At 51.3% G+C, this 66,077-nt stretch overlaps 3 protein-coding genes across 3 annotated transcripts; 1 reads left to right on the top strand and 2 right to left on the bottom strand.

The window, feature by feature from the left end:
* The first annotated feature begins 36,940 nt into the window (after positions 1-36,940).
* On the top strand, positions 36,941-41,054 carry LOC119100354 (uncharacterized). The gene is made up of 6 exons (XM_037223455.1): positions 36,941-36,982; positions 37,346-37,504; positions 37,871-38,017; positions 39,058-39,135; positions 40,110-40,255; positions 40,648-41,054. The coding sequence occupies exons 1-6, from the start codon at positions 36,941-36,943 to the stop codon at positions 40,781-40,783; spliced, it is 708 nt and encodes a 235-aa protein (XP_037079350.1). The 3' UTR covers positions 40,784-41,054.
* A 1,186-nt stretch (positions 41,055-42,240) lies between these two features.
* Positions 42,241-48,880, bottom strand: LOC119100825 (putative GPI-anchor transamidase). The gene is made up of 8 exons (XM_037223975.1): positions 48,594-48,880; positions 46,772-46,911; positions 46,293-46,428; positions 45,866-46,074; positions 45,447-45,564; positions 44,801-44,911; positions 42,918-43,096; positions 42,241-42,600 (listed from the first exon to the last, which is right to left on the bottom strand). Exons 1-8 carry the CDS (start codon positions 48,663-48,665, stop codon positions 42,519-42,521), a joined length of 1,047 nt encoding a protein of 348 aa, XP_037079870.1. The 5' UTR covers positions 48,666-48,880; the 3' UTR covers positions 42,241-42,518.
* Positions 48,881-51,220: 2,340 nt separating this feature from the next.
* Positions 51,221-61,968, bottom strand: LOC119100985 (CUGBP Elav-like family member 2). The gene is made up of 3 exons (XM_037224219.1): positions 61,791-61,968; positions 53,529-54,438; positions 51,221-53,429 (listed from the first exon to the last, which is right to left on the bottom strand). Exons 2-3 carry the CDS (start codon positions 54,311-54,313, stop codon positions 52,928-52,930), a joined length of 1,287 nt encoding a protein of 428 aa, XP_037080114.1. The 5' UTR covers positions 54,314-54,438; positions 61,791-61,968; the 3' UTR covers positions 51,221-52,927.
* Positions 61,969-66,077: the final 4,109 nt, after the last annotated feature.

The following is a 66,077-nucleotide window of genomic DNA, read 5'->3' as shown; positions in this document are numbered from 1 at the left end:
CTGTGAACGGTGGATTCATCTGTGAGGTATTGGATGGGATGAGCTGATGGGATGAGGTATTGGATGGGATGAGCTCCGGGGAGGCTGAGCACCGCGTTTTCACCCCACCCCACGCGCGGCTCGCCGACTTCTCCGCCAGAGACGGCGCCCTCTCGTCGGCCCACGGGAGCGTTGAGCGGCGCTGCAGGGATGCTCTGGAGTGCATCCTTCGCGCGGTTTTGTTTTCTATTTTGATCCGTCGGGTGGACCCGTAAATACTTGCTACCTCTCATGCGTTGCAATGCTGTCTGGTGCTGACAGCGACAGGGCGCACGGGAATGTCACCGAAAGCTGTGATCACAGATGCACGAACTGTCAAAACAACCCCGGAGAGATCCGCATTTATTCGACGCATTGGATCGCGACACTCGCTCTGGGATCGTACTCGGTTGGGAGATTATAAGACACGTGTGGCCTGTCTGAAGATGGTGACGAATGGCGCACGGACGGTGCGCAGCAGAGCTGGCTTCGTTCTGCCTCGAGACCCACACGCTGCCAAGCGGGCCCACGCCATGGCCGTCGCTCCCGACTCGAGCGTTCGCCCGTGACGACAGGGCGGGAGCTAACGTCCCACAGTAATCAGCTGCGTAATAGGCTCAGTGGTGCCTTCGGCCCCCCGTGTGCGTGTATGGAGAAGGCCCCCCCCCCGCTGGAATTTGGTTGGTATTGGCCGCGGTCATAAACACGCCGCAAAGAGGAGGGCGCTGATGTGCGTCGTGTTCCCTGTGATAAAAGTAAATCAGAAGACAAACATCGGTTGAAATTGCTGGGGTCTGGCGCACGGGACTGCCTAACCCAACGGCACCGCAGGTATTCACTGCTCCCAGCGAATCAAGAGAGTTGGCTGTAATTTGAACACAGATGTCCATATTACCAGGTTTATGCTTTATACGCTTCAGCGAAATCGGTCCCTACCCTGCCTCAGAACGCTGGGGGATCCGGCTCTAGCTCTGATCATATCAGCCAACTTTTAGTCGAAAATCATATCATATTGCTGCGCTTCATTTAACGCGCATGTAACATCAGTCCGAGTCGACCCATGAACGATTTGGTGACTCAACTCCGACTCCGATTCAGAACCGAGTTTCAAAGTCCTGCATTCCATCGCGACACAATGCCAACTGGTTTGACTCCGGAGTCGATTCCGAGTTCATCCGGGGTCAAGCCCAGGTCTTCCTGCGAGCAGCTGGTGTAATGGGAACGCAACCCGGCGAACGGGCCACTGAACACTGACGGACGACGCCACCCCTGACACTGGCTTGACCCAGCTTCCTACTCGCAGTGTCCCTCAGTCAGTTCCTTTGGTGGATCATATTTTACTGCTCCCGCTTGTCAGTATGTTTTGTCCTGGTAGCCCATTGTCTGCTTCTAGTGCCGCTCCTGCTGTCATTAGAACCCTGCTATCTGCTCCCAGTGACCCCGCTGTCTGCTCCCAGTGGCCCCGCTGTCCCCTCCCATGGACCCCGCTGTCTGCTCCCAGTGACCCCGCTGTCTGCTCCCTGACCTCGCTGTTGCTCCAGTGACCCCGCTGGCTCCCAGTGGCCCCGCTGTCTGATCCCAGTGACCCCGCTGTCTGCTCCCAGTGACCCTGCTGTCTGCTCCAGCGACTCAGTGATCTGTTTCCGCTGTCCCTCCTCGTGTCTGGTGTGCTTACTTCCCGCTAAGCAGTTTGGGTCATCTCATCCCTTTCGCCATATCTTTAAAGCAGTTTCAGCGGCTGGGCGCCACCTGGGGGGGGGGGGGGGGGTTCAGGCGTCAGAGCTTCTGCGAAGCGCGTCGGGCGGACGACGCAGAACCGGCCGAAGCCGCCGGGACTGACGCCGTGTTCTCCGACACGCTCCGGCGCCCAGGGGCTGTCCTCAGCGGCGAAGTGCTGGCAGCCCGGACCCGCGCCGTCACGCTAGACGTTCCGCTGCAGCCAACTCAGCGATGCATCAAAGCCGTCGGTGTGGCCAAGTCATCGACGACTGCAGACGCCGCCTGGGGCGCGGAATGACTCGGGGAGAGAACGGCAGCTCGCAAGTAAAAGTGAGATGATTTTGCAGCGTAAGTTTCTATGTTCCGAGGACACATCTGAACAAGGCGTGAAACACTTTCTTATGGTATGTCCAATTTCATTGTCATCCAGTTCGCGGTCCCGCTTATAACCCATATCCCACGTTCACGATGACACCAGTTGGTAAGACCTGCGGCAACCGACTCCAACCGCCGTCCTCACGCATGCCCAGCCGGCATAGTTTGGGCCATCGCCGGCACAAGCGGCATCTCGGCTTTCGCGAGCGGGTGGCCGAGTGGGCCGTCCACCCCGTAGAGGGTGTGTCGCGTGCGAGCAGCCCTTGCACAACCCGGCGGCCGGGTGACGCGCGCCGGGCGGGCGCGTCGCCCGATTTGTCCGGCAGATGGGCCGGCCGACAGTGAGAGTGTCAGCTGGCCGGCCGCGTGACGTAACGCGAGCATTGGCGCCGGCTGGGCGGCCGGAAAACAAACGACGCTCAAACGTACTAATCACCGACGTCGCCGCCGCCGCGATTCGCGACGCGCCGGCCGACGCAGCGCGCCGTGGTGCCACGACCGTCGACGACGCGTCGCTGTAATTAGGTGGCCATTTCTTAGACCAATCTGGCGCATCTGTGCACTATGAGTGCAGGCGCGGAGAAACCGGACGTGGGCGCCAATCAGCTGCGGTTTGGAGGTGATCGAGGCTCATTGGTGCGATGAAGCGGTGCCCGGTAATTTATCATGTCCGACTTTTCCGGGGGCCCAAGTGGCGCGGTAATTAGCCGTGGGCACGGGAGAAGAAAACTATGCTGATGGGGAGGAGACCCGTCGCGAGCCGTCCGAACCCAGTGGTTGACGGCGCTCCGCCGTATCGTGAACACGCGCGTGGAATTTGTCATCGGATTCTTGCTCGAACTGGGCTGTGGGGACGGGGCAGGAGCCCCTTGCCTGCGCCACTCGTAATCCTCCCTCCGCTGGGAGGCCATGGTTGAGGTTTCTTTAAATCAGCCAAAAGTCCCGCGTTGCCGAGCGTAAGCCGTCTCGAATGCCGAGGTTACCTCGGATCCTTAGCTACCTTCTTGGTCATTTAGATAAAATTGCTGGTTTTAATTTGGGGCTTGCCATATCCGAGAGCTATGTGGGATGTAAAAAAAGAAGAAGACGTCGAATGACACAACTCCTTCAACACGACAAACCTCCGTGCGGAAGCCACTGGTCGCCCGGTGGGTCGATTTGTTCAGAGTTGCATTGTGGGATCGTCTCATTTACCTCACGCATCCTGGGACGCCATGCGGTGCGCGCCCTGGAGACTTCCGAAGACTCCTTGCTTGTTTCGAAGCTGATGGGGAACGGAGAGACGCGAACCTAAACGCCGGCATTTTCAACAGGGTCACGTGTTGCGTGGAAATTTTTGAGCCAGATGAGTTGGAAAACATGCAGTTTCAAACTCCCGATACAGTTGAAAGATTTCCGAACGGGAAAATGATTCGGACTATCGTCCTAGCCTGGGGTGCTAGTATGTGCACGATCTGTGCATACTAACACACCAGACAGGGGCGGAGTTTGGCAAAAGGAGGTTGGGGGATAACAGTGAAAAATGGCCCCAGTCTGCCCCAAAATGCGCCACAACTGGGCTTCTTCCAGCTTCGTGCACTTTTTTCAAAGATGGCGACTAGAGCCCAAGTTGAGGCGGGGACTGAAGCTCCCTCCCCCGAACTGAATATGAAACCACACCCATGACACCAGGCGAGGACAATGCAATACAATCCGGACAATGATTCCATCCGCGATTCTCTGCTGCACGTCTCAGTGCATGGGCAAACACTGTTTAAAATTTGCTAGATATTCTCTGAAGGCGAAACTGTTAACAAGATCCTCAAGATCAACGCTTCCTGACTAGGCCGTATCGGGACGGGAGTTGTCATATTATGCTTCTGGGCAGTGCGTTGTCCGTCGCTTGTTAAGTTCTAATTGCTCTCGGAGCGCCTTCCCAGTCATTTAGACGTCATGAGACAATGGCTGGACCATATTTGGCCTGACCTGGCCTGAAACGTGTAACCTGCCCTTCGAAATGTTTCTGGACCAATCCCAATTTTTCAGGGTGGGCGAATCAGAAAATTATGGGTTTGGTAACGAAACTACCTAGTGACATTTCATATGCTGATCTATGGGATTCGTCATCAGATCAGCACCAAATGCAGTGATCCTTGTTTTTACAAACCATTTGCGCCATATAGCGTTAGGGACGGCCGCTTCAGTGCATTTCTTTTACATCGGACGTTAAGCAGCTAGCGTATTACTGTCTGGATGATGTAACCTCATCTAATTTGACCCGGCCGTCCTCACGTTATTGATTCCATAGGAACAACAATGACGTTGCAGCCTTTTCGCGGCTGCGAATGGTCAGCACTGTCCGTTGGTTGGCACTTGCTGAAACAGCAAAGTTCGTATGACCTTTTATTACCTGGGCCGACCTAATATGGGGTTTTACCTTACCTTGCCATGTTGCATTCATGCACCCGCGTGCAGGGGCATGAATTGTAGCATACCAATGATCTGGGAAGAGAGGTGGATGTATCTGGGAGTGAGGAAGGTTGCCATGCAAACTTTTCACATTCAAGCTTACCCCGGTCTCTAACTGGTAAGGGGTCAACTTAAACCGATTTTGTTACTCAGAGCCAATGGGATCCCGTTTCGAATTTTTTCTTTTTGATAGTGTTCAAATGATAATGGTAGGCCGTGCCAGGGAAAAGTGGCAGCCAGGTAACATTTTCTAACTTGTGGCACTGATCATCTCATGGTCGACGGAATATAAACACAAGGTATGACTTAAGTTCCTCGAGGCGATGGCTTTCCGATGCCATTTCTATTTTCCTCCTATTCCGCGCGGTTCCTGACGTAGACGTCTGGAGCTTCCCGGAGAGGCCCAGCCGGGCGTAAGCTTCCGCCTCCCGACGTATCGAGCTCTGTCACATCCCGCTCGCTCTGTCTTCTCTATCCGTCGCGTCGCACCCAAATTCTCTCCCGTGCCACATCTCTTCCGTGTGCTGTTAAGTTCTAATTTAAGTGAAAATTAATTGTTCAATCTAATTGTTAACCTAATTTAAGTAAGTTCTCTCCCGTGCCCATCTCTTTCAACCCCTGCTCTCTCTGTCTTCCTCTCCCCCTTCAGGTTACATCTCTCCCTCACTGCGTCACCTCCCCGCCTTCCGCATCCTCCCCTTCTCCCGGTTTCACGTCTGGTCCCTGTCGCGCCACCTCCCGGCTGGTCTCCGTGGTCTCCCTTCTCCGTCGCATGTCCCCCCCCCCCCCCCCGGCGTCCGCCGCGCTCCGTCCCTGTCGCCTCCCTCCGGCCGCCGACGGGCCGACGGACAGCTCGTGCGCCACAGTAATCGAAACGTGTCATTAATCTGCGGCCCCGAAGCCGGTCACCTGGACGCGGCGTTGTTGCGGCGCGCTCGAGCGTGTCGTGAGAACGGTCGCGACACTTCGGCCGATGTTTGCTCAGATGAAGAAAGTGCTGCGAGAGCTTGGCCGGGGCAGAGGCTGCTGCCGCTGCAGGGCACTCCGCGCAGAGGCTAGCCCCGCTGAGCTGCAGCATGTGTCGGCGGTCTGCAGGCTTGGGCTGCGCAGAGGACTTATTTGACTGCCATCTAGAAGGCCGTTGACATAGGCAGCTTATTAGACATCTGGGAGAAGGCCCTCGGATGCTGTCGGCAGCTTACTATGACGCGGATCGTTTGCAGTACTCCCCCAGCATCTGCCGGGTTATTGTCTGAGTACACTGCCCTTAAAATGAATATTTGGAGTCAACCACCACTTCGTCAAAATACGTCATGCGTCAAAATGTCACGTGCTGTAAACCCGAGCAGTTCCTCTTGCCTCACGACGGCAGCCAGCGCCGGTACGGGAGTTTCTCCAAGACCCACCGTCACAGCTTGATGGTCAGCGACAGCGCTGTGCCAACTACCATCGAGATGACGCCGACATTTCCGGGGCCGACATTCCCTGCGAACAATCCGCCTTGCAGATAAGTTATGGTGATTTTTCGTTCATTTGCGGTTTATAGGTGATGAATGTGCGCCCGTGGGAAAACGTGTAGCTGCAGTGAGTTTCACATCTATCATTAGCCTTGATTACGTCTTCTGGCTAGGTCAATGACATCGCAGACGTAAACAATAATCACTGGATGAGCAGTCCGACGCATTTCAGCGGCATGGTTCGATGGGGCGATAGCAGAAGTAGTGAATTATCTTATGTCGATGCCGAAACACAGAGCGCAATGAGTAAGCCACCTTGATAAGTCCATGCACCTGGGTATTATCACACGTTGGAAGGTTCTTTTTCAAGAGTTTAGCAGGACAATGGGCTTAATGATGTAAGGCATTCGCACGCCAACTTACCGATGGCTGCTTGACAATGGACTCGCCTTGAGCCCACCAAGGCCTGGTCATTGGATTTGAAGGAATCCAGGTAACCTGGAAGACTTACGTTTACGGTGACTTCGGAACAAGGCTGCTGAATCGGAGAAAGATTTGAAAAACGTGCCACTTTTGTGTGATATGGGCTAAACTACACGTCTGTGTAGTGTCATGCATTGTGTCATAGTTATGTGTCATGTCATAGTGCTACGTCATGCCATAAGGCCGACTCTGTCCCAATGACGGCCACAGCACACGGCATCGGGGTATGACCGCAGAAAGGTGGTAAGCGGCCGCCTTCTGCAATTGGTCACTGACGTTGTTACGGGTCAGAAGCTTGAACTCCCTGCTGTTTTGTGGGCAGTTATAACGTGGTCCTTACAGCCGGCTCGTGTCCAACGTCTCCACGTTTTCCGGCTCCTTATCCAACACTAATCCGTGAAGCATCCCAAACCGGCAAAGCCTTGGTCTGCGCTCGAGTACGCGTGACCGACTCCACAACGACCCGCACTTTTGCCAATGCTTCTTACGATGCTAATGCTACAGTCCTTTCTCTCATTTGTCAAGCGACGTTGGTCTCGTGTTCCTGAGGCCCGGATTTGCCGAGATCAAGACCCGAGTGCTGACCCATAGGCTTTCAGCCTTGTCACGGATTTGTTGTAATGTGTGGCGTGTGACTTTGTGTCGTGACGTTCCACATGGTCAGTCGATAGGGACGGCTACACTTTGTGTGATGTTTGAGTGTTTAAAAAAACACAGTTTGTCTCACAGGTGTAGATTTCAAAGAATTGTGCCACAATGGCTGCCAAATGACAATTCGTGACCAGACGAACAATGATTGCGAAGATATAGGCCGGTCAGAAGCGAGAGCGACTCTGACTGGACTAGGTTGGGCCTTCGAAGCTGCTTACATTTCGAATCAAGTGGTGTTACTGACTGCCGTCCTCGTCATGTTTTAATCTGCAGGGCTCTTCTTGAGAGTTTGTTTAAAAGATCGCTCACGAATAGCGCCCCATTTACTATTGACGAAACTTAGTGACATGTCAAAATAAGTGTTGTGCCACTCTACAGAAACTTGAACTAGCTCACCAAAGCGCACTTAATCAGATTAGAGCGAAAGGGATGAATGATTTATGACGCATGTGAACATGAACGTACATCCATAAAACTACAGACTATTCACGTAAGGGCGACACTGTCACATTGGGTCCATCTGCTAACAGCACTCACTTGTGCATATGACATGAAGGGGTGTTATATGACGGCACGTAATAGAAGCATTGGTTGGTGAATAGAAATACGTAACCGGGAGTTATAGGTGAGAAGAGCCCTGTGAAATGATAAATTAGTCCTTCCAATATACATACATTGTGCAAACATGACATGTTAAATGTAGCGCAAATGTGAAGTGTTTGACTTGAGATGATCCGGTAAACCAGATGTGACAGACTTTTCGAACTTGACGCACACACACACGCTCTCTCTCTTCTCTCTCTCTCTCTCTCTTCTCTCTCTCTCTCTCTCTCTCTCTCTCTCCATCATATCAGTGTACACTGGCCGGTACCGCTCACATAACGTGTGCAGTGACTTAGCAGCCAGGGACACCTAGCGTAAGGGAAATATAGGAGACTTAGTGAAACACTGACACGTGCCCAAACTTTCTGGGAAGAACGAACGGCATGCCTTAGTGCCAAACTGAGCTTTTTCGGCTTTAGACTTAAAATCCGAATTATGTCGACTCTAAATCCAAATGATAGTCTTTCGTCTCAAGTCACATCTAAGTCACGGATAGTGTCGACGAAATGTGTAAGGTAGGAACGTTACTGGCATCAAGCATTGCTTTTTTGGCGTCTCGAGGGAACTTTACGTATTGCTGAATTTCAACAGGTTGCAGTGCTATTAAACAAACGCCAACGCTACCTTAAATATAAGTTATCCACCAATTGATGGTCACAAGGAAATTGTCTAGGCACTGCTGAGAAAACGGAATGTTACCTTTTAAAAGGGAGTCTTCACCATTCGCAACATAAAGAAATGTAGCTGGTAAAATTTTGAAGACGAGCGTTATCCCACTTCCGAATCGCCTTTTTATCAATGAAGGTCGTTAAGCTCATTGTCCCAAGTGATACCTCGCCAAAACATCTAAATGTCACCTCAGTTGATGTCCAGTTAATTTCTAAGTAGTTATCGTAAGAGTTCAATCGCGCTTGGATTGTTATGAGACATCGGCCAATATCTGCATGCAGTTATCTATATTCCTTGCGTGTAGCACAGCACAATGAGGTCGCGTCAACGTGTGCGTCATGCAGGTTTGATACACTTAAATAAGCTCTGTCTTGTAAATGGAAACAATACAAACATGCATAGTTTTCTCAGTCGTTGGAAACACGCGCACAGCACACGCAACCATTGATGAGGGCGACGCCAGCGGTGAGAGCTGCCATGAGATCAGGAGCGGCCTGATCTCGAGAAAGGCGACGGAAGCAGCTTTGAGGCATGCGTCACCAAGCCGGCGTGCTTTTCTTGACATAATCTGAAGGATCTTCCGTAATAGAATTTGAGGCACGGCTTCACAAGTGTTACTTTGCAGAAAACATTTGCTGCGACTTATGTGCTTAAGGTTAAGCACTGCCGATCATTGTTTCATTCGATTACAGAAATTGTGTTTCACTAAAAATTTCGACAACGTCTACCTTACAGTCCTCTGGCAACCACGATTCCTGTAGAAACCCGATAAAACTAAACCCATTCCGAAGAAGCGTTTCTGCAATTCAAACAATGGATCTTTGCACCGAATGAAATAAAATGGAATAGGCCCCTCGACCACAATTTTACACCAAGTTTTCTGATTTTTCACCTTCCATTGGAGAGTTATTTCGGTCTATTTTTACGTTGATTTCAATCGATGGGAAGGATGTTATCTGCTACAGGGCTCACAGAGCAATCTCGGGCCACTTTGATGACACGTATCTGCCTTGGATTCACTCCAAGCTCGACAGACGTGGGTGCCTTTCCCAGCGATAACACCAGAAGGCTTATCCCGGGCTCATCGCGCTTCCGACAGCAGACGCCGCCGAGAACAAAGCTGGCCACGTTCACCTGCCGTTCGGAATCGACAGCTCGCCAGCAGGCGGGCGCCGCGCCAGCCAATAGCCGCATGGGCCGCGCGGCACACCCACCCCGCTGGCAGCGCCGAGCAGACGGCCGGCAGACGGGGTGCCGCTGGTGTATCATGCGCGCCAGGTAGGCCGCCCATCATCTGATTCGAGGCGGGCGCTGCTGCCGTCGGCGGACAAGCGGTGATTGAGGGTTGATGAGCGCGTGGAGAGCGGCGTTTCCAGGGCGCCAGGACAGGTCGGAGAGTGATGATGCGGCGAGTGAATCGCGACAGACGCCGCCGCGTAAGCAGAAGCTCGCGCCACCGTCGCCAACTGGACTGCTGCTCGCAGGAGTGAAAATAATCGTCCCGGCACATGGCACCGGCGGCGCGCTTACTGTTGTTCGCTTAAATGTTGTATTGGCGAAAGTGTCGTGGGAAGCTCACGAGCGGGCGCGTCAAGTCTGTGGAGATGTGTCTCGCTTTCTGTTGTGCGTGCGTTTTGTCGAGATTTTTTGCTCACTGTGCGACAAACGTGGCAGAGCGTATGTTCATTTCAATGGCAAAATGTCATTTTATCTTCAGGTGGCATGTGGCGTTTTGAATGTGCAGCGAGAAGAGCAAAAACCGGTCAAGGATGCATCGTGTGCTATATCTGCCTCTAAAAAACTAATGTAGTCATCTGTGTAAAAAAGTAGGCAGGCAAACGATTCATTGCTATCGCCAATTTTATGCAAGAGGTCATGAAATTAGCTCCGCGGTGAAACATGCAGAATAATTGATTTCTAAAAACGCATACGACCCTTGCATTCGTCGGAGCGTTGCTTCCCGCTGATGTCAATCTCTTTTTTCTTGAGGAGCATTCGTTGACCATGACGGGCGATTGATAGCAAACATGCATCTCATTTCCGACTATGAACCATTAATATTCTTAGCACTGAAACACACTGATCTTTTAACTCACTGAAATAGTATGCCAGTCAAAGCATGTTCGCATTGGAGACAAAAGCAAATACTGAATCGTTAGATCGGCCAGCTGGACCCTTTGGTCACTAACTTCAGAGACGGGTATTTGATGTGGCGACATTGGCGGCGCAAACAATATGTCTTCGCCTTATTACCAGCTGTCACATGCAATCTACATTTGTGAGTAACCCTTTGTGGATCCCTAACAAGTTTCACCATGACACCATGAACACATGACTAATGTGACCATAATGTGGATTCCTAACAATATTGCCTGCTTTTATCGCTTTGGTCCTCAACTGCATTTAATTATAGCCTATGTTTTCGTAACCACGTCTAGCAGGCTCAAAATTACAGCAAGCGAACAGAAATCGCAGCGTGGTTTTCCAAGCACAGTAACGTTAGCTTACGCCCATTGTTGTTGCGTCAACTTTCATGTTATGCGAGCTAGTAATGGGCTTCCATCGCTTTTAAGCCCAAACTTACAATTTTCTTTAGGAGAATAAGCCCCATCGATGGCCATTCAGCACGTTACGATCAGGACATATTACTGAAAAGATGTCCTTCGCTTCAAGACTTCTAAAAGACTAAGTGGTCCATTTTGGTGTCAACCCGCTGATTTAGCTCGGCTCGCTCGGAGAGTACCTCCAGGCAAATCAGGCCATGGACTGATGGCTTGCCCAACAATTCCGATAAACGGCGGCTCCTCCATCATCATTGAGCACCTTCGGACATTACCGGTGTACTTAGCTGCGTGATTATTGTGTCGTCCAGCTACTTTGTAAATGCCCAAGCGGTTTGGCCTCGCGCTTCGGTGAAGCACATTGCGAGGCGATTACGTTGTTCCACACAGTTGATGTTTATGAACATGATTTGTTTATGGTTCTGATTGTCTGCCTGTCATAAAATAATGCAGCAAATGGTTACCATCAAGTGAGTTGCGTGAACCGGCTTTGCTTGTTTGAGTTGTAACAGCCAGACTCCGTGCATGGGGCTCGTCAGGCTGGCTACTAAAATAATCGACCTCATGTCATCAGTACAGTCACGCCGCGCTTTTGAGGCACCAAATAGAGTAACCTATTGAGTAGCATCCGGGCTGTCTCGCATCGGGTTATTCATCGTTCGGTCGGTGAAATGTAAGGGTACCAATAGCATCTCATGAACCACACGACATCTAGGTCCGCGCCAGCGGCTTATACCAACAACGAAAGACATTGAGCATCATCACATCACTAATGTAGCCGCACCTGCCGCTACCATCTCATCAGCACAGTCATGTGGTCCTCTATCACACTACGGCGATCTTCACACTCTTTTGGTGGCAACGTGTATGAAGCTGGAGCGGCTGCGCGCACAGGTCATTCACCTGCAGATAGCCGGCTCAATTCCAGCATTCTCACGGCAGCAGGAGAGCGTTTTGCCTCAAACAAACCGTCAAAATGGTAAATTAACATCCCTTTCCTGACATCTTGGCGAATCACAGATTGATTTATTCGAAACTGTGAAGTGATCTGTTTTAAAACCAAAATGCGACCTAATTTTAGATCACTCCTCCACGCAGCAACCTCTTGAAAAACCAAACTATCCGTCCGTCCCCGCCGGTCACGTTTCTATGAAAATTGATATTGGTGTTATCTGATGTACTTGAATTAAACTTCCAATTGTTTAGACTGATAGAGTTCATTATCTGAAGGACTGTGGACAAGGATCATAAAAGAATAAGACCAAGGATTACTATGCGGCTATGTGAAGGCATAAGCCGAAATATTAACTTTGGTGGTCTATTGACAAAATCAATGGAATATTAGGCAATCCACGTCGCTAGACATACATTGCGCCAGAGAATGATTTACAAAATTGTGAGCTTATTAAGACATTTTTTCTCCGTCGCCTTGTGAGAGGAGTAACTTTGCGTGGTTTATCCCTGCCACGAGGACGAAGTTGCATTTCACAGTTGGCCTTGAACTTTTTGGCGAACAGTAAACCACAAACGATTCTTCTTGAAAGCCTCAATGTTTGTTACGCACACAAACTGCCAAACCAAAGCAAGCGGGTCACAGACTTGTTTTAAAGTTAGCATTTCTTAAAAGACCCAGTGTTGCTCTGCGTTGTGCAAGATGGGTGGTGCGAACATGGTAGCCCAGGGAACACGTGCTTCTGTCTCACCAAATTTATGCACGCAATTTATTATTATGGACGTGGCTAAATGTTGTGGGTTTAAAACTTCATATTAACGCGTAAAAAATTTAAAGACCAGAACACATTATTTTGTTTTACCTGCGACAAAGTGCGGGCGTCAGCGGCGCGCCAAACGCGTTTTCAAAGAACAAAGAACTAAAGTTGTTTTAGCCCCCCACCCTTGGAATATCTGACGCACGCCCCTGCATGCTAGACCATTCAAGGCAACCCTGGGACTGAAAGTCTGATCACCAAAAATCAGTGAAACGTAAAGAATATTCATGGACTTGACGCGAATAGAATGTATTACGAACAGTTTTCTTAACCTACCGGTTGTTTTCCTACAAATTACGGACCACGAAAGACAATCAGTTAGTACGTGCCTTTGGATGTCACCAGGACGACAGCTTGATGGACGCCGGTCTGATCCAACCAAGTGCTGTAAAACATCCTGAGCATCCTCTGGCCATGTCGACGCGTTTCGGAATGACGGAAAAGAAATATCGTTTTAACGGTTGATGTGTAGTGCCACTATGTGGATACCCCGAGTCTCCAAGCGGATACGCCACTGCATGTGGCTAAGGTTGTCAGGACAGTGCAAACCATTTCTCCAAAGACAATGTCTTAAGCCGGTGCTGTGACAATGTCGTTGAGCCACCGCTGTTCTGATCCCACTGGGTAATCTCACAGCCCGGATTCCGTCGCCGTGATCAGCCCAAAGAGTGCCCCTTTCGTCACTTTCTGAGAGATGCCATACACCTGCCGATCCAGCGCAGGAATCCACCGCCTAACGTGGTGATGCTGGCGCGAAGCAGATGTTAGCGGGAAGCAAAAGTTCATCACCTGGTATAACGCAAAATCGCTCATACGTGCATGCCGTGAACGGAAACCCAATAATGCATAAAAAGCGGGTCACTGATAACGCTGGGGAGACAGCCATTAGAATGCCGCAACCAGTGTGATTTGATGTAATTAGCAGCGAACGTGCTGTCTAACTGCCTTATCCACGTGTGGCTCGAGTGATTTCTGGATAACTGCCAAATGAGGCTGCTACCTCTAGGGAGTCCGGTTTTGCAACGTATGCTCCCCCAACGGCGCCAAAATAAGTAAATACATTGCTTGAAATACTCTTTTAATACACAAACATGTTAGCGCAATTCGTAAAATGTGACCAAAAATGACACATGGGCCTTCATGTAATGTTGACGTCTACCGCAGATCATTGCCAACAATATCCAGTCTCAGTGGCATCTTATTATTGAAAACTGTAAGGGAGGGCCCTACGAAATTTCTGCTATAAACTGCGTTCAAAGTAGAAATTAATAATAAAAGCCCGTGTACGAATTTTGGTCTGTCTCGAGCCTGCTCGGACCAGCTATCAACACGAGGCAATTTAATCTTCGATGTCTTGAAATCTCAAGACAGATGAAAATTCATGTTTATGAAGTGATGCTGAAAATTTATCTAGGGGCTGACAAAGTCCCTAATATCATCCTCTTGCAGGCAATACAGCACTCCGTCACCAAAAGCAGTACAGTGACCTTGTGACCCTCGTCACAACAGCGCGGTTCTGCGTGAATCGTCCTCCCAGCTTTCGTCCTATCAGTGCGGTTGTGCCCGTGATCTCATCTCTCATCTCACCGTTGCCGTTGTACACATGACCCCGCCTCACCAGTACAGTAACACACGAGCTCTCGTCTCACCAGTGCAGTGGAGAGCTGGTGGGCGCCGCCCGCTGTTCCCGTGACCTCCGACCGCAGCCTCCCCCGGTGGCGACGGGTGTCGCTGGGCACCCAGTCGGCGCTCCTGCCCGGTCGGACACCAGCGCCACTCTGCCCCGGGCAGCGCTCCGGCGCCCGGGCACTTTCAGATCCACCGCGGGCAGTTCGGAGCATCGGGCAAGCCGCAGCGGGTCAACCATCTGACGCAGGACCGCGCCGATCAGGCCCTCTCGAACGGCCCGTGGAGATTTGGTCTGCTGTGATGCGAAGCGCAGCTGGCTACGAAAATGCATTTTTGAAGAGTAAAATAATAGCTCCTTCATCGTTGAATGGTAAGTGTACATGTACGAATCCCTATTAAATTCTATCCGGCTCATGCTGAGAAGAAGGCTTATCAAATCCTTCCTCAAAAGGCAAGACTTGATACTTTAAAATGTGCTTTTTCGTAGGCGCTGTGCCATGTGGCGGAAATTGAAATATTTAATCACTTGCTCAAACAGGACGCAGACAATGGCTCCTCCTCGTTCAATTTCGTCTTCCGCACCTGCGGCCAAAGTTTTATTCAGCATGCACCATGATAAAATAACTATTAAGCGAATTCTATAGAAGCTTTATATCTTTGGTTTGAAAATCACAATTCAAACAATTTATATTGCAGGAAGTCCATCCCAGTAGCAGGCTTTGCTGGCTGAGATTAATGGTAGCAAATCTGAGAGAGGGCGAACACGAACAAGTTGCGCTCTAAAACGTCCAGATGTCAGCCAAAGCTACGTTTGTAACGAAATAATTTGACAGGACCTTGAAGGGTTCTACGGATTTTTTAAAAGGCTCTTTTACAAGGCTCCGTAGGGATATTCTGGGAAAATTTCCGGAGGACGCACAGGGGCGCTCCGCCCATGAGGCAGGCTATAGGTCAGGGTTCAAAAAGAGATCAAGCAAGTCGGAATGGGTATTTGAAATGTTCAGGGCCTTTTCAGAGTCAAATGACCCATCATGGCCTCAGGGCTCTTGGCGGCGCCTTCGAGGGCCTTTAAGAATTACGTTGAGTGCCCGGAATGGCCCCTTCGGCCATTGCGTTGGTAGAAGGGCTTCGGATCAGTCAAGGTGTTCGAGAAAGTCAAGCGGCGCTCCTGGTCCCCGTGGTGGTCCGAACACTGTTGATGCCATAACCGGAAGCCGGACTCAAAACAGGGAAAAAGTAGAAGGCGAGGAGGCCTCTACAACTTATTGAGTCACCGGACGACCAGGACAGCCACCTCGACATGGTACACGACTATTGGCTGGCCCAACCATTGGCTTGCCTGTCCGTGAAGCGAACAGGTGTCTTTGAACGGTCATAGAGCCTACACTTATACATCAACTAGAACACACCAGCAGCAGGTTTCACTGATTAAGCTCAAACTTGATTAATTCATGACGGCCAAACGGATATTAGACATTGACCGTGATGCGTTTTCAACAGAACACCGGAGTAGAGTAGTTGGGAATTTGGGTAAACGCGAATGCTGTGTACTGAGTCTCCCTTTAGCGATAGTATTGGTCTGTACAAGCTTACCTGAACCAGCAGAAGGCCATGTGATTCGCGGTAGGCGTAAAGTACTTGGCCTTAATGGTCAAGTGTCTGATTAGCGACATAGACTTATAGAGAACCACGGGATCGATAATTCACAACCAGGCTTATGCATCCGATAAATAAAAATCAAACGTCGTGTGTTCAGTTATGTTACCGCCTATATTTTGCATGTTGTAAATGCGCATACTGTTTTAATAAGTATGGCTGTGGGTTAGAAGAACAACGACATATACCAAGTGATGTCAGCATCTTTATTTTCCTTAGTATACATGTGCTATTCCCACTGCAGTGCTTGAATTACTCGGCAAGTGGATGACGAAATGAAAGGAAGGCTCTCATGCGCCACCAAACCATTATCGTTGATCCACTGTTCTCAAGGTGCGTTTGGCATAACTAAGCACGGGGATAAGGGCGAAGACGTGTAATGATCGCAACGCAACTGCGCAAGGTAATGATCGCCACTTTATTGCATACAAAACGAGATCAAAACAACAACAAATACTACACCTACCGTTTTCCATCATAATCACACTGTGTATGACGCATCGCATTTTTGTAAACAAACACCATTTTGAAACGCATTGTGAATTCAGAATCTACAAATCAAATCAACAAACAACTCAACTAACCAATTAACAACGACTCATTCCGGTTTGTGATTGTATCCTCGTACGCGCTACTTGCCTGTGTGTGTGTTACCTTCGCCCGAACAAATCATGGCTTTACACAGAAGCACACGCATGGAAAAGACAAGACCCAACAAGAAACAACAATGCTGTAGTGTGCTTAACTATGAAGTGAGCTTAAACCATGAAGGCAGTGTTATTATCTGGAGAAGTGTTTTGGAGATTGCACCATTGTTCCTGCTCGTTGAGGTTGTCTGAAACATGTCAATACCTGAGAACAAAGCCCTGACGTATGTACACGTACATCCACCGCGGCCACCCTGAAAGACGCAGACGATAATTATGAACGAAGTGGTTTGAGTGTCGCGACCCTGCACACCACGTGAGGCCTTGGCGTTCTCACAGGCGCGTGCGTGCGCCAGGGTCCTGCGACTGGTACATTCCGCCTGGGCCCTCAGCGCCCCCAGAGGTGCGCACGTGCGCCGGGGTTCTGCGGCTGGTACCGCCAGAAACGCAGTTGGCGCACTCGGATTCCGCGCGAAGGAGCCAGAACTCGCCTCTCAGAAAGGCGGATAAGCGTCGTAGCGGCAGTCGACGTTGTACCACCAGTCGCACGTCCTGCTGACCGGGCTGAAGAGGGTGCCGCTGACGCAGACGAAGCGGTCGTGACCGTTCTCGTGGCAGTGGTGCCACGCCTGGTGACACGAGAGCGGTGTTAACATCGGGGCGGGAAGCGCACCATCTGTGCGTGGAGGACGCGGAGCGACTTCACAGTGTCAACGACAAAAACGGTATGCGGGCACTTCTGTGGAATGATGGGACTCTCCCAATGGTTGGTAGCTTTACATTCCTGAGGCTTGTTCTTAGAACGCCATCTTTGCAGGTCTGGACCGTTTTAAGGATCTCCGTGCTACGTGTCTTAAGCCACTCGAGGTTCTGAGAGTAGTGTCTGTCAGGTTTAAGCATGTTAGAGATCGTCGAGCAATGGCCATGCTATATCGCTTGATGATCAGGTCCAAACTGGACCAAGAACACGCGAGATATCTTGGCCCCCACATTTTAAAGCTAATTATTAGAGTGGTGGTAAATCGCACGATCGGCTCATGATGATCCAGAACGGTATCAGAGCATATTTCCTTGATCTCGGTAAGCTCTTTCAGTGGATTTGAGTCTTAGATCAAACCTAGGTCATGGGTCCAAAACCTGGCAGCTGATATGATTAGTTTTCGTACCCGACAGTGCACACATTCTTACCCATTGTCATTAAACGCCGCCTCAAGGAAAGGGCCAAGTCTCTCAAAGTAGGTTGCTCATTCCACCCTCCCCTCAACGCACCAGCTTCTCAGCCCTCCGCCTTGCTGGCTCTTCCCATCACGTACCGGTCGTACATTACCGAGTAGCACAACAAAACACACACACATGTAATAAATACCCCAGATACTGAGCCTCACTGCTGACCTGGCATCGGGTCTCGAAGTCGGCATACAGGCCGTGCACGCGGCCGCGGCAGCTGAACCCCGTATCCGGCGGCTGGTCGTAAGTCGGGTAGTCGCGACCTGCTAGTCCCGGAATGTTGTCCGGCGCCGGCGCGACCGCAGCGCCACCTGGGCCGGAGGTGGCACCCGCGCCAGGCGGCAGCACCGGCGGAGATGGTGCTGCGGTCGGTTCTGGAGGCGGGTGCGGCGCCACCGGCGCCAGGAACGCCGGGGAATACGTCCTGGGGAGTTCATAACGTGGCTTCTCAGTGGGGAGCGGGGTGGGCGTCGCCGTCGGCTTCTCGCGGTCGAATGCCGCTGCAGGTGGGGCAGGACCGAACGAATCCAGGTACGCAGTGTATGTGTGGTGATCGTGGTGCTGAGAATCCAGAACTTCGGGGGCTCGCACTCCAAACGCCTGACTCCCAGAGGAGCTTGGTCTAGGAGAAGCTGGAAGGCTTTTCGTCAGTGGAGGCGGTACGGGGATCGGTGAGTGAGTCGAAGACGCGTGACTGTGTTCGGGAAAATGTGACTCAAGAGTAGGGCGGTGACTGTCCCGGGGTTTCAGGGGACTTATCGCGACTGCTGGTGTTACCAAGTTGGCTGGCCTGCGTAGGGTCGGCGTCTTCAGGATATAATGCTGACTCGATCCACCATTGGGTCCCCAACGTTCGTGCCGCCATTCTGAGAGTGGCGCCTCCAGCTGACTCGAAGCTGGTCGAGTAGAGCTTTTGCGGCGATCCCAAGCGTACGTGTCGAAGTTGACGAATACCGGCGCAGCGTGTGATTCACGCCGGATATAGGGGGCAGCACTGCCGTAGGTGGCGCTACCGGGACCCGACAGGACTGGGTGAGGCAGGACACGAGCCACGGGGGTGGGCGCACTAATCTCCCCGTTAACGCCGTAGGATTTCGTCGGCACTTTAACGTCCGCTGCGTCAGCCGGCGGCCGTGACGCTTCCGTCACGGCTTCCACCTTCTTGGGCGACCAGCTGATCTCCGCTAGCGGATACGGCCGCGACTCGGCTGACGGGAACCGCGGCGACTGCACATCAGGTCCAGCTGAGGCAGCCGGCCCGCCGGTGGCCGCTGACGTGCGCTCCTTTGTGGCTGTGACGACACCGCGCGCTGGGATGGCGCCGTCTTCACGGCCTGAGACGTCGCTGGATCGATGCGCTGACCTGACCCTGCTGTCATGACCCGAGCTCGGGGTGACTGTCGCGACAGTCGGCCCGCCTCTGGCATGAGCTGGCTCGGTGTGATCTTTACCCGCCTGCAGTGCTACTGTCGTCGCCCGGCTCGCGGCTGCTCCATCTGCGAAGGCGGCGAGCCCTCCGCGTGCCGGGGTCATCGCTGTAAGTTCCGCCGGATGTCTGCCGGAGAGGGGACCCGGCGGACGAGCGATGCCGGTCGTCGGCGCCTCGTGGTAGGTCATGCCCTGCCCCACGGCGGTCGTGAGAGCGGCCGCCACTGAAACACGCAGATAGAGGGCGATGACCCAAGTGCTTCATCCACTCTGCCACTGGATGCCAGAGCCCATCCGTTCAAGGCAAAGAGACGCACTGGCTCGAAGCCAATCACAGCGCGTCTCCTGTGGGGGCGGAGGCGGCGTGGGGGTGAGGGTGGGAGTGGGTGAGGGAGCTTACTACAGACGAAAGCACGCGTCCTTCGCGACACGTTAGCCTCGCACAGCGCTAACGGGGTCAACGTGCACCGTCAGATCAGCACCCAACAGTTTGGAGCCATGGCGCCGGAGTTAGCCTGCGAGCAGGACACTATTCAGACCACACTCGCATTCCTGCGTATATCGACATCGACTGTGTTTCAGATATTCCGAATTCGTATAGAAAGCAAAGGAAGTCGTAGAAATTCAGTGGAAAAACGCGAATAATATCCGCTACGCTCACACAGATCGACGGGGAAACAATAGAATGCAACACAGGCATCGGTGAAAGACAGGGATCGCCATCTTATCTTTTGAGAAAGGAACGCCACTTGTACGATGAATTTGGACGTGATGCCTTTAATAGGCCGATCTTCTAATGTGAGGTGACATGCAATACATTTTCCACTCATACTGTCTGTCCCGATATCTCAGCTGGTTGAAACGCCTGCTTTACAGTTCACCCACTCGTGGAAGGGTAGGTTCGAATCTCTCTAGGCACTCGCTGTTTGTGTTTGACTGGTATGGCCTTCGGCCAGTGGCAGCAGTCGCGCTTACGATCAGGTGACGTCAAAGGGCAGGACGGACTAAAGCAAACATTGCAGCACCTTAAACTTCTGCCACCAAATTCTGCCGCTGAACTGGAATTGCGCGATCGGATGGTAGAAGCTACGGTTCACAGGCACCAAACACTGCTGACGCTGGGCTCACGCCAAGCAACAAGCACTGCTGACGCCAGGCTCACGCCAAGCAACAAGCGCTGCTTGGCGTGAGCTCAGATCCCACATAAAAAAGCATTGCGCGATGTCAACTGAGGCCTATGAAGGTCACTGACCCCTTGGTATGTCGTCATAGATCAGTTGTGTTCTTTGCCACACTCATATATGGATATTGAAATGCTTCGGAAAATATGTCTCGTGAGATCTGAAGACTATCAGGGTGGCCTGAAAAGTATCTGAAGAGACACCTCCCTGCTTCGGGTACAGAGCCAAGACGCAAGTTTGAGGATGGTCTAGCGGCTTAAACCCAATAGACATATGATCTGTTACTTGTCTGTGGGGATCGTGATTTTTTAGCCTTGTTTGACAGTCGGCTTGACCGGGGCTGCGACGACGGTCAAGGCACGGTTACAAATCATTTTACAATGCCAATCTGAGGCATCTCAGTCTGATTCAGGCAACAAACATATGCAATAAAACAGATCGGTTTATGAAACAATCTGAACTATCCAAGTACCGGACCGCGGTGGATGAAGGGCAGTTCCCCTGGTGAAGTCTTGTGCGGTCTCTTTAGCCATCGTAATAGCACACTCCTGCGTTTTGACGATTAAATTTGCTTTTATATGCAGGTGACAAGTGAGTGGCATTTCTCCAATATGTTTTACTTTACCCGACCCTGAGCAGTGTTTCAGCCCAGAGCTTCCGGGATTTTTGAATGCCTTAGTCGATGCGGGTTAATCAATATAGTAACTGACCTGCCACATAATGCTGATTATTAATACTTTACCGGCCGAATACCAAGACAAAAATAAGGAAAGGGAGCAATTAACCTAGATAAGGAAGGTCGAGAAAAGAGATGGTTGTAAAGGCAAGAGACACTTAACGGGAAGGTTACTGCTGGAGTTCGGTTGGAGTTACAGTCGAGGAAGACATAAATCGCCAGATGTCTTCAGTCGAGCTGAGACAATGATGACATCAAACGATGTCCTATTTTGCCGAGCCTCTCTAGCTATCCAAAGACGAGTGCCGGGCAACACAGCTCTTTCAGCGTTCTCCTCCTTTCGGTGTGGTATCCGATGCATAAGACGTCGGCAGTGCGCGAACACGTTAAGCAGAGTACAAAAGAGCGCTGTACAGCGTACGGACAGAGTTGCGATCTCGGGTGCTGCCATAGAGATGGGCATTGTGACCCGAGTCTCCATCTCCTCGCGTGTACGTTGGCCATGACCTCCCGCGTCCAGGTGGGGTCGCTGTGCGACGCGCGGAAGCCTACACACATCCACGGCTCTTTTGCATGGAAGTTATGGGGATGCGTCCCTTGCTTGGCCTGGCAGATACATCTCTGGTGCTCTATGCCGAGTTCTGCCCGGCCCGTTGAGGACAAGTAGACACGTGGTTATCTCAACCCGCGCATGACCATTGTAAGCCCCACTGGCTGCCTCAACCTGTCCTTCGCATACTTGGTTCCGAGACGGAAACCTCGAGCGATAACAAAAAATCGATTGCGGTTAGCCTTCGTCTCAGTCGGCTGACCTCCCCCAATTGATCCGAGCTCATGTTTCTGTCCATGCGGGACCAAACCGCCAGCGTGGCCGCATTCTCCGTCACGTGCCGCTATTACAGCGCCGACAACGCCCGCGTCAGAGCTGCAGTGTGCGAACAGTGGTGTCCCAGCCGACTGGAATTGCTAGCGTGCGGCTAGCTTGATTACAAAAGCATTTTGCATACTGATAGGATGGAAATGATGTCGTAAATAAAGGTTTTCATCCTGTTTGGTCACGAATGTTTCAGCACGCTTTGCAAAGTTGCGCCACCAATTTTACCTCCTTTATCTTGACGAAAATAATAAGCAGGTATTCCATTTTGCAAACAACCCAGTGCTTAGCATTCTCGATGATACGAACAATGGGATCAGCTGCGAGGATTACCTTTTTTGCAAAAATTACACAGGCACATTTTACAAGAACAAACTGAAAGACAATATAGCGACCCACAAAACTCGAACAACCTGACGGCAAATTCCCACGACAACATTCCCTTTCCCACACCCATGCACGACAGCTACAGTCCAATTCCTCGCGCGCGGCGCATTTTATTGGGCGGCGGGCGATCCCGCTGCCCCGCCGGCCGCCGACCAAGGCGGCCTGGGCGGCGGACCCGACCTGTGACGTCACGGCACGGATCGCCGTCGGCCCCGCCCCGTCTGGGCGGCGTGCGCTCACATGACCGAGGTCAGAACGCTTACTGGCGGCCGGGTGACCTCGGACCGGGCCGACCGGCCGGCGGACACGGCCGCCGACAGCGGACCAAGGAGCAGACACCGCGGGACCTCAGCCCAGACCCGGCCCCACTCGTGGACCTTGCGCGCGGGGGCGGAGGTCGCCCGGCCGTCGTCTGAGCGGCCGACAGTCGGCAGACCAGACCACCTCACGCTTGGTCTTCTATGCAGTCAAGTTCGAGCAGAAATTAGTTTGATCAGCAACCTAAACTTCTACGCATCATCCGGGCGTGAACACTGATTTGCCACTGTTTTGAAGTACCGACTATACTATTACCATCTCCATCGTTCGTGAGTACGAGTCAAGGTTTGCTTCCCTCCTGGGGCGTCTTGGGTATTGTGAAGCTTATATCCCCGGCACATGGGGACGTAAATTTTGTTTTATACTTCATCATCTGCTGACTCGAATGGCAGAAGCTGTTAACCTAGCGGTGTTGGGATTACATGTCTTGTCAAATATCGCCCATTGCGTGCCCCTGATCCCGCCACTAAGGCGGCCGAAATGCGCAGTAGTTTTACCCCAGCCCGTTGGTCAAGTAAAAACGAAACCTTGAGGTGCTATGCGACGTCATTCAACTGTTGGCCGAGGCAAATTGTTTTTACTTTTGACGAAGCCACTACGCGACCACCACGCAATCAAAACGGAGCAAAGAAGGTGCTAAATGAACAAAAAACAACAGAAAACCTACACAATTCAAAGCTCAAATGCAATAACTGAACTTCACAACAGACTTTGTTGAACTGTGGTCCTGGTAGAACCTCTAAAAAATACAGCCATGATAAAGCAAAGAAAGCGCTTAAGCGTCCTTTTCCTGTACGGACTCTCTTTCACGCACCAGTTTATATCTCCCTGATGCATGACACATTCTTGCAGCTATGAAGAAAAATTGCATCACTTTTCCTGCGTGTTTTCACTTGCTTTCTGATGCATTATAGTACAAAATCATACAAGATTCCCCATCAGCCCATTCAACACAACATATTAGACATATTGATTGTTCTATTAATTAAGGAATGCAATGACAAGTCGCTCGCGTAAATCTTATCAATAACGTTCTGATGTATCACCGCATGAAGTCTAGTGCAGTGTTTTCTCTGTGCTATTGTTGTTCCGCGTGGTGGGATGCTGATTCATGCAAGTGGTCTGTGGGATGCGCAGTACGAAGCCTGCAAGTGAGATGCCTGCGGCGGTTGAAGCTGGGAATCGGCCATCTGAAACTGCACAACACCTCGTCTTCCACAGCCTCCTTTTGCAGAGCCAGAGAATCAGATAAACTGGAACCAAATACCGTCCATGGCTGTTCAGTGGAACAGCTCAGGGCACTGAGTAGTTGCCATTGAAGTCCATCTAGCCGAGCCCGAGGATGTGACGAAATGTACTCTCCGTATCTCAGGCACGATCCGACGAACACACGGTGTTCGAGAGCCATAAGTCAGCGGAACACAGGCGGCGCCGGGCACCCGCCGGACAACAGCGCCGTTAACCCACACAGCTACCGCGGCGGCAAGCTTACCTAAGGCACAGCTGTTGCACCACGAAGGTCGCCATGGCGGTAAAAGTGGGCTCCGTGCCGGCCCGCACCACGTCCGCTGAAGGGGGGTCCACCGCCGTCACCCGCTCCGGCCGCTCTGTCACCGGCGCCGGTCACAGCACTAGCCCGTCTGGGGCGCGTACGTCGCCTTATCACCCCTCTGATCCACATTGTGATGGTAACTCGACTCCACGCGGGCAAAGCCCAGCCCGTTGCGGTGGCGGAAGCGAGACCTTTGACATTCGGGCGGCTCTGCTTCTTTCGTCATTGTATTCAGGCGCTATGTAGATTGCCCACCTTGCCCGGCGTGTGGCGCCGGGGGCCTGTTGTGGCTGAAGTGCGGAAGATTTTGTAACGCCGAGCAGATTTCTCGCGTGGGTGTAACGGGACGCCGGATTTCTTTCAGACCGTTAGTTAACCGAAGGCGGAGAGATCTGCTCACTCAGGGGAAAAGGCTGTGAAATATTTTGCGCATTGCATGTGTGGAGCAGAGGTAGTGATCGGTTGCCATAACGTTTGATAATGTCTGGCACTGCGGGCACCTGATTACGATTCATCCTAGTAAAGGAGTAAACCCTACGCATTTTACTGCTTTGTAAAGTTCTGCTCCATTTCAACCCGATCATTTTAAAATTATGCTCGTTAGAATGACTAAGTGGTCATACTGGGTGGGCTTAAGTACCTACTACTTTACATAGTAAGATGATCATGCCGCTTCCATTATTCATCATATCATGTCTAAGAACCACTTATCATTCATCGACGTCATTCAGCAATACGCTATCTAGGTGAAGGTCATTCTTCGGGGAGGCAAATCCTCCAATGATTTTGTTTTTGGCATGGGGGTGATCGGCTGAGACAGTTAACTCATATAGGTCTCACACTATCCCTTTCCAAGTGCCTACCGCTGTGTCTTATCTTTAGAGCGAACGCTATGCGTGTCAGTTTTCCAACAGCAGCCCACGCGGCTGCAAAATGCTTTGATTAATTTCGCTCCTGGTTTCAATGTTGTCTCAACCGGCCTTTCTTCGGATACTGATATGGTTTTGCCATTTTTTTTGGACGGCTCTTCCCTTAATTCACCTCACTTGCGTCCCGGGGCCATGATGCACTCCGCCCCGCCCCCTCGGTCAACCTCTCGCAACCGGACTCCAAAACATTAAAACTAGAGCTGGTCAAACCTGGTGCCTTTTCCAAGCAACCCATATGACGCAGCCTGTTGGCATTTAAGTTCCCTTCACTATTAAGAGGTGGCCCAGGGAGCGCTTTTTGAGAGACCGGATCGGACCACAGGCTGCTTAAGGCGGATGTGTCGTCCATGGCCCTTTAGCTACACCAACCGGTGTTCGACTCCAGAGGATTAAAACACGATCTTTTGTATCAAGAGGAATCCCATCTACCGGGCGTGTGATGCAAGCGAGTCACCTGGGGTGAATACGGAGGCAAAAGAGGAGAGAGCTTGGGTACTTAGCCGTTGACATGAGCTAAGCAAACATATGTACAGTAAAAATACAGTCTTACTAGTAGAGATCATCGAAATCTTCATGCGGGGAAGCGCATGCGGACGAAACTTATCATAAACACGGATAGAATGATCTCACGTGCAGCACCAACACCAGGCAACTTGGATCGAGGGGAGCTGTAAATGACATTTATTTTGATGTTCACCCGCTGGGCATCATGGCTATGGGTTTCTTATTCTGGCTAATGGCGCCAGCAGGCCGGAAATATGCTTTCAAAGCGAATACAGTAATGAGCAAGGGAGGTTTCAGGCAATGTGGATGGGAGGCCGATCCTTTGAAAGCAAAGTTTTACCATGTTTCTCGTGTCCACTTCCTTTGCCTTTACGTTGCAACAAAAGTATTGTGCGTATGTCTGACAAAATAGAACAAGGGTTAGTCAGAAAACATAGAGGGGTGGGAGGTGTGGACACATTTTACTTTGGTGAATGTTTTGTGCACACAAGAACAAAATGCTTCAAAAACTTGACATGGAGCGATATGGCATCCAACCAACCTGTCCATTTTTGCGCTGTATGACTCACCATTTTATGTGTCCACCGCTGATGCTTTGTTATCAATATCTATTTATGCACACATTGATTATAATAATACAACTCATAAATTTGATTAAGGGACATATTTCCGAAGGGCACTACATGAATATACCCATGATAACTTGATCTAACTTCACGCCTTTCCCAGTTGCGTGCTCAGTACATAAGTGACGAGCAGATCAATCGATTTGACCTATGTGCTTACCTTACCGGCTTTTACTTCCGTAATTGTTCAAGATTTTCATAGCATCTGTACAACGTACAATCGGGCCAGTTCTTGTTGTGCGCTTGCTGGTGCAAGTGTCGTTTATTCGGACACTACCGAAGGTCATGCGACGGGAGGCGTTCAGAAGCGATATCGGCTGCAAGCCCGGTGGTTCTACCTTTCTGGATTTTCTGGATCTTCGCACCATATTCGCGGCGAACAACGACACCGCATTCTTTGTTTTACTCTTATTTCGGTCAAAGTGTATTCTCATGGTGTTACTTGTGTTTTTTAAGTGTGTTACGAAATGTTTCTATATTTTGCTCCGTCGTGCTGAGGATTCCGCTAAGCCGCCCAGATTTGGACGGGGCCGTGATTTACCACAAGTAAATTAACCTTTAAAAGGTTATTGAATCTTGCACCTCGGTGGCTTAAGAGTTATTAAGATTCTGACCATACAGAGCCCAGGGGCGATTACGGACATGATGAAATCCATGACTGCATGCAACGTGTCGTTAAGATTCATTAAACGCAAGCGCTACGGTCTGATTTACCTCACCTTTCGCTCCTGGGATGGGTCCCCGATATAAGTTTTGAAAATTTTGTATGTTAGAAGACAGGTTACGTTTCAGATGTTAGTTTGGAGCCCTTACACGGCAGAAAAGGCACAGTACACTCTGAGATCCGGAGGCGGTGGAGGGCAAATTGCTCAAGCACATTATTCTGATAAAATGTAACGTGTAAAAATAGAGCCAATATCAGCAAAACAGGGGAAATGCGATGAACCACGTCCATAGAAAGGTCCTGTGCATAAGTAAAACTTAAACATTTTCGGAAATGATTGTGACATTGTCTTAAACGTGCATATGTAGAGATCTCAATTTACATTACATAGCCAAATATTTGAAAGCATCATACAAACTGCACCGTATATTGGAATCCCTGAGCAATGAGCAGTTGCTAGTTTAACCAGGTGAATACAAATCAGTCAAGTCATGTGAAAGTTATCGTGAAATTTTACATTTGTAAGAATTTTGCTTTAAATTACATAAGGCATTTCATAGTTTGCTAGTTCATAAGCGTCAACCACATCATTCCAAGGAGTTATTGGAAAATCAATAACTTAGATTGAAGTAGGTAACGGCAAAATTGCTTCTATCAATAGAATACACATGCCTTATCTTTACCCATCGATGTTACTTATTCACGTGTATGCCTTACCGAGTGGCCTAAAACAAAATATTGCTAAGTCGCCTTAGTCTTCTGAAGACATTGTTTCCAAGTGAGGTTTAAGTGCTGTTGTTTCAACGCAATGTTTGGGTGCCCGAACAAAAAGTCGAATGGAAAAGTCAAACGAAAAAGTCGAGCAAAAACAGTCGAAAAATAAAAAGTCGATGGCGATGAAATTTTACTGCCGACTGGAATACGAGATGGCTAAGTTTAAAGAAAATCGGAAAAGGCCCAGGGACAAACTTCAAACAAGATAAAAGTCAACAGAGAGGAAAAGCAAACGGAAAAAGTCAAAGGACAAAAAGTCGAAAGGGATAAAAGTCGACTGGGAACAGATTCGAATAAAAAAATTGGAAGACAAAAGGTCGGCAGGGATAAAGTGTATATGCAAAAAGTCGAATTGGAAAAAGTTCTAAGATCAAACGTCGACAAAAATAAAACTAAACAAGAATGGAAGTCGAGAAAAAACAAGTTAGGTGAAATTAAACGTCAAAAGAGGGACAGAAGCCGACGGGAAGTCCTCGAGACATAAGTGAATGCTGATGATGTCACACTCGTGATCATAGCACGTTGCTTGAAATACTGAAAAAAGTACTGACTATACAGTCAGCAGCGTCGTTTAACCATACCTCCTCTTAAATTGAATGTCCATAACTCAGCGTGAACACTCTGAACTTGCGACGCGAAACACAGGGGAGAAGTTTGTTATTCAGTTAGGAGATGCCGGAGGGGGGGGGGGGGGGGGGGGCCTCTACAGCTCACCCTCCATTTCTAGCTCAGTCGAAGCTAGACCTGGAGCTATAAACTATAAAGCAAACGGTAAACTATTGACGCAGAAAATCGATAATTTAGTCATGGTCTCTCATGCGACGCAGTGGTCTTTTTCGTTCATCTTAGCCCTAACGCTTGAAAATGCGAAATAGTTAAATGTACCATGCCACAGAAGGACACAGTGCTTTTATGGTAAGTGGACACAACACAGACCTTGGAATGATCTAGTATAAACCCATAGTGAGCGAGTGCGGAGGAGAAAAGTGAGGAGGTCCCGTTAGGCTTCGTCCGGTTTCTGTCTGTTCCGTCCAGTTTCGTTTGGATTCGTCTGGCTGCGTTCAGTTTCACCTGATTTGTTCCCACTCCGTTCTGTCCCGTCCGGTAAGCGTCACGCCTTGCCCAGTCCCGAATGATCCTTGTCCTGTTTCGCGCCCGGTGCCATGCGGTTCCGTCTGGTCCCGCTCTGGCCGGCCGGTTCCTCTTCGAACCCGTTCGGTGACGTCCGATGCTGTCTCATCGCGGCCGGTCATGCATGGTCCCGTCTGGGTACCCGCCTGGTTCTGTCTGGTCCCCGTCCCATCTGGTCTTTTCTTGCATCGCCCGGTTCCATCCGACCAGATCGCAGCTCGTCTGTTTTACACGGGCCCTCCTAGTAGGATCTGGCTCGATACGGTCCCGACACAGACATACACCGACATAAGTGTCATCAAACGCCAAAGACCCAAAACGCCAAAACGCCAAATGCATAACGTATCCATTAGCCGAGAGTGATGAGGTTTTCGAGCAAGCTGTTTAGTTCGCGATTAGTAGCCCACTAAGAAAAACTATCGATCCAGCTCGAGACGTCTTGCTTGCAGGTACGACTTTCGTCTTATGTTGTTGAACACGAGGTCCACTTTCTACGTAAAACTAGCTTTCACTCTATAAGTGACGCGTACTTATTTGCCGCGACAGCGCAGCCCGGTCAAAAAAGTGATTAATGAGCTGGACGTCTAGCAGCATATGAATTGTCTTCATGCGATACGCTTATGGAAATTTCTATTTTTTAACGAACTGTTAGCACAGTTGAAAAATATAGATGTTTATTACAGCCAGAAGGGCGTTATAAAACCAACTAGACGCGTTGTACCGTCGATAAATGTTTCAAGCCGTGAAGCAACTTGAAAGACCTTTCTGATCAGGAAGGTCTTTCCCACCTTATACGGGCGAGTATGTACTTCGAATACCATCGTGATCGATCTTCGACGGCGATGAGAGGACCTATGAGAGGAGAGCTGCTTACGACCCCTGCTGACCGTCAAACTCAGTGTAGTCGTCTTCCATAGCTTTACTGTCACATATTTCCCATAATGATCACTCAGCAAAGCTTTCTGTAGGTCCAGCACGCATTCGGCCTAAGGAAAGCGACAGTGTTCACATGTGTTTGCCGATGCTGTTTTAGGTCATAGCCTGTGACCATTTGTTCTCGAGAGTTAACAGCAAGGTCATTGCTGGTTAGCCTCGTCACCTTCATCAATAGGCGATAGAGCAAGTACCGGGTCGTTAGAGAGTTATGAACGCTAGGTGGAGCTGTTTTTCGTTGTTGCAATGCATTTGTTTCAGCACACTTGTTTCAGTCTCGATTGAATCCAATAAACACTGTCCGAACTTACCCTACGCCCTGCCCAAACCTACCCCACTGGCGTGGAAGATTCGGACAATCAGCGCTGCTCAGTCTCCACATCATATGCCTGGTAATCCAGGAAGCCTTTCTCATGAAGCTACTTGCATATTGGAGCCAACACCTCGGGCTGTTTGTGTCAGCAAACTTACACCCACCAAGGGAGTTGGCCATTCTGACAAGAAGCGGTTGTCCAACAGCTATCCCATCCGCTTCTTCCATTTCTAGGTTCGCTTGGTTGCATAGCAATATTTTCTATCAGGCGACCGGGTAGACGGTTGAATACCACGCCGGTAAGTTGGGCGTCAGTTTGACCTCATGAAATCTAAAAAAAAGGAACTAAAAAAGCAGCCACACCAAATTCATAGAATAAATATATGTGTGTGAACTCACTTTTTTAAACTTGCATAGTTCCCTAGATCATGATCCTTTGTTCAAATAAGACAAGACAAAGTGCAAGGCAGAGCCCTATCCATGAACCTTGAAGAATTCAATTTACATTTGTTACTCCCTGTAACCAAGTGATTCAAAATGAGCGTAAAAAGCTATTCCACAAAAGCAAGACATCCAGTAAAAATGGCGGCGGCCTCGACCATTTTGCCTAATCGAAGATCAATGAAACTAATTGTAATCCTGACTTCTATTTTTGAAAGAAAAGGCGATGTCAAAAGAACCATCTCAGAGCATACCGATTCGTCTAACACTGTTGTCGCGTCAGATTGAGCGGTTCCCTAGGAATTCCTTCGCTAGCAGCCATGGCCTAACTTTGACCTGCAAGGTCAGTGATTTTGCAACTTGTATTTGATTTCTTAGGACCAAAGTATTTGCTTTTGAATTGGCTTCAGCTATGTATAGCTTGGCGTTACTGCGCTGCGACATTCGGGAATCATTGGAAACAACCTTTAGGGGGCCAAATTGACCCCCACCCGAGCGCGTGTTAAGGCGGGTCATGATATCAAGGCAATGTCAGCGACAGCACAGCTTCCCATCCGTAGGACAATACTCAATTTGCTTTTTGTCGCTCCCGGTATGTTGCAGGCAGCCGTAAACAGCAAGTCATTATGCCACCAATTCGAAGTTCCCTGGCCAGTTTCGCAGAATCAAAGGGTAAGCCCCTTTCGACACGGTGTTAGCCTGATTTATGCCGGAATATTGCCGTAAAAGTCCAAGGAGTCAAAGTACGCAGAGATTCCATTACGTGGCATTAGTCATCATGGGTCATCACAAGGAGCACATGCCAGCAGTGGCTATTGTATGAAGGCCTGCACTTTTACTGTTACTAACTGACGCGTTTAATCGACAAGAGTGGTCAGCCATCGGTGCGTGAGATCGAACCGTGTGATAGACATCCGCGGTGCTACATGACAATGGCACCACCCATTATGGTGGGCATGTGCACGAATAGAGGCCATTCCCACAGAAAAGCCGGCTCTCCTTGGAGGGCTATCGCCAGCCTTGAAGGTCTCCACAAATCGCATACTTACCGGAAAGTGTGAGGCAGGCTCTCACCTCTCGACACGCCTGGACCCCGACCGACAGCCAGAACTTGACGGTGACTCGGAAAACCCATGTCTCACGGCGTGACCGCCCCCCCCCCCCGCCGTCGCCCTGCGGCCGCGGCCGCATCCAGAGGTCAGCACGTGGCCAAATGGGTCAGGGGGTGCGGGCGAGGCGCGGTCGGTCCCGCCGGCGGGCGCCGGGCAGGGCCGCCCGCGTCCGCCACCGCCGCCGCGCGCCGCCGAAAGTGAAAGTAGATCATATACCGGCGCGTCGTCGCAGCACGCTCACACATCGCCGTCTTGCCCAGGTCAGACGGACCTCCCCGAGCGGCGATTGGTGCTAGTGCTGTCGTAGTCGAGTCGGCCGTCGTGTCGCCTCAGTCCGCCCCGGTAGCTGCCTGTGAGCGGTTGCAGTCGCCCGCTCGCCTCACCCGTGAGCACGCAAGTCCAGAAGCGCGGGCTAACCGGCCGCTCCGTCTGGTTCCAGGTCCACTATGAAGTGCTGTTTGGTGATATCGACGCTCGTCGCGGCCGTCGCCGCCCAGGTAAGACCCGCAGCGAGGCTGAGACCGAGGTCGGTCGCGTTTCCGTGACGTCTCCCGCGTTCAGACGACCAAGCTGGGTTCGTCGGTCACGGGTGTCCTTTGTAACAGACACTTCAATCGCGTATCTAAGCTCAGCCATGGCACACGTCAAAAAATGCAATGTAGGCGTAGCCCAAGACTTTTGAGGAGGAGGCTGCTCTGCTTCTCGGAGCGTGTCTTCGTGTCGGAAATTCGAGAGATCGAATGGAAGCAGTCTGGTTCGATGATCAAACGCAATTTATATTGCATTTGCTTATTGAAACCATTCTCAAGCGGCGTACTATCCTTGCAACCAATTTCTGAGCATTTCCCGCACCTCGGTAAACCTTCCAAACGTTTCAAGTGTCGCACGTATCTTGGGCAAAAGCGGTAAAACCTCAATTCTCTTGCTCACGAGTCAACCAACGGCTCCAGAACTTCTGTGCTACCTAGTCTGTCCTAGTTACTGTCTGATACAACAAGGAATAAGTAATTACAAGTGTTACAAGTCGATACCATCGCGTCGAGGGTCTTGTTCAGCGTCAAGATCTCTCCGTGTCAGACGCTTAATTGATTATCACAGTCCAGGAAATCACCCTCTTTTTGTTCGCTTGGGGAAACGCTGGCTACCTTCCCATTGATCAAAGTTAGCTTCATTATTACTTCAAAACGGAGTCGGAGTGTGGCGATTGAGCAATGGCAACTGGCAGTGTCGTGTTTTTGCTCGAGTTAAATTACTTCCCGTCATGTGGCTTCTCCGAAGTTTTTCCAGTGGTGAGAGCACGAAATGGACGTATGACCGAAAATTCAAATAATTCGAATGCAAATACCTAGTAGACTTTTTATCAGTTATATTCAGGTACAGTATAACGCGATAACGTCCAAAAAGATATCTTGAATCCGGTCAAATCGACTTCAAACTCGACCTTAATCAAATCAACTCAAGTTAACTGACTTGTTGCACAGGGTGGTCGCACTCAGGCTCACTGATTCGTTAACAATGAACTTTGACTTAAGACGAGGTGAAGGCTTGTGCCGGACGTGGTCTGACGTTTTCAGACGATGTAGCAGGCTGGGTCCGTCGGATGCGGGTTGTTCTTTGTAACGGACATCCAAACCGCATACTTATTCTTGAACTGTAGCAGGCCTTTGTTGATGCATTCTACATCCATGAGGCTCAGTCTGGAACCCAGCCCTCACTCAATATTATGTTCTGCGAAACAGCCAACTCTGTCACAACTCGTGTATCAGTCAGGATTAGGTCACTTTAGTTGCAATTCATATTGGGCCAATAGATATATTGAAAATGCACCCACCGTTGTTGTTGTCTATTGGTGGTTTCGGGCGCGTCGACTGCAATGGCCATTTTGCGCTCAGCAAGTGTATCCAACGTTCCCCACATGCCATTAGGTAAAACAAAATGTTACATGGTACTAAAGCAAAATATAGCTGTAGACGTTTTTTCCGTTGGGGTTTCGGTTGGTTTGGATAAGTCAGGTTACCTTCAACTTTGTTGAGTCAGGTCCACCTTGCATTCCATACAGTAAAATGTTACGTACTTGTAGAGCGAAATATAAGTTTGGGAGGTTAAGGAAGCATTTCTGGTGGAGTTGGGTTGGTTTGAATTAGGTAGGCTGTGTTCAATTGTATTTAGTCAGCTGCGTTTGATTAAGTTCAGTAAGTTGGGGTTAGTGTGTCAAATTGATCACCAGCCTTTGCGGTTTGATTGGGCTATATCCCAGAACGTGTCATTTTAGGCAGCGATCTTTTCGGTCAGCACGTGTAGAGAGCTATGTCGTCAGAACGTGATATTTGCTCAAAGACGTGCTCACGTTTCGGACTGCAGTCAGGCTGTACTGTGACTACCCCGTTATGGATGCCGTTGAGAGAAACAATAGTTCGGAATCTTGTGAAAGGCACGAAACCAGCAACATCTCCAAATCATTGCATCATTCGTGGATTTAATTTTGCAGCTTTTCTGTCCAACTCCGTATTTTTCTTGTCCACTCTGCCACTTGTTCAACGCGGCGCCCGATGGCTGGCTCGCTCCAGACATCTATAAAGGACTTTCATTGCCCGCCTTATGCATTTGTATGTAAGGCGCTGCACTCATCCTACACCAAATTGGATCCTCGTTCCAAGAAACCATGTTCGTCATTTGATTGTGGTTAGTGTCATTAGTGTGGTTAGTGTGGTTAGCTAGACAGAGATTGCACGACGATCAGCCATGACATTTGCTAAAACTGTGCATTGATTAAACGTTGAACCTTTCTTCACGACTGAGTGCAAAACGATCGGGGCACGCATTACAGCCAATAAGTCTTGCTCGCAAGCTTGCTCTGGTGGATATATGTCACCATATTGTCACCTTGATGTCACTTTATCGGTTCACCGCATATAATCCCGTGATCAGTGGCACCTGAAATTAAAGAGCGAACTTGGGAAAACGAAATCACCCTCAAACTACTTGTGATTTGTGTTGTGTAGTGATACACTTCAGTGAGTACCAGTTAACCGGCTTAGTTACGGCGCGTTTTCTCACATCTGATATGCATGCTGCAATATTTGACTTGCAGGCGGCCGAAATCATAACTATTTATTTCAAACACGTCGCACAAAAGTTGCAGGTCATCGTTTCCGAAATACGAAATCTCACGACGTCATGCCTTAGAAGCGACCCTTTGATCACAGCAATGACAACTGTAGCAAACACATCGCTCTGAACCCGGGAGTACACGCGCAACCAGCGCCCACGCAGCGCCGAACGGAATATAGCATCTATCAACCGCGTCGGCGGCAGACGCTGACTCAGCGCGGCACCTGTTTTCCTCCCCAACCTGACCTCGCACGCGCCGGGGATACCGGCCTCGCTCCGCAGCAGGTGGTGACACAGCACGCGCGCACCCGCCGCCCCTCCCCCCGTGCCGTTGTTGGGCGGGTCCCAGGCGCCAGGACAAGAGCGCTCGAGCACCGGCCATAGCTCGGTGTCGGTCAAGGCCAGATCCGTATCTGGCGCACTTGGGACGCGAGGTCCGGTCCGGACGGTGCCGTCAGAGAAGGGGGCCACGCCAGCGGAGGGCACGCGGCTAAGAAACGCGTTTGCGCAAAACTGCGCTGAGAAATGTGACGCAAGGAAACTTAGGCGGGCGTGGCAGAAGGCTGTGCGCCCGACTCTCGCATACAATGGCATCTACCGGTCTCGTGAGCCCGCCAATCGCGTGACGGACGAATGCATGGGCAGTTGCCAACCGCCGTCAGCAATCCGGCGACCTGATCGACCCATTTCTAACGGCAGTCGGTGACGCATCGTCGGTGGCTGATAGGACCAGCAGAGAACAGCCCGGGGCCGCACCGCAGCCCGAGACAGGACCGCCCTGTCCTCGGCCCGGCGCCCCGCCGGTCACGCCCGAGCGCCCTCCACCCGGGCCGCGTCGCGGATAACAGCCGGGCGCGCGCCGCACCCGGTCGGCCGGCGCGGCCCGACGTGACGCCACGTGCCGGCCGGCAGCCGCGCCCGGCGACATGTGTCGCTGCGGCAGCCTTTCTCCGCAGCGGCACCCGGTGTCGTCGGCCGGCCGGAGCTGCGGCGGCTGCGGCCGGGCGCCGCCGACGGCCGATGAACCGTGGCGAGACGGTGGCGACGCGGCAGGCAGCTGCCGCTCCGACGAAAGCGAAAGGGTTCCGCCGCTCGCGTCGGCGGAACATTGCATGCTTCTCTGCAAACCGTTCTCAGCCGCTGCGCGTGGGTGCTGCACGACGTTCATGTCGTAAGCAGTATATTTGCCATCGAGTGGTGTTTTGGGGGGTGGAAAGGAACCACTGTGCCTTGCTCCAAGCATCTACAGAGATGATAATTTCTGCATCATCACACACGACCAGTCTGTATTTAGTCCAGGGAAAAGTGCGCGAGGGAGAGTTATGCAGTAGTTTCAGATAACCATTTTGGTTTATCTCCCCTTACTGTTCCTACTGCACTCTTCAGATGCACCTCTCACCTGTCATCCATCCGACACTTCGCCGATCCAACACCTTTATTCGATATGACGTCGATCCAACACCTTTCATCCGATACGACCCCAATCCAACACCTTGCATTGGAGCCTTCCAGCAAGGTAACATTCATCAAGGCGTGCGAAGGACGACAACTGCATCGCTGTCTTCTTCGAAGCTCATCAGATGACGCATGTTTGCACCCTCTCTCCCGACACCTGTCGCCTCCACTCCCACGGTGAAGTGGCTTACAGAAACTAAACCCATCACGTCAGGCGCCATACCATAGCCGTAAACATGGGAGACTTCTGCGGCTGACGGGCCTTCGGACGTGGCGAGAAAAAGTGAGCGGGCGTTCTCGGCGGCGCCGGGAGAAGGGCGAAGGGTCGTCCCAGGATCCGGCCGGCACGGGCGTCGTTAAGCGCGGCGGTGGAACCACGGGCCGCGCGCTCCTTGACTGCCGGCGGAACACGCCAACGGCGAGACGTTTCGGCAAGCGGCGACCACAGGCTGCTAGCAGCTGCGGTCTCTCGGGCGGTGTGCGAGCGTGCCGATGGCGTGTTGACCTCGACCCAGGCCTGCCCCGCTGCGTATGGGTCCGTGACCCCCGCTGTGTGTCCCTCAGCTGTGCTCGAAGCCCCCCGGCAGAATCCGGGGTGCGTTCGTCTCAGAACTTGACAATGGCATCGACACTGTGGTCGAAGCCCCCCGGCAGATCTGGGGTGCGTTCGTCTCAGAACTTGACAATGGCATCGACAACTGTGGTCGAAGCCCCCGGCAGATCCGGGGTGCGTTCGTCTCAGAACTTGACAATGGCATCGACATGCGCTTGGCTCAATGTGAGCTCGGTACTTTTCCAGGTGTTGTTTGTATGCCCCGTTTTACCACTACACCGACGCGGTGTTGGGTAATGCTCGTCTCGAGTCCGGCATACCCGCCGTCTCACCCCCGCCAAGCTGCATAAGCCAATGACCAAGCGACCTCGTCACACATTGTCCCCTGCCTCAGGGGCGTGCTGCCGCCCGTCGTCAACAATGGCGACACCCTGTACCGTGACGAGGTGCCGAGGCGAATCCGGCCGGCAGACAAGCCCAAGGTGGAGAACCCCGAGGACTACGACGGTCTACTTCGACCCGAACCTCAACTACAACGGACCGCTCGTGGCTGCGCCCATCCTGGAGCCCATCCAGCCCGCCAGGCCCAAGTTTGTGCCCAAGCCCTTCGTGCCCCGCGAACGCAAGCAGGTGAGGCCGACGAGAAACGGGACGAGAGTACGCCGGGGACGAGGTTGGTTAGGTGATGGCATGGACGGCGAAATTGTGGGCATATATAAAGGCCTACGGGTTATGGACGGGCCAGGACGGCCACATTCATGCGTGTCATGATCTTGGGGCTGTCGTAGTCCAACCACCGACAATTTGCTCTGTCACGTCTATTCTCTGTCTCTGTATTCAGTGACCCTTTGAGTGAAGTGAAACGTTGGCTATTAACCGGCACGGCTGTTGGAGGCAACCGAAATAAGATTGTCGAGAAGCCCGAGCGGATGATCGGCTCCTATGATGCGAGACCGTGTCGCTGTGTGTCACACGTGTCATCCGTGTGCGCGGCAGGTGAAGAAGCTGCAGCCTGCCGGACCGGTGCTGTACACGGCCCCCGAGGCCAGCTACGGCAGTGAGGCGCGCTACGGCGGCGCGCCCGTCCAGGATCTGAGCAAGATCCCCGGCCAGCCCGGCCAGGACTACCCACTCTACGACGCGGTAAGGACGCCCGGGGGAGGGACAGCGCGATACACGGCCACCCAATCCGGGAGGAGGAGGGGGGGGGGGGGGGGGGCACCGGTACGACGCGGGGCACCTGGGGCAGGGGCACCGCTAAGACACGGTAAGGAAGGCGCAAAGAAAGTGCGATGTCGGACAAAGCCCCCGACGTGCTCCAGCAGAATAGCAAGGATGGTAGGATAATATGGGACAAAAGCACCCGATGTGCATTAAACGAATAAGGGGAGGGGGTAATGTCGGGCAGGACCAGTCGCCCTGTGACAAGGTGCGAACGAACGCCTGGGGGTAATCCCGACATGATTGTCCAATCTTAAGACACAATGGCACAAGACAGGGCCGGGAGAGTCCGGACGTAGATCGATGGCCAAGGATATGCGTCAACACCAACCGCGAAAAAGCGTGGAGCATACTCCGGTCCTAGGATAAAGATTACTCCATCAACCACCACTGCCCCAATAACCACAGAACCCTACAAATGGCACGCCTATGTTGGGTAGCCCATAAGCCAGCTAATGCTAACAGCTCTACACGGTAAGCCGATGAAGAACGATACGGAGCTCGGGAACTACCAACGCTCTGGACGGTATTCCGGACCAGACGGGGCACGCGCCCAATCTGCCCCGCCCCGCAGTCTGAGCTCCCGCCGGATCGCGACTGCGCGCCAGGTTAATCGAATAATGACCTCATGCACGATAACTTCAAAGTTCACGGACCAGAAGCTTTCACAGCCATACAGATCCCCTTCATTCGGCCAGAGCTGCCGAGACATAAGCTTCTCAGCAAGCCTCACAATTGCCGTATAAGACATGCAAGGAATGTACACTAGCGCGAACGCAACAACGACCCGGCATTCCGCCCGTAATAACTGCACCATTGCAACAGCACGACACAGTTCCGGGTTGGACTCGCTCCACGCCACGTGACTGGCAGTGGGGCCTCAGGGCCCGGGCGCTGCGCGCGGCTCGGCCGTGCCGCCGCGGGCGGGATGTGCGCTGACGCGCCCGCCGCCGTGCCCGCAGGTGCCGGAGACGGGCTTCACGTGCGATCAGGTGCCGTACCGGCCCGGCCTTTACGCCGACGCCGAGACCGGCTGCCAGGTACGTCGGCGCCGCTGCCGCCGGTCGGGCTGCCAGAGTGCATGACGCGTCTCGGTCTTGATCTGGGGCAGCGTTAATGTCTGTGGTCAGATGAGTCCGTGGGTCGCTATGGATGTGCTTCCTAGAAGCATTATTTGTGCCACGAAAGGGGCCATTCAGCGGGTGATCGCAACAATGTCCACAATCTCAGCATCTGTCCGTTGTGTTGCAATATTGTCCAAAAGATCCGTCGCCCGACATTACTGTTCATCAGTGTGTGCCAGTGTTTTAAGAGCTACAGCGGCCTGATATGTTACGCTCCATTCGCACAGCGTGAGCGATGCCCTTGCACGGTGAACTTTTGGCCCAAGATTTACATAGACGAGAGCTTGCATGTATCAGCATTGTAAAGATACAGCGTACATGAATATGACATGAAGACAGAGGAGGGGGACAACACTGCGATAATAGCAACGCTTTTTTGTCTACTGTCTGACCATCCAATCGCCTAAAACGACATCGCAGTGGGGAGAGAAAACCACTTTTACGATGTTCGGCCGAAGAACCACTCCCTAATTACGCCTCGAATGTTTTCACCACAAAGCGGCCATCGCACCATTCGAGTGACGGTGATGAAAGATTTAGAAAGAAAGGGAATTAGAAATCAAGTGATGTTTGTGTCCGCATCGCATCCGGTGACTGGTCCCGACCTACTGTCCGTATCCCATCCGATGACTGGTCCCGACCTACTGTCCGTATCCCATCCGGTGACTGGTCCCGACCTACCGTCCGTATCGCACCCGGTGAATGGTCCCGACTTACTGCGTCACTGCCAGCGTTTGTAGCCGACGCAAACCACACGCTGACTGGACTGGACTCCTCGAGCCCTGAGAGCCGGCCAGCGCACACGCTGTGTCGGTCTAACTTCCGGACACGGCTCCACTGCTGACAACGCACACCTGTGACGCTGCCCACCCTCGGACGTGTCCCACCAGGCGTACCACATCTGCGGCGAGGACAACCGGCACGGTTACGCCGGCGCCTCGTTCCTCTGCACCAACGGCACGCTGTTCAACCAGTACGAGCTGACCTGCGACTGGTGGTACAACGTGGACTGCGGCGCCGCCGTCAAGCAGTACGAGTGAGTCAGCCGGGCCCGGGGGTTCAGCGTCGGCTTGGGACGCGGGAGAAGCGAGCGTCCTGAGGTCTGAGACGCCCCGGCAGTGTCAGCGCCAGGTACACGCCCGGCTCACGTGCATGCATCTCCCAATGTCCGATTACCAAATGCTGAGGCACGTTACGACAGACTATCGCAACCAAACGCTCTCGTCAGGCTCGTTAGTGGCATTTCATGGTCTGACGTTCTCAAGATGCACGGGAGTCTTGCCGTGTTCATTTGACCAGCCGGCATGGAGCATCACGCTCACCCTCGCTTTGAGCATTACTGTCGTGGCAGACGTCCCCGCCAGACACAGTACCTCCCTGCTGGCCGGTCGATCCCTCGAAGCCTTATACCCGCTCTCGTCGTTTCAGCGTAAACTTGGATCCGTACAAGAACCCCTACCTGCCGACGCCCGAGGAGGAGGCCAAGCGGTCCTCCCAGCAGTACGCGCCGGAGCCGCAGTACAGCTACGGACCGGGCTTCGCGCCCGAGCCCTACAACAAGTAGAGCTCGGGAAGCGGTAGACTCCACCGGGGCGGCGCGCGGTGTAACCCTGGAGACGGGCGAGTCGACGGCGACGTACCGGTGCGGTCTGCTGCGCGGGTGGTGAATGCGGGAGATTGTGTGGGAGAGTAAGTGGAGAGTCGCGAGCGGAGTGTGGAGCGCATGGTATTTACGAGTCGATAAGGAACCCCTGTACCTGCTCTGACCAGAAGATTCGTCGCGGGGGACTGGACTGTCGTGTCCGCCGCGTCCGCTGAATACATGTCCTACTGAACAGCGAGTTTGATGTGTGCGTTTGCGCACAGTTACTGATCATGCGTCGATTAATGCCCGCAGTGGTTACCACCCCGGAATGGGTATCGTTGGACCTGCCCGAAGTTCATTTTGATTCGTCTCAGATGATGACACCTGCGTGCTTCTGCCCATCTGGTATTGATCCTTGCCAGACAAGTCTGCGTGCTCTAGTCGTAGTGTCAACCCCACTCCCCCAACTTGGTCACCACGTGACAGCGGAGTACGTCAGAGCACACCCGGATCCAGTGACAAAAAGGCTGACTAACCGGTCTCCACGCGTCATACGCAAGAACGATGGCCGTGATCCGGGATAGGGTGCAAGACGACTGCTGGTGCTATTTCCGTCCGCAGTTTGTACGCCTGCACGAACCCACGTCACCATTAAAGTTGGTCAGCCATGGTTCACCTTTATGAAGGCTCACGTCGACAAGGCGATTTCGGTGTCACACACCCCGTGGTCGATTGTTTTAGTCAGCTACCGCATAAAAACTGACATTGTTGGATGAGCAGAACCTAATTTTGAAGTGCGTGAACAACCTTTCTTTACATATTTTCCTAGCCAAGGGATCGCCCGGATAACCTATGTAAGCAAGCCAATTGATGAGCCGTCGTTCGCAAGAGTTTTAATGCCTGAGATCTGGCCGTTAAGCCGTATGAAACAAAATCTCTGAATCTAGGGATTCTCTGGTCTTTAGCTTTTTGCTGTTAAATCGCACCTTTATACCGTCACAGAACACGTTGTGGTATGTCCACCAGGATGCGAGGTGGGAAAAATGTGAAAGCTTTCCAGGCACGGCACGTTTGTAGACATGCCGCCAGGTCTGGCGCTTTCATGCACGGCCGCCAGGTGGTCTCTCGCGACACTCGCGCAGCACGGCGACACAGAAAAACGCAAACGAGCTCTGGGCGATCCGGCCGGTAATGACACCCTGCTTCAAACGGGGCGGAGGCGGGCCGTGGACGGCCCGCTTTCAGTTTGACCTCGGGGGGGGGGGGGGGCAGGGGGGACAAACACGGTGGGTGATGGCACCCATGCAAGGTGCAGGTCAGGCTAGCTCACGAGCGATCACCCGCAGCCAGTCTCGGCCCAGCACTACAAAGGCAGGCTATTTATAGCACAGCTGTGGGTAATTGGCCTTCCAATGGAACTGCTCGGAATTCACGGAGAAGGGAGCGTACGTCCACATTATATTACACACGACAATAAAATACGAGGTACGGCGGCTCAATCTCACCGGGCGAAGCAGAATGTTCATAATGCGCAAGCAGAAACCTGTCTCATGCGATGTGTAATAAGCATCACAATTCGCCCGCGGCAGAGCGTTGTTGCGCTCGTGCAAGCTTTGCAATCACATATTTTCTCCGTCACAAGCACTGACACGACGGAGAAAGAAAACTGAGAGTAACTGCAGTCCTGGATCGGACTTCAGTGCTGCACTCGGGGCTATGACATGATGGGAAACTGAGGCACGTATCTATATGTGTTGGCGGCGGCGGCGGCGGCGGGTTCGGTCCCCTCTGCTGGCCTGCAACACGGGATCAAATCAGAAGAGGAACGCAGATGTCTGAATGCCCGGCCATGGCAACAGATCGGCGTCTCTTGTTCTTAATGGCCAGCTTTTGATTGTCGCTAGTAAAAAGAGCGAACTTTCTATAGAAACTCCAGCAAAACCTTCAACGAACTGCAGCTTGGACAGACTTCAGACCGGCACTGTGACCGACACACCGACAGCCCAGCTGCCCCGAGGATGACCAGCGGACTGGGCGCCCCAAGCAGTGGCCACCACTAAGCACGCGGCTGTGAAGCGGCAACGATGAAGTGCCGGCTCGAGCGAGCACTCACCGAGGCGGCGCGGCCGGTTCGGCGGCCGACTCGCCCAGGTCCACCACGTGGTCAGTGCGCTCCACGTTCCGCACGGAGCCGAAAAACTCTGTGACGCGCACGTCGGCCGGGTTGCGCGGGAACAGGTCACTGCGCACGCCCACTGTCGAGACGCACTGGTGACGGGGACACACCCGCAGCTGGAACAGACGTCACCGGTTACAGGGGTCAACACAGCACTGGTGACGGGGATACACCCGCAGCTGGGACAGACGTCACGGGTCACAGATGTCAGGGGGCACTGGTGACGAGGACACACCCGCAGCCGAAACAGACGTCATGGGTCACAGAGGTCAAGGGGACACAGGTGACAAGAACATGTCCACAGCTATAACAGGCGTCTAGTAGGTCACAGGGGTCAGTGTAGGGGGCTAGTGACATGAAAACACGCGTTTAACGGATCACAAGGACCAGCGGAAGAGGAATTAATGACGGGGACACCAACGGCTGGAACGGGTTGCACCACGGAGCACAGAAGGCACGAACAATCTGGTGAGGCTTTCACATCGATCACAGTAGTATAGTATTGTAATGTATTACACTAAATCAGGCCACTTAGCATTTGGAGCTATCTTTATTCCTACATGCACAGGTAATTTGACATTCACAAGGCGACAAGCTTAAACACGACACAAGACATGTGCAAGTTGTTAAAAATGTCAGGTACTTTGGAAATGTCACGGACAAGGGCCTTAAAAATGAGAAGGGCAAGTCTACAGTCATTGCACGAAGGGCGAGCTTCCGTGATTGTTCTTGGAACGAGAGAGATAAATGGCTAGATTGACGCGTACTGCGCACGGTGTTCTGATGATTTTATAATCTTTTGGACACTAAACCAGTCCAACCGTCGCGGAACATCCGACACATGGTCACATTCGTCATGCCGAGATCAGTACAGCTGCCAAGTTGAATACTTCCTGTAATGCCACAACAGCACACCTGAGCGTAGTAACGGATACGGGAGAACACGGGTGCTTCCATGATGTGTGGCAGAGCATTGGCAGGTAACGTGTCTGGCATTTGGGAGAGTGACAAGGATGTCAAAACAGCACCTAGTGACATGGCCCACGTGCAGCTCTCAGGACAAAGCTGACTCCATGATCACGCCTAAATCACTGACACGATCTGAGCATGGGACACACACCGACATGATCGCTTATCCACACACGTGACGTCGAATGAACCACAGATCTGTAACTCACGGATCAATAACAGTGATATGCTCTGGACAGACTTGTGCTTGTTCCGAACTGAGTCAGAGTCGGCCCGGAAATGTTCGAAATGCGAACGGAATGAGGGCAGTATCGCTTTTATAAAATATGCTGTGAGATGGACTCAGAATAGCGTCGATTAAGACAGAGATAAGTCGGCTCAAATATGAGCAATCTTATATCCTTTATGTATGCCACGTGACAGTGGTACATTAACACAGTTTCATAAGAAATGGTTAACTTGTCACTGGAATGAGCCTCGCCATAATTCATTCAGAGACTGAGGTACATCATCTCGAGTTGGACTCGCAACCGACTGGTTTCCCTGTGCCGCTTTCAGCCAGAGTAAGCTGCACAACTTACATTGCGATTCAGTCAAAATCGATTTAGCTGGGCAAAATAGCAAAGTAAGGTTTCATGGGGACCAGATTTGGTTTAGGGTGCTGTAGGAAGGCACCTTCACATTAAACCAAACGTGCGGGAGAACCTGAAACAGTAGGACAGCCTCCATCCTGAGCGGCACAACCACCTGCAGCTGAATAACTGCAAATTTGTGACCATGCATCGTGCGACGTAATGCGTGGCCGACGAGATCAGCCCCTGTGCAGCCGCCCTAGTTAGTCATTTCCTTACAAAGTCAGCCATAGACTTCTTGCTATCCTTCCTCAGCTTTTCCATGAAGTCCAGCGCGTGGTACGTATACTTGTCGATGACGTAAACGCCAAGCGATGCGTCCAAATGGTGCTGGAAAGGGAAAACCATTTCAGGAAAAGCCGCACCGCGCATTAGGGCCACAGTGGATCGGCGCTAACGAAACTGCAGTGCTCTCAGGACACGCAAAAGCCTCGAGAAACCAACAGCATAAAGTCCACAGCAGCACTAGGTCGGCACCACTCTTCGACCACCAACACATCATCACAGACGACACCCGACAGCAGCGAATGTCCACAGCAGCACCGGGTCAGCATCACTCTTCGACCGCCAACACATCATCACGGACGACACCCGACAGCAGCGAATGTCCACAGCAGCACCGGGTCGGCATCACTCTTCGGCCGCCAACACATCATCACGGACGACACCCGACAGCAGCGAATGCCCGGCCTTACACGCGGGCCCACGGCGTCAGCCACGTCTAGAGAAGAGTCAGTAAACAGAGACTAACAGCAATTTGAACAATCATTTCAACGCGTACAGAGAGCCCTGGTGTTATTAGAAGAACCAAGAATTATCTCCTAAAGCTGCCAATCATTACCTGCTGGTTAACTGAACTACTCACAGATAGCGAGTCCTCCCCGACTTGGCTACTCGCCACTGCCAGAATGTTGGGCGAGTAAAACTTTTCGTACATTGATGCCGCCTGACACGTGTCGATCATGAAGAATATGTTGTTGTACCTGGGACGGAGTGCCACAAGTCATCCGCAGTAATCATAATTGTGCCACAGTACCGAGGAAATGAACAGAACGCAGCAAGGAGGAACAGACGCATCATGTACCACCATTCTTGAACAGTGTAACTTAGCCATGTAATTGTTTGATTCAACCTTCAAAAAACACAATGATGTCCAGAACTCTCACCTTAAGGAAGATGACAAAGACACCCCAAAATGCGTGATTTATCTCGTGCAATCGTCATATCGAAAAGTCGGCTCTGTGTTTCTACCGACTGCGGGGAACATCTCAGCCCGTTGCAGACCTGCGCTGCTGCCACATCTGCTCGAAGGCGTCGGCCAGCTCGGTGCTGGTGATCTCCTCGGCGTCCTGGAACTTGAGGAAGCCGTCGCCGCCGTGACCCGTCATGTAGATGAGCACGTTGCTGCGGTCGTCGGTGAGCAGGCGCTTGGAGGGCGGCGTGGACGGCTCGAGCCGGCCCGTCAGCAGGCGCACAAATCGCTCCACCGTCACCTGCGGCGAACGGTACCAGTCGTCTGCTCGGTCGACACGGCAGCGGCTCGCAGACACGGCCAGCGCGGCCGGCCTGCGCTGTCATCACTCCACAGCGTTGTCGGGTCGGTGCAGGGGCGGGTGGGCTGGACCGCGACACGGCCGCGGCATAACGCGCGACAACCATGTGCGCGTGCGTGCAGAGGTCACTGCAGCCGAGCTCACTGTCACACCCTCACCTCGTCCCCTCGGTAGTCAACTTCCACGTCGCTGCCATAGACGTTGATGTGCTGGTTCGCATTGTTGAAGACGGTGGCGGGTCGAGGGTTGCGGGGGTTGCAGGCCATGTCATCCGCCAGCATCAGGATGATGTGGCTGAAAGAAAGGAGTCTTGTCAGCAGACCGCACTTTTACTTCGGGCGATCCAGTCAGGTCAGGTCAGGTAGATTTAGGTTTCAGTTATTCACACAGCCACATAATGGCATTCACTTGTTCCAACAAAAAGTGAAAACTGACAAACTGTTGATACTTTGATGGTGTGAAGCATCATACTGCCACAGAAAACATCAAAACAAAATCCAGTGCAAGTTCACCTTACAGTGCAAAGGTAGCCCACATATTAGGATGCCAAGCTGAACCACAATTAAGTGCTGCCACTCTGTATAAATAATAAAGCAAACCACAGAGAGGAATTTTCACAAAAACATCAAGACATTACCTGTCTGGTATGCCAAGTTTCTTTACACTTCTGTAGACAGAAAGCACATTGGCCACATGTCGGTAGTTGAACCAGAATCTAGATGCATCCACCAGGACGGCCCAGTTGTTGGTATGGTTTGCAAAGAACCCTGATGGTATCTGTGGGCATGGATAACATACATGACAGGAATGGTGGGTATGACCACTTCATGCAGCTGAATGATACAAAATGCTATGTAAATACAGGAGGCATTTTCAGTTTCCTGCTCCGCACATACAATTGATAACAAGAACAACAACTTTGTTGGCTGCACTCTTTTCATACGACATGTAATGATGTTGCCCTTGAAAATCTATGCACAATGACCCATACAGGACCACATGCATCCCATGTTACTGGACCCTAAAGCTCTGCTCACTCAGGGCCTGCAGTGGGTTGACCATCTGCCATGTGCTGGTCACACCTGATGCCGGCCTGTCTAAGTCCATAACAGTTCATGTGATGGCAGATGATGATGCCCACAATATTTTGCTCATTGGTAATGTATTGGCCCCAGGATGTAGCCCAACATGCAGCCAGAGAAAGCTTCATGCAAACCAGACTGCCTGCAATAGGTGAATTGGCCAATGGAGTTGGCAATAACTGTGTGTGGGTGTTGTTACCTGACAATGCTGAGTACATGTAATGTGTTTATGCTTATTTGTGTTTTCATCAGCATGTAGTATATTTGTGCTATACTGATACAGCAAAAAAACTGATGTATGTAGATCTCAGACCTGTGTTAGAATAGTCAGGAGTGCTTGAATTTTACAGGATTAAATATACTTTGTCTAAAACCATCACTTTAGAAAATGTCTAACGACACATATAATGTTTAGAATGCAATGAACACCACACAGTGCAATGTGGCAACCTGTATCTTCTTTACATCATAACCTTCGGTACTGTTTTAACCCAACATTGATGAAAAGTGAAATATGCCATCACACTTACTGAGAAAACATGAGAAAGATCACCAGTATCAAGTCAGCTGCAATTTTGGACAAAATCTGTATTGAGAATACTTTGATTCCCAGGTTAACAACTGTTACATGTATATATATATATATATATATATATATATATATATATATATATATATATATATATATATGCACATAAAACCACATATATAACTATTACTATGTATATATTAAGCTATATATATATATATATATATATATACACCACTTTTTGGAGCTTGTAACTTGCCAGTGAAAAATCCATGTGTTGCACTGAACAACCACACTTTGGTGTGCTGTACTTTAAGACTTGTGTTTGCAGATCTCATGATGGGCCAGACTGTGCTGAGTTTCCTATTATTTTTGTTTACTCAATTTTTATATGGCATAACTGTCAAATACAATCTGCAACAACATAAATCAATGAAATGTTATATATCTATGGACAGAAATTGGTGGTGAGGTACCTGAAACAAACTCTGAGCACTCACTTATTGCAATCTCACTGCTACACCAAATATATTAAGCATCACATGTATTTTTTGCAGTCTGGGCTTGGATGACCATAATAATAGATATGGATGGAGGGGCTGAGATCACTATGAAAACAATACTACCTGACAAGCACATAACTCACAAGTCATGACACCTTTGCTGCAATGGCTAGCTCAAGCATTGGCTGAGGCATTGATGATATTTTCAGGACAGCTTCAGCACCTCATACTAAGGGCAGTCATTAGCTACATAATATATTGGTAAAGTATGCCACAAACCACAGGCCAATTAATTATTAAGTAGCTAGTGCAGCACACAAGGCTGGTGCTGAGTTATTGACTTACCTCATTTGTAGGAGTACCGCTGGTCAAAATACACAGAGCAAAGCTGACGATCAATCTTAAATGATACTTCATCCTTAGCTCTGCGAGCAAATCACACACCCAAACAAATACAAGACGGCCAACTACGAGACCGTTAGATAGCCTTGGACAGTGCTTAACTATCGGCACAAGAATAAGGTTTCCATGAAACCGTTTTCAAGGGAGATATTTTATATCTCGCACACGTCTGCCTACGCGTCCTTTCCAAGCCAAGCTTGCCAAGTCGTGCCCGTGGTAAACGCGCAGCAAATTCGCGCAACAGTCAGGCTCGATCTTCAGATTCTCATGCACCGGCAAACGCGCTAAGAACGAAACAAATGCGTCATATATGAAAGTATTTTGCAGCCTAATGTAATGCAGCGATATGCATCGGGGGGGGGGGGGGGGACTAAAGAACAGCATATCAAGCATATGTGCTCCTTCTCCGAAACCGTTCATTATATTGCTTTAAAACCTTCACCAATCAATGCAATGCGACGTGGCTAGAAAGAGGGTTGCAATATCGTGACACAGCCTAGAGTCAAACACCGAAAAGGCGCAGAGGGAGAATTTCCACGTAAAAGCAGACTCTCTCTCTCACAACCTACCCGTCTCATTGCTACCAAAACTTTAACATTCGATGCGCCATACAAGAGTTCCTTTCAAAGTTAAGACGTTGGTGTCCCTCTGCACGATCAAAAGCCATCAAATTCCAATTCAAAGGATTTTTGCTTACAGACAACCCAGAACTCAGGGCAAACCGCGCTGATCGCCTTTACCATTCAATACGCCGTATCCGATGTGTCCGTCAAGTTAGCGTCGTATTCTTATTCGTATTTCACAAACCTCTTTTTCTAAGTCACTTAAATTGACCTCTACAGGTCCATGAAGGTAAAAGCTCTGATGCTCTGCCGGTACTTGGCTTATCTAGGAAATAAATCCAATAAGATGGGGGCAGCATATTTATCTTTATGGTGTTCACTTTTGTCACAACATAACAATCACCTTTAAGATCTAAGGTCAGGGTCACATCAAATTGAAAAGCATGGTACCCCTTAGCTCACGAAGGAAGTGCCACAAAGGGCGTCACATTTCTGCTTGCGTCCTCTTTCGTTGCATCTGGAAAAACTTAATTTCGAGGCCGAAGGTCAAGATAACACAAAGCGCAGTGCCCCAGCACTTATTCCTTCACAAAATAGATTGCGACTCGCACAGGATCACTGCGATGTCAAGTCCTCAGCGACTGCCTATACAGCGTTAAAGTAAGTGACCAATAAACAGACGTGTGTGTACTGACCTCGCTGAGTTTATGGCCTGGTCAAAATGCGCAATACCTGACACACATCTCAGCTACACCACAATATCTCGCAAGAAGTTTTCGTGGCGGTCAACACGCGAAGACTGATGGAAAATACGTCTATCCCGCAAGAGGTAAATACCAAGATGCGCAGAGAGCGCAGCATGTCCCAGCGCATTTGCGATTCTGCGGCACCTCTTGAACTGCTTACACTTCTGTTAGTTTAGTCCCAATAACGGAGCCCCCTTCCCCCCCCCCCCCACCAAAGCGTTCGGATGAGGGGCCGTTTTGACGCCTTCCAAAGTTTTTGCAGGATGATACCAAAGGGCGCGGCGTAGCCGCGACAAATTTTGCGTAGCTGTAGACAACTGAATAGCGTCTGTTTTAGAGGAAAACATTTTGGTGTACCTTGTAAAGTCGCTAGCCTATAGCAGGTCAAAGTCAGGCCATGGATTCAGCAATGGTAATTTCTAGGACAGTCTAATCTGATGCAGGAGCAAAGTATTGCACAAAGCCATACATCTTCGAGATAGTTTCTTACGCAACACAACTGAATTACAAATTCCATTTTGTACCTACACCAAATTTTCATTGCAAACCTACAATCAGGTATGAATGTCAGACCAAGGCCAAAACCGACCTCTTTTTAATCGAGAGCTTGCTATTTGAGGCAGTTTCTGGTGCTCTTTCCAAATTTGCCAATAAAAGGGGCCGCACCATAATCGTTCATACACTTCTTAAAGGTCAGAACAGGTCACTGGGCTAAAATGACTGACGTCAATGTTTTGTTTCAGGAACATAGCGCCTGGCGTAAGCCTTGATACCTATTTAAATGCAAAAATCAAAGCATTTTTGAAGGATCTTTGTCACCATGACCTTCTTTAGGTCTGATAAGTAACTGACGTAAAATGAGCACCAGTGACCTTTTGCTTGGAACAGGAATCTAGGTTTATTGCGGTTGGGGACACTGTGGACACCAATATGAAGGTTTACCTTATTTGGCCCGAATGTCACGACCTAGGACCCTCAAATTTCGAGCGAGCGAAAAATATTCAACAGGGTGCCCGAGCGCGCTAATGAAAGTACATGCGGCGGAGGTTTATATGTGCTAACTTTATCTGACCACGAAACGTTAAACTAACATGAACATAAGCCATGTCCACACCAATTAAGGTGCTCTGAAGCACATGGATGGGCGCAGACGGAAAATGCGTGCACTACAAATAGTACGCTCTTGGTGCACTCATTGCCCATCAACCTTCCTAGATGCGTCTGCTGTGAGCTGATATCGGGAACACTCAGCGGCAAAGAATCCATAATAAAGAATATTTATTCAAATAACATGGTATACAGAATACAATTTAACATCAGTACAAAGTATATCCAGGCTTGCCACGTCCAAGTACGGGGTGTTTGGCTGGCGGGAGTGCCCAAAGCGCCCGAGCCCACGCGGGCCGCATGGCGACAGGGACGAGGCGGACGGAGTACACGGGCAATCGGATACAAACATGATCCACGACGGTGTAAACAACCACCTCCGACGACAGCGCCACCTCGAAACCCAACCAGCGAAGCAAACTTAATGGCTAGCTTAACGATAAACGACAGGGAACCCCAAACCATGTGATCGCAAACGCGGGCCGGGGAGGAAAAATTCGCTCTAACGAAGCTAGCGTTCGATCAGAAAACAAATCTGAAAGCCGGCGAATCGACAACAAAAACGACGCTTGCAAAGATCATGGGATGCTGAACGGATAGTGATTAACTAAGCAAACGGACATGCCCGCTCATTTTCCTCCCTTGCCCCGCCTCACGAAAACGAGTGGCTAACTGGACAATTTGGCTGGCTCCGTTCCGTCAGGCAACGACGGCCGGGACGGCGGTCCGACCTCCTGTCTGCCCGACAGAGACGTCCGACACCAAAACATGTTAAGCAATCACCTGCACCACACAAAAACGTTACACTAGACTAAACAAACAACTGAAGACAGCGGAGACGCCGCCGCCCACGGGGGCGTGATTGCGGCGAGTCCGGCGAGAAGGGGGCGGTCGCTGAGCGGGCCGACTTGGCGGACAGTTGCCGCCACGACCACTGGGACACAACACGCAAGGTACGGGGCACAATTTCCGGCGGCAGAGCCGCGATCACATGGGAAATTTCAGTAGCTGCCAGTTGGCATCGGGTGCGACAATTCCGGGGCCGACGGCCGCGAGCCTGGCGCGGCGGCCCTGGCGGACGGCGCTGACACGGGGCAACACAAAACGGTCCATGCGGTCGGCGCGACCACGGGCCCGGCTTCTCCACGGCCCGCACCCCAGCCGTCAGCGAGGCTGCGGGGCAAGACACACCGGCGGCCGCCAGCGTCTTTGGTCAGTCTAGTTCCCCATGCGGAGCCGAACCCGGAACGTTAAGCAGGCGAGGGTAACTACAACGTTTGTACGTCCGCCCCGCCCGTCGGCCGAGCGGTGCCGACTGCGGCTCGGCGCTGCGAGCGTGGAGGACAGTCTCCGCCTCGGATCATATCGTGGCGCCGCTCTAAAATAATCTCGCATCCTGGTCACCGAAAAGCACTTACTTGCTCTGAAAGCATGGCTTTAATCTACCTAGGCATTCTTCGCGGGCGGCCAGGACAAAATCTCGGATCTATTCACTCGATAAAATAATAAAACTTAAACTAAAAGTACGAACAAAACCGGACCTGTTATAACTTAAAAGCAACGACAACGCACCATCCCTGGTTTAACAAAGGTTCACACGCTATAAATAACAATAAATTTACCACGAATTTGTAACACATATTGCATCGACGTGATAATAGAGGTTGATATTTGTTCAAATAGTCAAATAGCTGCAAAAGCTGTCTTCGTTCACACTTGATTCTCATACGCGTGTACATCTGGTACAAAAAGAAGCAACGAACCACGTCAATAATTTACCACTTGGACGGCTTCTCCGTTTGAAGCGGTACCCCTGTGTACCGGCGTAAAGCCTACAACTGTTCCACTACTGTTGCGTACCTTAATACGGCCGTGGCGCCTCCTTGGAGCGCTTCAGCTGCACCTTGAGCCTTTTCGTGCCGATCTGGTAGCAATTCATGGTTTGGATTGCCGTCTGCGCGCTGGCCGGGTTGTCGTACGACACGAAGCCGAAGCACTTGGACAGGTTGGTCTGCTTGTCGATGAACACCTTGGCCGAGATGACGTTTCCGAACGGCATGAACGTGTGCGCCAGGTCCGAGTCAGTCATCTCCTGCGGCAGGTGATAGATGAAGAGGTTGCAGCCCTCGGGGCCCTCGATGCGCTTGCCGGCCGGGTTGCTGGCGGCCAGGTGCGCCTGCGCGAAGGCGGCCGCCGTCAGGCCGCCGAACTGCTGCAGGCCGGAGAACGCCGTCAGCACGTCCATGCCCGGCGCCGACGGCAGCGACGACACGGGCGACGCGCCCGACAGTGACGAGCTGCCCGACGACTGGCTCAGGCAGCCGTTCTGCACGCCCAGCGACGTCAGCGTCGGCATCGACGCGCTGCTCGACGGCACGGACGTCATGAGCGGCGGCGCGCCGTTGGACGCCGCCTCGCTGGTGGGTGGCGCGCCGTTGGTGGTCGGCGCCAGGCTGAAGCGCGCCGCCGGCGTCAGCACGCCCTGGCCGTTCTGCACGCCGTGCGCCAGCAGCTGCGAGGCGCCGAGCGGCCCGAAGCCGGGCAGCGCCGGCAGGCCCATGCCGCCGCCGCTCAGCTGGTGCAGCAGCGTCAGGTATTGCGGGCTGAACGGGCTGGTGAGGCCCGAGCCCCAGAGCGTGGACGCTACGGTCTGGATGCGCCGCGTGTCCTTGTCCTTCTGCGTGTCGGCGAACTTCACCACCATCGGCGCCGAGCAGCCGTCCATCGTCTGAGATTGGTGCATCGCCTTGATGGCGCTGATGGCGTTCTGGCGCGACGAGAACGTGACGAAAGCGCAGCCCTTACTGTGGTTGTTCTGGTCGCGCAGCACAGTGCACTCCTCGATCGGGCCGAAGCGCGCGAAGATGCCGCGCACGTCCGTCTCGTCGCACTGTTTGCTCACCATGCCGATGAAGAGCTTGCGCTCGTTGCGGTTCTCGGTGTCAGCCGGCTTCATTTGAATCGGGTGGTGCATGCCGGGCAGCGAGCGTACGTTGTGCAGCTGGTTCTGCGCCTCCAGCGCCGCCTTGCGCGTGAAGAAGGTGACGAAGCAGCAGCCCTTGCTCTGGCCGCTCACCTTGTCACGCAGCACGTTGATCTGGTAGACGGCGCCGAACTCCTCGAACATGGCGCGCAGTTCGGCCTCGTCCATGTGGCGCGGGATCTGGCCGACGAACATCTTGATCGTGTCCTGGTCCGGCTGGTCCTCGGCCGGCGGCGTCAGCGGGCCGCCGCCGTTGGTCGTCATGGCGACGGGCGGGGACGGCGGGCCGGAGACGGACAGCGCGGCGGCGACGGCGGACGGGGCGGCAGGCACGGCGGTGGACAGGTGGCGCCCTCAGCGCTCCCTCCGAGCCAGCTCAGGTGCGGGAGCTGTGGGGGCGACTGCGGTCAGTGCTGCACACGCGGCAGCATTGCACAAACATGACATCAAGACCGCTCAGCCAGCCATCGCATCTAAGACGACATTTTAAGAACACAGCTGCGTTCGCTGCATCTGAGACGGCCCAATTTTCGATGACTTCAAGAAGTCCGGCGCAACAAACGCATTCAGTTCTAAAAGGGGTGAAAGGGCACACAGTGCCTATCTAACATGAGACGAAAACGTGCAATGGCATGGCATTACCAGCCACGAAGCACGTCAGGCGGCAGTTGCTACAGTTGCTAACTGGACGCCGCTGTGAAGATGCTTTCACAATCATTCAATATGTACTGGGTCGGTTCTATCTCCAGAGCTGTTAGGTGAACTGGTCACTCCTGATGTACGACACAAATTCGCTGACATTACATATCGACAGTCCAAAACGTAGCTGGAGGTGTGCTTTGTTCATTACATTCAGCACAATTACGCAATGTGTCGCCGTGATCATACAACAGGCGGGCAGTCGATTATAATACAAGATATCGCAAAAGCTGGAAGACACTGGGCGAACCAAAAAGCCTTCTTGTTTCTGGCTTTCGGCACGGGGCAGATGGCATAATTCCAAAAATGATGTTTTCCAACCCTAACGCACCCCGACCTCCTGTAATAATGCCAATTTTGCGACCCGACTTCGGATGCAAAGCCCTGTCCAGCACCCTGACAGAGAGTCCATGACATCCGGACAGCTGTCCTGAGGCGACCAGCTACTGCCAGATCCGCTCATTACAAACAGTCCAGAAATGTACACACATACATTGAACAAACGTAGGGCATACCGAAACTTATCACGTCTGCATAGAAACCCGGACGGAGCAACATCCCCGTCGGTGACATCGATCTCACAAGAGCCGCTATCCCTAGACCAAGGCTTCGCATGAGTCGGACCTTGCACAGCTGGGGCACTGAGCGCCGCGGCTACCGATCCATTAGGGGGCGCCACCTCGCGTCCCTCGCGGGTGTGGCGGCGCTTCCCAAGTCATAAGGGCAACACTGGCTCTGAACTACTCACTGCTCGGAGGCAAGTGGGAGCTGGGTCGACAGTGTGGCCATTGCTCGGGTCAAGATTACGTTTCCTGTGATGGGTATCCCTCATCTTCATCCCAACAGCTCCCTGGTAGTATCCCAATATTCCTAGCTATACGTAAGCTCCGTGGAACATTCCGTAGTTCGTTTGCCTTGCACTGGGTTACCCACCACATTCTGTTCTGAACAGCGTGGCAGACGAGTCCCTCAACAACAGTGAGCATGTCGGGTACTGCTAACCTGCTAGCAAGCCAGACTGACCGACTCATTGTTTCACCATTTAACACCACAGACGAATACAGCAGTGTAGAGCATGGTCGGCCCATGAAGAAGCTGGGCTTACAGACTGACAGAGAACAGCTTCGTGATTGGCCATCTGGCCGCGCTCGTCGGGCCGCCGGATGTTTGGCGCATATTCCGGTCATCCCCAGCTCTGTTCAGGGTAGCGTCCTATCACCGTTACCAGCCTCACTATATACGAATGACCAGACCCCTCTATTTGCTGCGGACGGTTTACACGCGCCACCGACGCTGTTTTCGTGCACTGCTAATCTGGCAACTGGCTGGCATCTGGCGCGGCTGGATCACGAACCTGGAACCTGAAGTTTGCATTGGTTTGCAAGGTTAGTTTGCATGGGTTGCATGGGTGGCTTTGGTTTAAGTGTACCCGGTCACCATAACTTTTGCAGGTCCACCGGACCCGCTACCCAAGCCATGCCTTCCAATTCCTCGGATTATTTTGTCTCCGCTCTTTTCGTCAGACAGGAGTCCGGAGACTCACACGAGCCGAACATCGTTGCAACACGGCCTGGGCTAATCTTCGTTGGTCAGTTGCCAGCTGACCTTTCCATTCCGAAATCGGGTCGAACAATGCGCCCGCTCTGGGACTCACACCCAGCGCGGCTGGATCACGAACCCAGCATTTTCCCACAGACCGTGGAGACGGCAAGACGGTGCTAGATATACTGATCTTATCGCTAGCGTGCGGCCAACGCTGATCTTCCATCCGAATTCGCTCGCTCAGGATCGCCCACAAATTGGTAAAATAAAACACTGCAGTCTGTAAGTTTCACGAGACAACATGCCAGGAGCTTTTTCATCCATCTGGGCCAGAAACATTCCTTTCCTTCAAGTTTAAGACCCATGCAGATTCATGAGATCGCAAAAGATTCTAACGTAAGCACGAAACGAGATATTTACGGTGCGAAACGCCGTTGTGCCGTGTTAGTTCGCCTGACAAAGTTAAGCCATATGCTTACCTTTGAAACCGAAAAACTTATAATTTAGGGGCATGTCCATCCTTACATTAGGCACTGGTCCTCAGTTTGGAGCGGTTACGACAGACACGAAATGTGTGATGCAAGAAGTTTTAAATTTTGACGTCCAAATTATCAGCGGGACAACAAAATGAGAGCCTCTCTGCTTGAACACACTGGGTCAGCCTGGGACTGACCACCTGATAGACGAACCTGAACGCTTTGTCCTTTCCTGCGGCTAAGCTATAAGTATGAAAATTTGCGTTCACTTGCAATGCCCGCCTCTAATGTGTTGATCCGAGGCTCACGAGGTTCTCAGTCTACGCCCTGATCCAAGCCACGCGAGGTTCTCAGTCTGGGACTCGACCACTGGCCCACAAGGTTCTCAGCCTATGCCTCGACCCGAGGCACGCGAGGTTCTTAGTCTACGCCTTGACCCGATGGACGCGAGGTTCTCAGTCTACGCCTTGACCCGAGGCACGCGAGGTTCTCAGCCCACGCCTTGACCCGAGGCACGCGAGGTTCTCAGTCTACGCCTTGACCCGAGGCGCGCGAGGTTCTCAGCCCACGCCTTGACCCGAGGCACGCGAGGTTCTCAGTCTACGCCTTGACCCGAGGCACGCGAGGTTCTCAGCCTACACCTTGACCCGAGGCACGCGAGGTTCCCAGTCTACACCTTGACCCGAGGCACGCGAGGTTCTCAGCCCACGCCTTGACCCGAGGCACGCGAGGTTCTCAGCCTACACCTTGACCCGAGGCACGCGAGGTTCTTAGTCTACGCCTTGACCCGAGGCACGCGAGGTTCTCAGTCTACACCTTGACCCGAGGCACGCGAGGTTCTCAGTCTACGCCTTGACCCGATGCACGCGACGTTCTCAGTCTGCACCTCGGCCGCAGGCACGCGATAATCTGCCTCCCATTGCGGACCGCCGTGTCCCCACGGCGTTCGCCGCCAATCCTGTGCGTGCAGAGCTGCAAGGGCGCACAGACTGCTTGCCACCGTCCACATGTGCGGCCACGACATCGCCCCGGGGGTTTCGGTGCAGTATTGTTGAGCTGGCTACAGCCCCATTCCCCGCCTCAGTGAGTCGGCAGATACATCACGTTTCCCGTCATCGACCCGATTTTGTACTGCGAGCTCATGTCACGATATGCAGAATAGTCAGGAGCTGGAGAATTCTGCACCAAGTTTGAAACTGAAGATTTGCCAAGACACAAAGCACCATCAGTGACATCCCTGCTGCTCAGCTGCACAGCACTGGAGTTCAGACGGCCGACCGAAATGAGTGACGGATGAGTGCTCTGTGTCACATAACCACACTGATGAGGCTTGCACAACTGGCTGCCAGCCTTACTCAAATGACATGCCATGGGAATACATAGAACTTATCCATATTGGTAAAAGCACTATTAAAATTTGAACTGAAACTTGAGTGGTGCGACCAACTCAGATGGAGAGGTCAAGGTATCTACACCCATCCTCTGGCAAGGTCTCCTATCCACAGCCGTCCCACAAAACATTTGACCCACATCCTTGAAGAAGTTTGAGGTCAAAATCATCACATATACGAGGTGATCCACAGCCATGGGCATGGAAATTCAGCGGGAGGGGTGGGCGTCACGGCGTCCTTTTGAATTTGAACTTCCCAGAAATTTTGAATGTTAACCTCATGATGGGATATGGAAAGAATCAAATTGAGGATGGGCCTAACAGCTCAATTTTCGGAAATGATCCTTCACCTATGCCCACATCTTAGTTGAAAATAATGCAACTGGCATAACACATTATCTTAACTTTGACACATGGGTGAATCGCTTCAGTGCCAGTTGGATCCACAGCCTCTCAAAGTCCAAGGTGAACAACTAATGGAAATGAGTGCCAAGGAGTGCCATTTACAAGTCTTGTGCTCCCACTGCGGTCATATCTGTAACCAAGCATAGCATGCTGTTCAGACATGGACTAAGTCAACCCAACTGTCTAAATTAAGAAGTGGACTTTAACCAGGCATGAAATGAAGGAGTATTGTGAGTTTAAGAAACATCACAAATGGTCATTTGAACACACCTTGCAGCTGCATTGTATAAGTGTGCTGACAAATCCAGGTCATTAACATCTAATGAATTTTAGCACAGACATAATCACATAATCCCTACAATTCTGTTTCCAGCTGGCTGGGTTTGGTTGCAAAAAGCTTGCTGCAACATACAGGATTACCAAAATCAGGTTATACAATATCACAAAATGTCATGCAATTTGGCTGTCACATATGTGAGAGCACAAGTAATCTATGTTTATCTACTGACATATCTATATCATCTACTATTAACACATCCAGGCACAACATAATCTAGCCCCCCCCCCCCCTGGGCTGTCCCTCTACTATATGTGACCCAGACAACATGCACCCTCAGTTGTTTGTTGTAAGGCACTGGGTAGCAGAGCTGTCAAATTTCTTAATGTAACAGCATGCTTCAATGAGTTTGCAAGTCCTGAATCATGCTGAAAATGATAATGCCATGGAGGCAAACAAATATATTTTTTGTGCCAGGTTAACAGCTATGATGTGCTTTGCTCATGGCCTTAGCTCAATTAAGCACAGCACATGCCTCCCGATGCATTTGTGGCAGGGCAATGTCACTTCATATGCTTGCTATTTTCCCGTGACTGGGATGGTATATGATAATGGCTGCTTAAGTTCCGGTAAGTTCATGGATAGGTCCTGACTGCGCCGAGCACTGAAGTACATGAAAAATTGAGCACAAAATTGTAGATTATAAAATTGCACGTTATACACCTATGCTAAGCAGGCCGAATGACTGATATTTGATGCTTTGAAAAGCAAACCATAAGGCAAATCCCTAATTTCTTGCTTTGGAACATGAACAAACTACACAAAATGTCACTAACCACTTCATAACATGACAGATTTCACCTTAACATGCATCATTTCAGTTTGGTGTCGAAAGACCATAGTCCAGCTGGTACATGCCTCAAGATTGCTGACCCTTTTCTGATAAGGTGGCAGTCATGTGTGGTACAACATCTAAAACCTTATGTGAGGAAAACACCACTTTGAAGTGGGGAATGGTCAAATTTGGTATATTTTAGCAATATAAGTAGAATTCAAGACTGGATGTCTACTTTGTGTCATCACATTACAAACCTTCAGTGATCATTCTAATTAACATAAACACCAGCCAAAGAAACAAATCACATGAACAAAGCCTTCTCAGAACATCTTGCTGATACCTTCAGGTCACAGCAGCATAATAATTAATACAGTCATTGAGCACACAATCATAAATGTTCTCAGGGACTGATGCCACGTCGTTCTGGCGTCCTGCAAAGGTTTACCTAATTCTGGCAAAATAATCCATTGTCCAGTATAGGTCTCTTGGCTCAATGGGTTGGGTATAGGCCTCATAGCCCTCCCCATGACTATGTCCCTTACAGTCAGTTTGCAAAAACTTTGTGTTATGTCAAACACATTCAGCATGGCAGTAACAATGCCACAACAATTTTAGTGCATGTATGCAATCACTCTGAGGGCCCAGAGCTCAGCAAACAGTGCCCACAAACTTCAGATCATAGAGAGCCAATATTAAAAGGAATTAAAACAGTACTTAGGAATTTTCAGCCAACACTCCCCCAAAAAACTCCTTCAGGCAAAAATAAGGTGAAGATTCAGCACAACTTGGTCTGCTCTGAGTTTGGTGCTCATGGACATATTACTAAAAGCAGTGCATATATTTTTTGTAGGCAGTACCCAACAAAAAATATAGCACATATAAGTTGGAACACTTCAAGTAACAAACATTGCTTAAAACAAGCACAGTTCTAGCACAATTTCATGTCATCTTACACAATAAAAAATATTCCAGACACTTGTGCTAACAAACTATATGAGTGATACTTAAAAAAAATAGTCTAATGCAAAATATCATAAATATTACATGGTCCATTTATACCTAGTTGTCTTCTAATTAAAGATGCTTAATAAATTGTAAATATAATAAGTACATGCATAAAATAACATAAATTTATCAATAACTTAATATTTTTAATGATAACTATTGCATTACACTCAACACCTAACCTTACCTTATGGTGATAAGAAAAATAAAAGGCCACATGGCCTGTGAATCCCCAATATTCAAGCTCCTATTCAGGTAATCACACAATCTTGTTATGTATAAACAACTGATATCTTATTCAGTACACAAGCTGTGAAAATGTATATTAAAAGTAACTGAACTTCAATGCAGGCACCAGAAAGATAAGCTTTACATTACTTTACACACTAACCTATCAAGTTCTGGCACAATTATAACATTGAGTTTTGCAGGTTTTGAGTATTTCTGGATGCCATGCTTTCTTCTGTAGTATAGTATGGTGTTGACCATAAAGTATGCTGCATCAGCAAGCACATGGCTGAGATGAAAATTATAACCTCATAAGCAACACCTGTGAACAAAACTAATAACCTGTAGTCCAATGTGAGCCCAGTGCAAGCAAGTTCAATGCTAGTATAGGGACACTAGTACGCAAATCAGGATGCACCCTCACCAATAATAGCCCTATCCCTTTCCACGTAAATGCAGACATACCACACAGACTATTTTCTCAGCTATATCACATGATGAATAGCAGAGGGTAAGTTCCTGTATTACTGTGAAAAGAATGCATGGGTACATTGGCAGTTAAGCATTTGTATATCTGCTACATTGCAATGGCAAATCATGCTGCCAATATTGATAATCTCATAGCCCCTTTACCTGGGAAGCTGACATCAATGCAAAAAGTGTGCACAGCAGAAACACTTCAGTTTAGTTCATCCTTCCGTTGTGCAGGTTGGTAAAAAGAGGAAAAGGTTATATCATCATGTTCAAGACATAAGGAGCACATCATGCAGTGAGGATTCGGTTCCACAAAAACAATTAATTTTCTCCTTCCACCGACACGAGGAAATCAGACATACCAACACTCGATACACAGCACACAAGTCACAGGTAACGAGTCTTACTTTCCAACTGGTTGACGAAGTCCATCAAAGAATCGCAATCAACGCAAAAAGGCACAGTGAATTTACAGTTGAAGAACAGTCTAAGCAAACCTATCGTCACTTAAAAAGACAAAAATAACAAGACATTTTTATCGCAAAAAGAAAGCGCTGACGCCGAACGACAAGCTGTTCTCGTGAAAGTGTGTCAGACAATCGTGGCGCGCGAGCGAGTCAGAACGGAATGTATGTAAGTTCCACCACTAAATTTGTTTTTCTCATCGTCGCTGAGCCAGAGCACGGTCGCGCGCCATCCAAGGAAATTAACACAAGTGCTGTGTGATGTAATATAACGATCTTAAAATAACATCGATAACTTTAAACAACATTTTGCTCACGGTTCTGACATTAGGATATTTGGTAGCCTGAAATGCTTAGCGCTTTCACTGAGCAGGAGGCACGCCGTTCTTCGCTAAGATTCTCAGGGTCGCCTAGCCCAGGACTGCTTTCTTCACCTAGTTCGCGGTGCGGTCCACCCCCATGCACCGGATGTTGAGGTGCGTGGTTTTGCAAACAAGACACAATCTGCGTATCATAAAGTGGAAGTGAGTTACTCGAAACAAACTACTTGCGTTGCATTGTTACCTCAACATTCCACGACAGCGCACATCGGCTGACTGGTCTGACGATGCGCAGGCGTCTCTAAAAAAGAGCGATGGCTGGACCGGCAAACACCAAGCAACATCAGGCCTGATATATTTGCTGATTGGCGGTGCAGCGGCACTCAGTCCGTGATTCTCGCGATGGAACGACGCTGTCCAAATCGGGCAAGGGATCCAAGATGGGAGGCGGGATGCTGGGAGGCAACAGGAACACGGACCGTGCCGAGCCGCTGAAAAAACCAACAACATGCACTTGGCTTCAACGTCGTTGACACTTCATGGGGAAGCTGCTAGCATGAATGGATTGCCCATTCCCACCAAAAAATCAGCGCTGGATCCGCCCCTGAACCAGAGTAGGGCATCAGCCCATCGAGTGCAGGCAGAGTCGGACCCGTTGTAAAGCCGCTCAACGGGGATTATCGTCTCATACGGCGGATTACCAGAGCGGTACCGTCACTACAGCACCCATCACAGGGTCGGAACGTCGTCCACAAGGAAAGTATCGCCAGCCCAGTGAGGGTGGTCCTTGCAAGGCCAACCGAACGGTTCGCATCGTGTTCGCGCTACCCCGATGACGTGGGCGCCCAAGGACATGAGTCCGGCCCCAGACAAAGTCATTTGTCTCCAGTCTGTGGGGACTTGCCGCTTCGAGGCCCAGCTCCAGTTGCTAAAGTAAGTAGGATGAATCAGAGCCCGAGCCCATTCAGCCTTGTCGTACATGGACCGTGTATTGTGCATGAATACGAGTCCAAGACTGAATCCTGGGAGACGGGGATCGATTCCCAGACTTTAAACATAACCAGAGTCTATCACATCTGTGTCGGGTCGCATCAGCTGGAAGCACACCCATGAACTTGTCGCGTGCGACGTTTGTCAAAGACGAAAGTCGCACTAATTTGTTGCCGCGTGGCATCCGTTGCGTGCGATGCTTATCACATCCGTGCGCAACATGCGATGTCAGATATCGTTACTTACGTAACTGACATCGCAGGAATATTGCATTATCGAGTCATGGGCCTCTCGGAACATGGAGTGACCTATGATCCAGGTCATCGGCTTGGTAGGTGCACCTAACCATTCGAGGTCTACCCTCATTGTCGATGCACCTAGGCTCGCGATCTTATCGTCTCGGCCCCGAGACCATCATGCCCTCGTCAAATTTTCTTGCTTCCATTTCCGTCTTTGAACTGGTATTGCAGGAACTAATTTTCATTTGCGGATGCGCGCGAGCACCACCCAGGAATCCGGGAGCAAATGTGAGCACGTGCTCGGATATTTAACGCCGGCGCAGCCGAGCGCGGCCGGGGCCGTGACCGGCCTGACCTACCAACCAGCGGCGCCCGCGCCTCGCGTAACGGCCCGTCACGGCCCGGTGACGGCGTCACGGCGTCCAAGGGCCCAGCCGGCCGGGCCGCCGCAGTGGTGCCTCGCGTGTCGCCATGGAGACGGCGCTGGCGTCCGTCTCGGCGGCGCTGGAGTGGACGCGCCTCTGGGTGCTCGGCGATGCGCCGGCCGCCAGGCCGGAGCCGGAGCCGGAGCCGGGACGCGGCTGGCTGCGGCTGGCGCACATCGAGCGGCTACTGGCGGAGCTGGATGAACAGGGGCAGCGGTGCGCGGCGCCTCGGACGCCTGCCGGCCTGGCGCGCGCCGCCCGGACGCTGCACCGGCGGCAGCGACACCGGCCCGGCCGCCACCGACGCGACTACGGCGCCGCCGAGCACGGCTACGGTAACACGCAGCCCAGCTACGTCTGCCGCACCAGCAACACGGGCCTGTTCAGCTTCTTCGCCGTCGCCGTGCTCATGCTGGACATCACGGCCAACATCATGGCCACTATCGACATCGACATCAACCTGTCCAGCAACAGCACCGGCGGCAGCAACAACAATAATAATAACAACAATAATAATAACAATGGCGGGACCGGCGGAGGCGGTGGAGGCGGCAACAACAACAACAATAACAACAACAACGGCGGCGGTCGCAGTCTCGGCGAGCTGTTCTGGGGCGACACGCTCATCACCAGTCAGCTGGCGGCCGAGGCGCGTGCCAGCGCCGGGAGCCGACCGCGGCGGCCGCGGGAGGCGGCGGACGACGGCCGGCCGCCGCCGGAGCCCGACTACCGACACGACCTCACCTCGCGCGAGAGGCTGCACGCGGAGGCGCTGGAGGGCGTGAAGGCTGACATGGTGCTCAGCTACTTCCAGCACCTCAGGTCGGTCGTACAAGACGTGCTGCCACACATCTGACTCAACGTAGCGATAATGCAGTGAAAGAGGCGCGAATGACCCTTGCAGTCGACGCGCCCTTAAAACCTAATGACTATTGAACAATGTAGGCAGTGGCAGTGTACAGACTTCGACCGTTATAGTGAGGCACGAACTTCATTTTCTAGAAGCGTGATTCTGTTTCCGTGCAGGTATTTGGTATGCCGTTTATCGCCAGTGCTAATAACCCACAAATGTTTTACTGCCGTGCGTGCAAAAATGCAGGACGCGGACAGCACCGTCGATGACAACCACGCCAAAGGTGACATCATGTAAACGTGGTCTTCGCAATGCGTTCACAGGACGAATAAAATATGTCGTTATTGACATCTCATATTTAAAAAACTAGCGACTCAAACAGCCTTGCGTCTGAATGTTTTGCGCGCGGAGCTTGCGAGGTGTGGAGGACCGGGGGTCCCAGTCCGGCCGGAATCGGAGCCGATTCCGAACTCATAACGAGCCTGAGCCCCAGCGAAGCTGATGGGCGGTCGAGTTTAGCGCATTCCCAAGCGGAGCTCGTTGCGTGTACCCCGCAGTCGTCAACCCAAGTGGTGTCGACCTAGCCCGTCGGATCATTTCGCCTTCGGTCGTACTGTCAGCCAGAACTGTGCAAGACCTCGCGTACTGCGCACTGCTGTGCTGTAGCCGTCCGGGGTCCGGTGAACTACGCCAGGCGTCAGCAGGCCTCATCATATCAGTCCGGCACGACAACGCGCTCGCTTCGAGGTTTGCACCCAGCGTCGCTGGCTTACGGGTCCAGAGGCCTTCACTTAGATCACAGAGCCGTGCGTCACGGAGGCAGGCTCACTCCGAAACCGAGCAGGTACGTTAGCAGCACGGATCAAATGAGCCCTACCATGATCTTACGACCAAAGACGCGGGGAGAACGAACGTACTACATGTGATCCGGGATGGATCTCGTCATCGTCAAAGACGTTGTTGACAAGGATTGTATGAGGAATACATAATAATCATACGAGAAAAAATCAGAAGAGTTGAATGACCCAAGCACAGGCTACCAAGGTTGGATTATCCTTTAGGATCTTGAACACTGAAAACTTTCACCCCATACGCAGGGAACTGGTCAACTCGAACATCAGACGGCAGAATGCGCGATGCTCCAAACTATGACGGAAACCACTGCGAACCGGACTTGGCTCTCAATACCAGACCCATGGCCATGCCTAAATTTGTCATGGCGTGCGGTGTGATCACAAGGCAATAAAAACGCTAACGTGGCAGTTGCATGATTAGCGTATGGTATGTTAAGGACTCGGACAGCTCTGAGCCAGAATTCAATCGACAACTGTTGGTTGGTATTCGCAAAGTCCCTGCAACCCTTAACTGAGGCAAAACCATGGCATGCACCACGTAGGTAATCA

The sequence above is a fragment of the Pollicipes pollicipes genome, unplaced genomic scaffold (assembly GCF_011947565.3).
Source record: "Pollicipes pollicipes isolate AB1234 unplaced genomic scaffold, Ppol_2.1 Scaffold_4881;HRSCAF=5763_pilon_pilon_pilon, whole genome shotgun sequence".
In the NCBI taxonomy this organism is placed as follows: Eukaryota; Metazoa; Arthropoda; class Thecostraca; order Pollicipedomorpha; family Pollicipedidae; genus Pollicipes; species Pollicipes pollicipes.
The sequence above is the reverse complement of the archived record's forward strand: the minus strand, read 5'-3'. Positions and strand labels throughout refer to the sequence as shown.

Bases quoted from the DNA above. Each gene is read 5' to 3' on its own strand.
- LOC119100354 (XM_037223455.1), top strand. From the start codon at position 36,941: ATGGCATCGACACTGTGGTCGAAGCCCCCCGGCAGATCTGGG. The intron at 37,505-37,870 runs GTGAGGCCGACG...TGTGCGCGGCAG, and splicing joins TGCCCCGCGAACGCAAGCAG to GTGAAGAAGCTGCAGCCTGC. The intron at 38,018-39,057 runs GTAAGGACGCCC...CCGTGCCCGCAG, and splicing joins ACTACCCACTCTACGACGCG to GTGCCGGAGACGGGCTTCAC.
- LOC119100985 (XM_037224219.1), bottom strand. From the start codon at position 54,313: ATGACGACCAACGGCGGCGGCCCGCTGACGCCGCCGGCCGAGGACCAG. The intron at 53,430-53,528 runs GCGCTTCAGCCT...GCCGTCGAGCAG, and splicing joins GGCGTGCTGACGCCGGCGGC to CGCGTCGATGCCGACGCTGA.
- LOC119100825 (XM_037223975.1), bottom strand. From the start codon at position 48,665: ATGAAGTATCATTTAAGATTGATCGTCAGCTTTGCTCTGTGTATTTTG. The intron at 46,075-46,292 runs GTGAGGGTGTGA...CGTTCGCCGCAG, and splicing joins TTGACTACCGAGGGGACGAG to GTGACGGTGGAGCGATTTGT. The intron at 43,097-44,800 runs GTAAGGAAATGA...CGTCTGTTCCAG, and splicing joins AGAAGTCTATGGCTGACTTT to CTGCGGGTGTGTCCCCGTCA.